Consider the following 71,159-nt stretch of genomic DNA (forward strand, 5'->3'; position numbering starts at 1 on the left):
TGGCAGCTTACATGAACAGTGAAGAGTACTGGACTGTTTGAAGTCCTTGTCTTTATCACTGTACTGTCTAGGCTGCCAATGGCTTTGTTCCCCTCCCATCCGTTTTGGTTGTCTCTGCTGTGCAGGGCTGGTTTTTGCTGCTGAGGCAGCATCACTGTCACACAGCACACTGATGGCGAGAGGAGCAGGCGGGCAGACAGTATTTGCATAAAAGGTTCACCTCTGAAACTGCTTGGAAATACCTGTTGTTGCTTAAACTTAGCCCTGTTTTAATCCAAATTAATTTGTATGCACAGACAAGCAACAGGAAGTTTCCTTGTTTTATTTTGCTTTCCTTGTAATTAGTTTTTTCTTGGACATGGGAGTGGTTGGGCAATGTCCTGGTCTCCCTTAACTGCCAAATCACTACAGTCCGTGGGCACTTCTCTGCAGCCTCTAACAGTCTAATGTTTATACTGTAATCTTGCGTGTTGGCACGTCACATGCATGTTGCAACTCCTTTGCGTTTCAGTGTTAATTGAAATACCAGTATTAATTGTGGAAAGTTAGTCATGCAAACTAAGCTGGAAGAGGAAGCTTTTTAAACCAGCTGTTTCGTAATTGCTTGTGTTTTGTAAGTGCTTAATTCTGTGACGCAGGAGGCTCCTGGCATGCATTGGGGTCCAAGTGCCAGAAGGTGCTTTGGGCAGAAGCTGCAGGTGGGAGCGGCGCTGGGGCTGGTGCTGGGGGGTGCGTAGGTGCCTCAGAGAGGAGCTGGGAGCTGCTTTAGAAGAACTGGGGGCACCCTTGGAAGACGAGGCCAATCACCCCCGGTTCTTCTCCTTCCACAGGGCAAAGTATGTGACGAGCAGAGGGTCCCGGTGCTGTCACTTGTTCAGGAGATGGCAGGGGCTGTTGGGAAAGGACGCTCTGAACAGTTGGTCTCTGCAGTGCTCACCGTGTGCCATCGAGCTGCGGTTTTTCTCTTACTGAGAAGAGCTTGCAGCTGTCAGCAGAGGAGCAGGCGATGCTCAGGGGTTTATCTGCATGGCTTCCTTAGAGAAGGAAAGAAATGCAGCTCTATAGAATAAATTTGGAAACCAGGACATTTAAGAGTGAGTCACTTAAAAAAGAGCTCTCGATGTTTCTAAATCCAAGGAAAGGCCAGAAAACAAACACATTTTCAGACGTCCACATTCCTCTTAGAGGCTGAAATGAAAGAGCTGACTTCTAGCAAAAGCCAGCTGAAAGTGGCTGCTTTTGGGGTATGGAAACCTCTCATTCTTTGAGGAAAAGCCAGGTTTTCCAGGCACATCCAGACAGTGCCGTCCTCTTCACAAACCATTGTGATACCGTCTGATAGTGGCTCCTCCAGGCAGTGTCGTGTCCAGACCAAGGAGCCTGCAAAGGGCTTTTTCTTGGTGCTGGAGCACACAGAGCAACGTGTCCTGGGGTGAGCTCTGTGCCTGCTGGAGCGGCTGCAGTGTCCCTTGTGTGAAAAAGAAACCGTTCATAGACAACCAGGTTTCCTGGAGTCTGTCACCCTGCCCTATCCGGTTTGACTTTTTTCCAGGCATTTCCTTTAATTAAAAGCGAGAATAGATTTCCATGGTAGTGTTGTGCTGGTCAGAATGGATAACTTCGCCCAAACTGCTATTTTTAGGGTATTTTTAGAGGTATGGGGTAGACTTAAAGAAGAATCGAAAATAGAAAAATAGAAAAAAAAGGAGAAGAATAGAAAAATAATGTATAGATATACAGAGAAATGATAGTGACACTTACATACCCCCGACCTTATTTAGTTTAAATTATTTTCTTCGTAGCATTTTATGGAGAATTTCAGAAATTTCTCCAGCTTATATTGCACTCTGTGCTTTGTAGGTCACCTGTTATAGGTGATATTTTGGGGTCTCTTTGGTGTACATGTTGGCCAATTGTTCTCAAAAAATGTAGTACAAAAAAAAAATATATATATATATTTGCTTTGAAAATGTTAAATTAGTGTATTGTTTACGTTATGCTTTTGTGATTTATTTTACTTATATTTTAGTTTGGTGTGTTCCTACAGTCTAAAACAAATATGAAAAAATCGTGTCAGTGAAGGATAAATGATGCATGTTGAAATGTGGACAGGTTTAAGGGTAAAGTTGGCATGTGGCTGGAGTTTCCTAAAGAGCCTGATAATATCACTCCCTTGCATCATGTTACCTTCGTCCTGTAAATACTCAAAGGCAAATATTTTGCTGGCTCAAGCAGCGAGGAGATACTGTCTGTGTTGTTGCTCATTGCTGGAATTTTGTGTTGCTGGTATTTTGTGGTGGTGATTTGCTGTGGTGGAGTCAGAGGCACAGCAGATGGGATGCTGGGGACAGCTCGGGCAGGATGTCCCTTAGCCCTGACTGGGGTCTGTGGGACGTTCTTATGCTGGGATAGTGGAGAGGGGTGTCTGGGCTGGAGGGACAGGGGAAAACTGATGGAAACAGGGGTGGGTGGCTGGTGAGACATAAACAAGCAGGTTTGTTCAGCTGGTCACACGGAGGGGAAGATATTCGCGGCTGGTAGGCAGCCGTCTGAGTCCCAGGGGTGATTCTAGATTTGCAGAGTTCAGAATCCAGGATAGCATATGAAAAGTGTCTTGAAGGCTCCCAGTAACTCCTTTGGAAGGCAAAACTTGTGTGAAGAGGAAGGCTGGGAGGGCTGGGGCACGGGATTTGGGTTTGGGTGTTTGCTGTGCGCTTTGTGCTGAACTCGGCCCACCCCCAGTGTGCCTGGGGACAGCACTTCTGCTCCATCGCGAGTGCTGCCGGTGGAGATGAGTTAAAATGCCTGTGTGAACAGTGTTGAGTGGCTGCACCAGAACGAACTGAAACAGCTGAACTCCACCTTTGTGTTTGAGAAGGTTTGGATGAAGTGATCCTCTGCCCTGAGCAAGCTGAGCAGAGGTGCACAGGAGCTGCTGCCATCCCACTGTATGCAGAGCACACGGTAAACCCTGTTAACTCAGTGTCCAAACCTTTTCATTGTGTGCGATTTTTACCATTGTCAGAGAAGCCCAAGAGGCAAGTGGATGTGCTGGTGCACTTGCACATGCAGTGATACAACGTATGTGCCAATATAGAATGTTGCTGAGCTGTAGTGTAGCCACAGCTTCCTATTGCTACTCGTGTGCATCCCCTCCTCTTCTGAGCTGCACTCGCTGCAGCGGGTGTGAAGTTGAAGGAGCTGCTCCTGGTGGCCTGTGTTTGTGTATCAGCTCTCACCGAGCTCTGATCGCGATTTAGGACTAGTGTAATAGAAATTATGAGAGTTGAGGCCATTTGTGGGTTGTGGGCAGAGAACAAAATAGCATTTGTGCACAGAGATGGCATTGAGTGTTCTACATCACTGTTTTATTTTATGTTTACAGAGCAGAGGGCACAAAAATAACATAAATGGGAACAAAACCTCCGTTAGCACACTTATAACTCCATTTAGCCTTCTTTGTAAAGACTTTTGTGGTTCACCTATATGTTAAGGAAAGGAAGGAAAATTCTCCTACCGCTTTACCCATGTTTGAGCAAGGGGACGGGCAGTACTTTGTGGCTGGCTGCACTGTGTTGCTGTGGATGGATGAATAGCTCTGCATTTTGCCCGTCACCTGACAAGCTGGTTTATATTTAGATTAGGAGAGGAAGTGTCCGATTCTGAAAGCTGCATTTTCACTTGTACAAAGGCCAGACCATGTATGCTGAGTTACCACAATGAGGTTTTAATTGTTTGCTCTTGTTTTTTCCTGTGACTTATTACAGTCCTGGTATGTCAAACTTGCGTTCCTTGAAAGCAAGATGCCCAAAGGAGAGGTCTTTTGAAATCTGAGGAGACTTCCTCAGTACCAGCCAGCATGGTAGGTCTCTTGGAGGAGGATGTTTGGAAAATCCCATCCCTTTGGTGTTATCATCTTGGTCCCAGCTGAACACTGTGCTGTGATACTGGGCAGGGCATTAGCTTGTAGGTGGCAAATGCCATCCATAAAGCTGTGGTTTTGTTTTCAGCTGAGTTGTTGCTCTTGAGAGCAGTGTGGAAAGTTCAAAGTACTACATGAGGGAATATGACTATCCACTTCTACCTTCATGGCACCCTGAGCAATTTAACACAAAAGCCTTTGTTCCCTGGTGACTTCATTCTTGAGAGGGCTTTTTAATTTTAGTCCTTAGTTTCAAGAAGAAATAATGGGGATTTGTCATTGACAAGAAGGCTGCATCTCTCAAATGTCATGTGAAGAATCCACTCCATAATTCATGGGCTGGGTAGTGTGGGTGTACAAAGGAGAGTGCATAACAGATATGAGAGATTTCAGTTCAATTAAACTATTGGCCTTAAAGACAGCTTTTCTTGCCTTCATGGTATTTTCTTGACCTAGATCGCCAGCCTTTCTGCTAACTCATCTGGATAATTTTAGATTTCCTTAAGTACGAGTGTGGTGGGTTATTGGTTATTTTCATGCAGCTTTTTCTCCCTCCACTGCAGATGGAGACTGACACTGTAATACTCAGCACTGGTTGGTTTATCTTCTTTCTGTTACTGCTGCACATGTGAGCTGTGCATTTGTGTACACAGAAGTTCTGCTGTTTCTTATCAGTCCTCTTTCCATGGATTCTGTGAGTTTTGCTTGTTGTGTGATGAGACACATATTGCTGCTGTTGCGCTAAGAAAGGGACCTTCTGCCTCCTCTGCTGTAGGACGTGAATAAGAGCAAACCTGAGGTGGGGGCCTGGGGGCCTGAATGCACATGTGACCATTGGCTTCCAAGTTGCTGGAAGGTTGTGGCAGAATTGGAGCTGCCAAAGGGGACTGCTGGGTCTGCCAGGGGCCTGGAGGGGTCATCTCCTCGTGGTCAGCCACTGCCTCCCAGCTTTGTGTTCCTGTCGTTGGCAGAGAAAATAAAGCAGCATTTGTATTATTTTCTTCTTGCAGCGAAGCTGAAGGTGTTAGGAGCTCTGACAGAGCTGTGCTAATAGCTGAGCAGCAGCAATGAAGTTAGCATCGGTGGTTGCACAGCAGAACTAACCTCCAGCTGTGGAGGTGCAGCCTTTATTTCAGCATTTCTTCTTTCAGTGTTTCTTTCTCACCGCATGTGTTTGTGTGCAGATGCAGGGGCTCCTCTGTGCCGTCTGTGGCCAGACCCCATCTGTCTGGGATCTGTGTGGGGCACTCAGTATCTGGTGCTGAGCTCTTCTTGAGGAGCCGCTGCCTGCCAGTGAGGCAGGAGCAGCAAATACGTGTTAGTCGTGGAGTGACTTGTTTTCAGTGGAGCTTCCTAGTACAACTTACAAAAGCCGTGAGATTTATAAATAAACCTTTAAAAAAATGAACTCGCGGGAGCTTTTGGTGCAACTGTGTCCGTGTGTACGTCTGCAGGAAGTGAGTCATATTCTTACAAAATCGTCAGCTGAAGAATTTGTGGCTTTTATGACAATTCTCATTTTGGACTAAGTCTGATCTCTTCCTCTCTCTAGGTTTTTCTCAGGCGTCAGGAATGTCTTCTGAGCCCGCTCCCTCCGCCTCACAGCAGTCCTCCGCCTCTCCATCCTCACCCGGTTCTCTCCATCTGCCTGAGAACCGCAGGGCCAGAGACCGCTCCCCGTCGCCCATGAGAGGGTACCTCATCCCCAGCCCGCTGCCCACCCGGCGGACCAGGACGTTTTCAGCGTGAGTACTGGGAAACCTGCATTTCACAGACACAACCAGGCAGCTGCCTTTGGGCAGAATGGTCGGCCCTCTGCCGAGGTGAAGAGAGTCGGGGGACAGCTGAATCTGGAAGAGGCTTTGGTGTTTTACTGTTATCTCTTCTCCAATAAATTTGGATGCCACTGGACTTTAAGTCCAAATTGACTGTAGTTTTTCAATGCTCCATTTGTGTAAAGGATGATCAAAGTATCTTCCACTCTTTAAGACCCAAGTTTTACAGGCAGGAGAAAATACACTGAGATGTTTCAAAACAGAGTTCCATGTCAGAAGCTTTGCCACCAGGTTATGGCTCTCAGGACCAGTTCCTGTTTGTGTTTCCTCATCAGCTCCACATCCTCCTTCAGTATGATCTCTTTTCTCACCGCCCCTCAAGCACTGGAGTAGATCTCACTGTGGGTATAGTTCTGCCATCAGCCAGGTTATATTTTAGGGATGGCTCATGACCCTGCCACTTTTCAGAAGGCTCATTCCCTTTTCCTATTCAGCCTTCATATCTCCATTTTAGGATTGCCTCAGTAGACCTGTAAAAGAATATGTTGTTTTTCAGGGTATGAACTCTGATCTCTCTGTTTCTCTAAGATTATATGAGGTTTTCCGTAAAATGAGACGAGGTTTGTTGCTGTTGGTAGTTATTTGAGGTAGCGATCCTGCAGCAGAGCTGGCATTTCTGTGACCCCGTGGTGCCATGCAGGCTCCTGGGAGTCCCCTGCCCAACGGGCACTTCTGGCAGCGCAGCAGCAGAGGACGGTGTTGCAAGGTTTGGCCATTGCAAAAACTTCCCGGTGCCTGTGATGGGTCTCCCAGTGAGGTGCTGATCTGCAGAAGGCAAGGTGGGCTGCTTCGTTAACCTCGGTGGCCTTTGAATCAGTATCTCAGGGTATGTCACGAAGCTGCAGTCAAACCATTGCTGGGGCTGTTCAGCCTGGAGAAGAGGAGGCTGAGTGGAGACCTTTTTGCTGCCTACAGCTACCTGAAAGGAGGTTGTAGCATGGAGGGGTTTGGTCTCTTCTCCCAAGTAACAAGAGATAGGATGAGAGGAAATGGCCTCAAGTTGCACCAGGGGAGGTTTAGATTGGATATTAGCAAAAAGTTCTTCATGGGAAGGGTTGTCAGGCATTGGAAGAGGCTGCCCAGGGAAGTGGTGGAGTCACCATCCCTGGAGGGGTTTAAAAGACGTGTAGATGAGGTTCCTAGGGACATGGTTTAGTGCCAGTGTTGGGTTAGCGGCTGGATTCGATATTGAGGCTCTCTTCCAACCAAAATGATTCTATGAACTGACTTGATAATTTGCGTTGCCCTTGAAAAGGAATTCCAGGCCAGCTTTCCTCAGAGCAGTCCTAATAATGAACTTTTGTAATTCTTCTTGGCTGCTTATCCTAGCCTGGTTCTTACAAAACCGAAGAATTTGTTATTTGGCTTCCACAGTTCATTACTTGTTAATTAATTTGGGAATCTTTCTGTTGTATTTGTTGGCCCTGAAAATCAAAACAGCTCTAAATTTTTGTTGGTTTTTTTTGGTGTCCCCTTCAAACAAGGGAAGCTCTAGGTGAGTTCTGGGCCCACCGTTGTATAGAAAAGGTGAACGTGACAGGCTGTGGCTTATTACTCAGTAGGATTATTTAATTTTGGTTCATTGCAAGTGTGAGGCTTTATCTGCTTGAAAGATGCAGCTGAACTTTAATGGCTTATTTAGGGCAGTGAGTACATTTCTGTGTAACAAGCACTTGTGGGGTCAGGTGTGTTGACAGCTTTATAGAGCTGGAAAAGAGGGATTTAATGAAGATTTCTTCTTTCTTTAGCACTTTCAGCTGTCTTTCTTTAGTGTTAGTTTGACTCAAGGACCAGAGCTATTACCACATTTTTTAGTGATTTTATTTGGACTTCAGTAAACTTTTAATAGTTGGGAAAGTGATGTCAGAGTTGCCATGATGCATATAACCAAATGGCAACACAATCACTTACTAAGTTTGAGGAATTGCTCAAAAATCCTCTTCTAGCACAGAAGTAACCCACTGAATAGCCATGGCATTACAAGGTAGTAATGCCTCTGTGTAAAACCCGTTAAGATGTTGAAAACCTGCTGGGTCAGTGGGAGGTAAAATATTGGCTTCACTGGATCCTAGTCCAGCAGGATAATGATAGAAATGCATGCAGAAAAGATGTGTGTGTGCGTATACATACATACACGTGTACACATTTGTACCTGTCTATGCACTACATTCTCTTAATACTACTTGGAGACATTCAAGACCCGCCTGGACATGTTCCTGTGCGACCTCACTTAGGCGTTCCTGCTCCAGCAGGGGGATTGAACTAGATGATCTTTTGAGGTCCCTTCCAGTCCCAAACATACTGTGATACTGTGATGCACATATTTACTGTTAAATTTCTGAAAGTGCATGCACCTTGATGCACTCCTGAACTCACGAAAGGTATAAGATGTTTATGTTTAGTAGAGTGTCTAACAGAAAATTTGGCAGGGTGATACAGCAGATGGATTTGAGATGGCAACTGGTGGATTCTAATGCTAGCAGACATCTTCATTATCTTTACCTCCCTTAAAAGGGCTACGGGCAAAACACGTGCAGTGTATGAAACTGAGTAGTAAGCAGTTGCTCACTGAGAGTAAGCGTTTGGACCATTGTGCCCATTTGCTGAGTGTGCTCTGACACACCTGGTCGCATCCGTGCTCAGCGATGAACCATTCTTCTTGTGCGCTCTTTTGCAGAACTGTGAGAGCATCGGAGGGTCCCATCTACAAAGGCGTCTGTAAATGCTTCTGTCGCTCCAAAGGCCACGGCTTCATTACCCCTGCGGATGGAGGGGCCGACATCTTCGTACACATCTCTGAGTAAGTCATCTGGGTGGCCAAGGAAGGATGGAACTTTGGTTTGCCTTAATTACTGAATGCTTTTGACATTTCACATGCAAGGATAGTTTATAATCTGCCACCCCTACCTCAGCAAAGAGGAGTTATGCAGATGTTACTGGCAGCAGTAGATCATGCTGTTCCTTTCCTGCATTACTATAAATCTGTTGAGTTAAAAATGAGAAGATCCTGTCAAATCTCTCAGAATAAGCTGTGCCATTTTGCCCAGACCCAGAAACTTGCATTTACCTGAAGCCAGTCATCTATGCAGTATCCATTTTTAAAGATTTATTACAGTGAAAATTCACTGCTTTTACTTTGCTCCTCTTGTACCATTTTTAAACTAAAGGTTAATTGCCTTTACTGTTAAGAAAAGTCATACTTTATTACTTTCTTGAATTTATGTAGCTTCAGTTTTGAGCACTTTATAGCTAAAGCTTTCTCTCTTAAAGGGTTCGTTAGTACCTCTGCTTGGTACCTTGAACACACTGAGAACCATCACCTCTGAATCTACCTCTTGATAAACCAAAGAGATTAAGCTTTTTTTCAAGTCTTGCACTGAGAGTTTTTTCTCCAGTCTAAAAGTCTTTCCAGTCTCTTTTCTAAGTGTGCTATAGAATTTAAGTATCATTTTCAAACAATACACAGTACACATACTTTCACTATATGGAGGTAAAATCTCATCCAGATTCCTGCTCTTGTTTCCCTTTCTGTACATCCCATAATCGCATTAGCCCTCTTGTCCCTGGTCTTTTGCTGAGTTGCTTATCTGCTCTGCCCTCTGCATCCTCTGCAGGGTCAGCGTTGGGCGCAGTCCCAGACCCAGCCTGGCAGCCCAGCACAGTTTGCGTTCCTTGCTGTGTGACTTCAGCTTTGTTTGCAGTGCAGCACATCTGGTTGCAGTAGGTCCCACCTGCCACGGGATCCAGCTCATGCTCCGTACTGCGCTGTCTTGGTTATTTATTGCTTGGCCAATCTGCAGGGTTTAACACACAGTTACGGATTTGAGTTGTTGACAAGCCTGGGGGCTGCAACTGGTCTCTGAGTGTGTGTATTAAGATTGCTCAATGTTTATTCTCCAATAACCTCTTCTAGATCTGTCACTGGCTTTTAGCCCACCTGTTGTTTACAGTGTTGAAGCTGTATAATCCTTATTTGTTGTTTGGAGTGGTTATCCAGTGATAAGTCAACACAAGCCTTACCGGAATTATTCATGTTGCCCCAGCTGTCTTTCCTACTTGTGTGTATATAACACGTGTCCTTGGAGAAAGGAGCACACTGGTCGTCTTCCAGTTTGCTGAAATGTTACTGCATGATGGGTGTTAGCAAGTCAAAGCTTTTTAGGAGTTGTGAGTGCAAATGGGCTGAGTGGTCTGTTTATGTGTTCAACCTGAGGAAATGTTATTTAAGATCTTCTTTTTCTTTCATCTAATACCAATGCACAATTTCTCCCTATTTCCTGAATAACTTAAAAATAACATATCTTATATGACAATTAAAAAATGTAACTGTGAACATCTAGTCTGACCTATACAGTTATTGATCAACAAGGGTTTAGTTAAAACAGCCCTCTCATAGAAACATGAATTCTCAGCCTTCTAATAAATTATTTCTAAAGAACTGTCTATTTTCAGCCCTTTTTTTCCTCTATGTTTTCTCATCCAATTAGTTCAGTAATATTTTCTTCAGTTATGCCCAATTAACCCTTTTAAAACCCTAGAGATGACCTCCTCTGCTGGAAGGCACCTGTGCCTTTCTGACAGATCTTTTATCCAACGCACTTGTAGCAATTTGAGTGCTGGGGATCCACTGCTTCCCTGGGTGATCTCTTCCTGTAATTAACAGACCTGGCTCTTCATTGTTTCTGATGTTTAACTGACATCTCCCTTGCTTTCCGTATAGCACTTCACTCCTCCTTCCACCTCCACAGCAGGTAAATGATGCCTTTCCTCTTAAAGCCTGTCATGTATGTGTTCAAAGACTGTTTTCCTTTCTCTTTCAGAAACATTTTAGCAAGCTTAGTTCATATTAATTTTGTGTGACTGAAGGATGTGTTTTATGCAACTTTTTTAGACTCAATTCTGCTCCTCTGAAGCCAACAGGATTTTTTTTTCTATTGAACCAGGACTGGGCCACTGTTTTGAATGTTTCTTGTGTAGGTGCTATCTCCGAACTTAAATCCAAAAATAGCTGGTGTTTCTCCCTCAGCTTGTTAGTAAAAAGTGCTATTATTGAAGTGCTGAAGGTTTTGGCACGTTGTGTTCTTTAATTACTCTGTGTGTATTTGAATTGTTGAAAACAGCTTTTACTGCTAGAGGATGATGGTATCACTGTCTTAATTCTGCTGCAAGGCAGCTCTGGAAAGACAAATTAATAATGCCTAGCATTTCAGTTTATTTCACAGTGAATTTGAAACATTCCTCTTTATTAATGGGAATTGCTTATTGCAGCAGCATTCTGTAACCATCACTGTGGCTCAGGGGACTCCAATGACTCTGGTTTGTGTAGTGTGAGTTTTGAGATGTTGCTTGTGTTTATCACGCAATTCTTTTCTACCTATTTTACTCAGTTAAACCTGAATGTGAGAGAGACATCAATCTGTTCCCTGTCTTGGTGCTGTATAGGGATCTGTTTGTGAAATGAAGGGGGTTGTTTCTATTGAATCAGTTTTGCCTCAAGGCTTGGATTGCAGGAGCACAGATGAAATGGTTCCCCAGTTTGGATTCAGTGAGATAGATTGTTCCTCTGTGTTCATCACTGAGCTATGATGATCTGTGAAGGTTTTGAGCATTGGGACCAGCTGCCTATCTTGCAGATTAATATGATTTTAAATATAAAAATTTAATTTGAGGAATTAATCTTTTTCTTCCTTGAGCTTTGGGGAGCTGTAAGGTTACACTTCAATGAGGGAGTGTGGAGCCACTTCTCCTTTTTAACTGATTAGGTACAAATGTACACAAAGGTATGGTTAACCAGGGCAGCCTGGAGTTCTCTGGAAATGCTGACACTGGTGGGTGGTCGTGTCTCCTTTTGAGCTGTCCTGGCACGGCAGGTAGAGCCATGGTGGCAGCTCTGGTGACAGTTGCCGTGGGTGGTGGCAGTGCCTTCTTGGGTCGGTCTGTGGGTGAAGCATCTGTGGCTGAAACCTTGAACTGTGACAGTATTGCCACTGGAGATGGGCAGATCAAAGCCCTGCTGGGAGACACGAGCCCAGCACGGCAAGGACATTGTCACACCCCTGCCAGCAGCTGAAGGTGACAGCCACGGACTCACCGCTGTGTTCTGCGCAGTGAGTCCTGCCTCCTCGTCTTTACTGCAAATGCTTCTTCTCAAGTGGGTGTAAACAATTGTGTTATATAGCTCATTGAATATGGTGAGATTTTGTTTTTCTCAGTTTAATACTTCACCCTTCTCCCAAACAGAAAACTTGCTAGTGGTGAGTGTAAAACCCTAGATGGCAAGCGTGGAGATGGAGGAGTTGCTGAGATACTAATTCCAGATAATAGCTCTGGAAAGCTGGAAGCAAAGGCAAATTCATTTGCTGGAGTGAAATTTTTAAAAAGCCCCTAATTACTTTTTTTAATAGTGACATGTACTGTTAGTGCTTTCATTTCCAGCAGCCTGTATCATGATCCACTCTCACCAAATTGATGGTGTTAGTGTAGCATCAGTGCTGGGAGCTGTATCCTTGATATCTTACCTCCTTCGCTGTTGTTCATAGTAGGAGTAAGTCAGCTCTTACAAATAGGAGCTGGTTTGGAGTTACTGAGATGTGATGGCTCCGGTGGGATGGGTTTCACTCTCCTGCCACTCTTCCTGCAGAGCTGGCAGGTTTCTGGGGAGCAAACAGGGGATCCCGGGGGTTGAGGTCCCCCACTTTGTGCTGGGGGCGTTCCCATCAGCTCGCCTTGCAAAAGGGTCCCTAGGGGTGGTGAGCTGTAGGTGCCTGTAGTGGCAGAGCAAACGCCGTGCTTTACAGCACTGTGTAAGAATCACACTCTTCTGCTTTCCCGGTGTGTTTGGGAGCGGGCACATGATGGAAACTCTCTGGGCTTTTGCGTTTGATTGGGATTTGGCCTGAAGCCTGCATAGCTGCAAGGGCAAGGCAAGGAGGTCGTTTGCTGGAGAGCAGTGACGAATGAATGACTGCACTCTTCTTTTTTTAAAGATTTGATTTTGCAAAAGCAGCTAATTTAATGGAACAGAAAGAACGTGTGCAGTGCTTGTGGGTTTTCTGCAGTTTGCTTGTACTTGGCTCTGGAGGGGAAAATGCTGCATTGCAGAGGCCTCCGGGCTGTCCGTCAGGCTGGTTCCTGACCCTGTGCTCAGCAATGGCTTTGGAGAACTGATGCTGTGCTCCCCCTGGTTGTTGACACGCAGCACCCCTGGGTCCCCGGAGAGATCCTGAGTTTGCTGTGCTTTGCTTGTGCATTGTGTTGTGATCTCGGGGGAGGATGCTTGTAGTGCCGGTGCCTCGGGGGTGCTGAGCGGAACAGAATTGGTCTCTCAGTGGACCCCTGGGTGGGATACAATCTCATTCTGTTCTTGCATCCCAGTTTCTGGCACTGCTGAAGATGTGCTGTCAGCCACATCTTCCTGCAGGGAGGAGCTCAGCTGCGTCCTGCTGCGCCGAGGAGCTGGCTCTGAGCTTTTCATGTCCATGGAGAGATAATCTTTTCACACTTCTTTTTTTCCCCTGATTTTCTGCCAGATCACTAAGTTTACTGCAAAGCATTAATGCCTCATCTCTTCTTCTGGCTCTTCTGTGATGCTGTTCTTCTGGTGGACTGTAACGATATGGTTGGAAATTAGCTCATAATTCTAAACAAACTGAGCTGAATCTGAGTTGAGAGAAAGAACCTTTCTGGCCTCTCTGCCTTTTCTGTGAACCAGCAGCAGCAGAGTTTCTGCTGTCTGCAGCTGACTGCTCTGAGGCTGCTGGGAAGCCAAATCTGAGCATTCTGATTTCCTTCAAAATACTTCAAACACTTGATGAGTTACCTGCTTTGGGCTGCACACTTCCTTCCTGATGTGCTCTCTTTCTGGTGCCTTGCTGCATCTGTTAAGTGTCTGAAATAAGTAGATTATCTGGGGTGGGGAGGAGAGACAGCAGAACACCAGATCTTACTTGAGGGGGGGTTGGAAATGAATAGAACATGAATAGCCTTTTTCTGAGGGTTCCTCACAAGCCCCAGTTGGCTCAGAAGGCTCACATATCACACTGGTGCATGCATGAGAGCCAGGTTGCTGCAGTCATGGTTGTATTGTAGCAAAATCTGCCCAGAATCTTCACCTAAATGATATAAACTGTAATAGGTTAAAGCCAAGACTTACACTCTACCTGCATATCAGGCAGTGGGCATTGAAGATGACTGTGGCCACCTGAGGGTGGAGGTTCTTTGTGGTTTGTGAGCACAGGACGCAACTGCCCTGAGCTTTGCTTTCCAGGTATAAACAGTAGGTGTTATTGTGAGAGGCTCCAGACTGGATGCTTGCACGAACACGTACCTTCTGTACCTCAAACTGAGTCCACATAGGCATCCTTGGGAAGCTCCGCTCTGGTGACCACCGGTGTCTTCCTCACGGTCTGTGGTGTGCTGCCTGGTGTCAAACTAGCTGCTGAAAATAGAGAGCAAGCCATAGGGTTCATTACTCTATCATGTTCTGCTGGTTAATAAAAATAGGGGTGTCCTGGAAGATGTATCGAGGTGTTAAATGAGCTCTAAGGAGCCCACAAGATACTGCAGCCTGTTGATCAATGACAGGCTTGTTGATCAGCAAGGCTCCAAATTCACTGCAAACTCTTGTTCAAAAATGTTTCCATGTGGCTTAGTCTGTGTCCCAGGGGGTTTAACTAGAGTCCTGGAATATGAATAGCAGCTTTGAGAAGGAAGAACTGCAACATTCTTTATTTAGGTAATTTCCTAATAACCTCCCAGTTCCCTAAAAATAGTGCAGGATAAAATGCTCCACCGTACCAGACTGGCGCTGAGCTGGGAAATGGGAGTTGCTGGATAGTCTAAAGCTCGCTCTGTTGTGTCTCTAACACAAACATCAGGAGAGCATTTCCTATTTTTAGCTGAATTTAAGTGTCTTAAAGTTCCTGGATATATAGATACCCATGATACTGAATAGAACATGCATGCCAGTCTCTTAAATAGCAGTGAAAATCTCCACCTTCCTCTAGATCAACATTTAAGATATAGTTAGGGTAAAAGTAAAGAATACAGATCTAAAAATATTTAATCAATATATTACATCAAAAAGCCCGTGTTTAACTTCCTCTACCAAATTATCCATGTAACTTGTGTATGGAGTGGGTGTTGTAGGCTGAGTCTGTTCCAAGATCTCCATTTCCTTGCTCTGACCTTTCCCAGTTCATTCCCCTCCTTAGGCAATTATTTCCTGCTGGAGGATCTTCCTGCAGCTTTGTGTCCGGCTCTGCCTGCAGTGTCACACCATCTCACCACCATTCCAATGCCGTTATATTGTTCTTTCTTGACACCACCAGCAGTACCGCACGATCTGGATGTTGTTTGTTCCTGCTTCTAAGCGTCATGTAGTGATAACAGTGCTGGACTAAGTCTGCATCTGTCCCAGAGCAGCATTTGGTGGGCAAACACTGTGCTGGGAACACTGTTCACAAACAGGTCTGCTCCGGCTGCAAACTAAGACCTTTGTCCTTTTGCTTTTCATCTGTGCTGGGGGCAATGGGTTAATAATCTCATAGTCAGTAGGCACCAAGAGTAACTGGTAGTCAGAAAGCTGCAGGATATAAAAGAATGTTTGATCTGTGGTAGAAACATTGAAAGGCCAGAAGCAGAAAAAGGAATTTGACCTGTTTCTGCAGCCACAACCTTTTCAGACAGCTGTGCAAAGGACAGGCCTGGTCTTGATGAACTAAGGTCACCTCAGCCATCAAGGGAAGAAAGAAGACAAACTAGGGATGAGAAGAAGCCATGTTGGGGTTAAATGAGGTTTTTATCACGAGCTTCAGTCTCTTGTAGTGTTAGTTTGGATAAGGAAAGAAACCAAGAAGGGATCTGATGCTGTCAGCATAGTGCTTGGTTCTGTAAGAAGTGCTTTCTAGGGGAGAAAAGTGCCTTTTTGGGTGCCCACGTTTGAGGGCCGATGTGATCTATGTAGAAGAAGAACAGGAGTAATTAACCTCATGATTCAAGCATAAGAAATTTGCATTAGCAAATGTTTTGTTTTGCTTTTCTTCCTGTGCAGAACAGGGGCTGTAAACAGTAGCTGTCTAAGGGTGCTGAGGGCTGCGGTGGCTCTTGGTGAAAGCTGAGAGTGTCCTCCAGCCTGGGACAGGCCCTCTGCATTTTCTCTCCTTGACTGCAGCCTTCTGTTCATTAGTCATATTGTGTCTGTGTGTGCAATGATTCACTTGTTGTTAATTTCTTGAAAAACCAGGACCACTTTGGTCACCAGTACACCTACAACTCCTTTCTTACCAGAACACACCCTGGTATATATTCTTATTTAAATTTAAACCAAACTGACCCCAACAAAACCCCCATCTTTTTTAGCACTCAAGCTGTCCTTCCTCACTTGAATTTGAGTATTCAAGTGGTAACTACTTTGTCTCTGTTTTTCAGGAGCTTAAAACACTGCCTTGGTGTATTGGCATGTCTCTGGTGCTTCAGGAGATGGTGTGGAGCCACTTTCCTTGTACATTAACCATACCTACTGATATCTTTTGCAAATTTCAAATGTTTATTTTGCTAACTGCATCTCATCCTGTTTTACATGAGCTTTTTAAAGAACATATAGGGTTCCTGTTCATTAAAAAAACCTATCAGGCAAGCATGAGATCCCTTCCTGGGCAGGGCATCCGTTTCGTTTCATGCCTGCAGAGCGGAGCCTGAGCTCACCGCTCGCTGTGCGTGTTCCTCTGCTGTGCAGGAACCAGAGGCGATACCTGGGCGCTGGAGTGGGTGGCTGGGATGGCAAGAGGAGACACTGCTTTAGTCCTAGCTGCTGAAACACCGTCCACAGCTGGTCCCAGCGCTCAAGGCCACATGAAGAAATGTTTCATCATGACTTGTTCCAGTGGCTCAGCTGTACCTGGAGACTTTCCGCTTCGGCTTGTATTGTCCATGTTCATTACATCTGAGCTGGGAAATGCTTCTGCTCACTGTGTTCTGCTAATCCCGTATTGCTTTGCACAGATGGAATGCCTGTGCTGTATTGCCTTCCACTGAAAGACGCTACCTTGCTCAGGTGGGACTGACATCCTGCGTGGGTTGTGTTGTAAGTTACTGCTCATGGCAACATGGTTTTAGCTCAATAGCAACATTTTTTTAGCAACACGGGGTTTGAGTGAGAAAGACTATGTCACTTTTTTACGTGACATTCCTGTTTTCACTCATGGTTTGACCTTCTCATGTCTCTTCTTGGGGTTTCATGTCCACTTGTCAGGCTCTGAGACAGCACAAGTAGCATCTTCTTGTACTTACTTGAAATCGTATTTCAAAGTCAGGGTAAGCTGCAGAGAATTTGCTGGCAAATTCCTTTGGCAGTAAAAAGAGTTAATTAATCTCTGCTCCTGAAAGGACAGCAAGTGTTGGGTGTGCAGCCCCTTCACACCTAAAGAAATCTTAAACCTGTTAGAAATGGGGAAGGTGGGGTCTAAATGAAGGGGACAGTCACAGCCAGAGTCTAGATGTGGAAGCTTGAATATTCTGTCTAGTGTGGTGCAGGGCTGGGCTGGCAGGTTGGCCTGGGGACTTCGAAGGTAAACAAAGGTCAGTCAGATCAGCCTGCGTGGGGTGGAAAGGGCTGTCAGGTCTGATGAAGGAGGCTTTGTCTTGACTTTTCTGTAAATGTTTTTCCTACCTTCAGTTTACTGTCCTTTTCCCAGACACTGCTCTGAGGAGTTCAGCTTAGGACGTGCCTTCTTGGGTCTGAGTGCCGCGGTTGGAGGCAGCTGTTCAGTGGGGTTTGGCCCAGGAAAATAAGGTCTGAAGGACCTATGTTTGAAGTCACAGGATTTGGGAATGCCTTTAAGTCCTTGTAGCAGGTTTTAGATCCATATTTAGATACAGGAGCGTTTTCAATGTCATGTTGATACAATCAGTTAGCAAACAATGGGCTTTTCTTCCAGATTTCCTGTGGGAGAAGTTATAATTTCTGGGTCAGTTTTAGCTTCCCTTGTACACGCCTGCTCACCCCGTTCTCGTCCCTGAGCCCAGGCTGCTCCTGCCCAGCCACAGCCCCATGCACCCACCCCTGGGGCAGGGGGAGCAGGCGCTGGGACAGCCCTTAGAGGGGGGCGAGGCTGTGCAATAGATGAAGCTGAAGCGGTTTTGCAGACTGGGGGGAGAGGCAAAATCTGATGTGAAGAAGCAACTGGCAACAAGGACCAGTGTGTTTAACTCCTATCGGTCCTGCCAGTCTTTCCCGCGATAGAAAAGCCGTAACAATGATGGGTCACAAGACAAGAGGGGATATGAAGGGCACTGCTAAAATCTTAGGTCCCTGCAATTACAGAAACATTTGTGGGGTAAAATTCCTGGGTGGTATGAGTGTGGTCCCAGTATGTTCTCAGTGAAGCTAAGTAACAAACCCAATGCTCTTTATCTGTTCACAAATATGAATGCTGCTGAGAAACACTGAAAAAACCCTGAAACAACAAGAAATCTACAGCCTAGGTTGTCAGAGAAGGGGAACTTGAGCATGGGATTGGGTAGGTGTATTTAAAGAAAGGCAAACTAGCATCCTTTCTGCTGCCAGGCAGTCATGGCAATGTGGGTTGGAAGGCATCTCTGCCTGTTTTCATGGCACATGCTGGGATTTTTATTAGAAGCAAGGAAGGCTGTTACCCTTTGCTGTTCTCTGTTTCTTCAGTATGTAGTTGTGGACAGGAGGTGATGGCGCTTTTGCCATTTCCCACTGTTTCCAGGTGAGGACTCACAGGCAGTAACAAACTCCTGGGCAGGAGCGAGCGGCTCTTGGAAATCTTCTGATGGTGTCTGTGCTGTGAAGTGTCATGATCACAGAACTCTCTTTTTCCACAGCAAGTGATTTTTTAACTGTTCGACACTGTGTCATACCTGGGCTCTTATTTTTCCATACCTCAGGGGAACTATGTTATGGTGGAGTAACCTAAAGGTAAAATCAGTGATCGACGTGGTACAATCCTTCTTTAAAAAAGAAAAAAAAAAAAAGGCAGGGGAAAAAAGCTTCAGAAGTTTGAGAGGAGGGGGAAAAAAATCCTCTTGCTATAGTTTAAAAACGCAACTGCAAAGGAAGCACTGGAGAGGGTCAGCCCTGCCCTCTAGTGCTGCCAGCGAGTGTTGCCTAAGACCAGGCTCAACTGGGTATTTTTTAAGGCATATTACAGTGTGGGGGTTTTGTGTTTGTTTTTGTGTGTGTGTTTGGTTTTTTAGGGGAGTGGGGGGTGTTTATAGTGTTTTCACAGGATTTTTCTGCAAGACAACCAAAATCAACCTCAAGCTTTGGTAGATGATGGGCTCTATAAAATGAACCTGAAGTATCTTGAGCAGCCAAGATAATCATCATGATGATAAAAATGTAAACAAGCTGCAAAAGGGTAAGAGTTTTTATGTCATTTATGATTAACTGCAGCTTCCCCTCCGCAGTATCGAAGGCGAGTACGTTCCTGTGGCAGGCGACGAGGTCACCTACAAGATGTGCACCATCCCTCCGAAGAACGAGAAGCTGCAGGCGGTGGAGGTGGTGATCACCCACCTGGCTCCGGGGACCAAGCACGAGACCTGGTCGGGGCACGTGGTCAGTTCCTGAGGTGTCCCCGCGGTGCCACCTGCACCATCACTGCTCAACAACCGCCTGCAGGGACCTGTCCTAAGAGTATTTTATGTGTTGTGCGGGAGGAAATACTGCATTGTCAATAAAGCAGAAGCAGGCCCAAATTACCATTTTTACAGCTGGCCTGAAAGGAAAAAAAAAAAAGGCAATTCAAATGCTAATGAAAAAAAATCTAGCGTAATGTCTTTACCAAAACCATATTTTAAAGAGACCTTGTTTGTGTGCTTGGTGAAGGGGGGGGAAGGTTTGGTTTTTCTTTTATGTTGTGAACTGATTCCAGCAGATGCCCAGGGGAGCTGGGACGAGGTTGGAAGGGAAGAGCGAGCTGTTCCAGCACAGACAGCCGCGGCTGCACGGCGCCCAGCCCCGGAGCTGTTCCTGGAGCTGCTCTCTGCAAGGGCTGGAGCACGTTATTGCCGATAACAGCGGCTTGTGAGAGAGGGGAGCGTGGTGCTGCCATTTATTTTCCTCGTGGAAGGAAGTTCACAAACGGAGCAGCTGCTGCAGGGTGGACGATCTCCATCTGGTGCTCACGCTCCGATGGCCACAGCTGGGTGCCCTCCGTGTGCACTGTTTGCTAACGGCGTGTCTGCATATGGGTGGAGCATTGTGGTTTTAAAGCCTCGGTTGTTTGTGAATTTACTTAGGTGCCTTGATGGTTGATTAGCAACAGATTTTATAGGCCAGTATTAAAATAAGAAGAAAAGGAAAACAACCCAAAATTAAAAAAAAAAAAAAAGCCTCAAGGTAAGTGGTATAAAGCTGTAAAGTAGTAGATATTTCATAGCCTCTGACCGTGTCTGAATTTAGACAAAGCTGAAGATTGCCTTCTTGATTGCATATAGCTGAATGTCTGCTGTGGTGTTTCACTGGGCAGGCAGAATACCTGTACTTCTGAAATGCACGTTTTATGCTGTTCAGATGAGCGTGTGTAAAATACTGTGTGAGTTACTTAACAGGCTCAGCTGCCTGATTCTGCAGCGGTTTCCCTGGACAACTTGCTTGGTAGCATGTGATATGGTCACCCGTGCCCTGGCTCTGCAAGATTTCTTGTAGCTGTAGTGCAACTGAATTAGTTCTGTACCTATTGGCCTTTCACTTTTTTTTTTTTTAATTGAAGCGTTTTTTTCTCTGTTATGTTCCTAACAGTGGATTTTTATTGACTTTGCAAATAAAAAAAAAAAAATAAGGCATGATATTCTTCTGTTAATTGTGTGAAACAGCAGAACTTCAGTTGCGTATTTGCAGATTTAACTGTCATGATGTGTCTTAAGACATGGGGAAAGCACAGGTGGGTAGAGGTCAGTAACGGCTGCCACGGCTCGTTTTACCTGTATTACACTGTACTGCATGACAATGACCAGCCTGTAGCCAGGTTTTGGTTTTTTATTAACCATAAGGCTTAGTAGTGGCAGATTAACCACACTCCAGCTTGTTGGAGTATCACATGCTGCTTCCTTTGCAAGATGTGTGACCTTTATAATGCCTTACTATTTGTTTTCAGTCTGAACTCTGGTGTTGGTGATGATTAGCATTAAAGACGGAGGAGAATGCAGCTGCCTGAAGATGCACACCTGTATGATGGCATTTTAAAGTGTTGGGTTTGTTTGTTTGGGTTTTTTTTAAAAGCATTTTAATATCAACTCGCTGGCATTACCGGAACAATTAGGTATGAGAGGCGGAAGACAAACCTCAGCTGTTGGCGATGGCTGTGCAGGACTAGAAAGCTTTTAAAGGCTGAACATACTCAGGTATGTGCACAGAGCTGGTTGTATTTGAGGCTGAAAACACATCAGGGTTTGGCCCTGCACAGCATGTTTTGCACAGGTAACTTTCTGCAAATACAGGAAACAACCGCGCATTAAGTAACCAAATAATCAGATACTTCACACTCACGTGCCAAAGCAGCAGCTATTAAAACCTGTCCATCTTTACACAGCCTTCCTGTGCTGCTCCAGTTTGCTCCCATTACAATGGTTGATGCTGAATTACTCTGTGGAAGTTGGCACAGGAGGAGGCTGTTACAAGACAAGATAGTTCTGATGCATCACAGCTACCACCGCGCCTTTTTTCCTGAGCCCTTTAGGGGATTTTGGTTTGTACACAAAGGTTGCATTCTCCCCTTTTTTACTGCATAAGTACCACAAAGTTGGAATTGCAAAGATTCAAGTCAATAATTGTTTTGTAAAGACAGGCAGCATACAACAGATCTGCTTTATGTATTTTATTTGCCAAAATGACAAATTGAAATAGTAATTTTTCAAGATAAAATGAGATTTGATGCTCTTTTGCTAAAATAAGCTGTTCATACACATGATTACTTTCCTAATGCCAGATAAGAAAAGTAATATTAACTGTTACACTGATTATTGTGCTTCAACTTGAATTTTAATCAAAACATTTTTCTTGGTACTAAAAATCTCATATACCCTTAATGCCTTAGCAGGAAAATCAGAAATGTAATTTTGCTACTATGCTCAAGTTAATAGATTTTTTTCAATTATTTTTTAGATTTAGAAACAGTATGCAGAAAGTGGAGGTACCATGAACCGTGCTGTGCATTGGCATTACAGCGGTGCTGAGGTCACTCGAGCAGCCGTTGGTCCAGCCTTCCCAGGGGTGCTGGACCCAATGCACCTCCTGGAACATGTGTGAGGTCAGGACTGCTGGCTCAGTTCTACCTTCCCACTCCCAGAAAGAAATAAAACCTGCCTCTTTTACTCATCTTCCAGTTTTAAACAAGAAAAGTCCAACTGTCTTACAATTCATGTCTCTATAGCATAAGGTAGTATTTAAAAAAAACCACTCTAAAATGTTCATCTATTCAATAGCAGCTTCCCATCTGTAATGACTGGTCAATTATGGAAAACAATACAGAATGAAGGAAGATGGTTTGAGTTATTAAGGTGTCTTAACTGTTTCTTAAGTATGAATTCCCTAAGTATTTTATTTAAAAAATAGCTCTTCACAGATTCTTCTTGTGTCCTGGGGTGACGTGACGCTGTGCCCTTCTGTCCTGGAGTCTGTGAAAATTTCATAGTCATTCCCTCCCTGAAAATGGAGAGGAAAACAGCAGAACAGGATTTAATGTTATTTAGCTTAACCTAGAGTCACAGTTGGGGTGGAAAAGGGGCACACAAAGGAAATTCTGCAGAGAAGGGAGATAACATAGTCATGTCTTGGATGTCTTCCAGTAAGCTAAAAACTTGCAAACTACCATTTTGAGGTTTTGCATAATGTGTTTGTAGCACACCTGTGCTGCAGCTGCTGCTCAGCACCACCAATGCTTATGGGAGACGTCCTGACCTGCATGTCAGCGCTGGGACTGAGAGAGCAGAGCTCTCAGCACAGGCTTAGCCATGTTCTCAGTGTGGTATAGCAACCCAGTATTGACTTTAAAATTTAAAGCTTGTATTTTTCATATAAAACTTGGCAGTTTTAGGTTTATAAAACTATAACGTTCTTTGTAATTTACAGTATTTTCAGAAGGCTCTGAATCCCCCTCCAGAGCTGTTTAGCTCTCTCCAATGACTAAGGACAGGGATTCTATGTAATTTCAGTTTCTCAATGTGGAGACAGAGGGGTTAGCAAAGGAATGGTATTAAATTCAATGGAAAATAAATACATTTAATAATCACCAGCCAACACTAAGCATCTGTCTACAATAACCAAACAGAATAATGTATTCTATGTAGCCATGTCACCTAGGTTTTTAACATAATTACAGAAGTTCAATTTATAAATATATTCCAGTATTAATTCTGTCAAGAACACTGTGTTCACTTCAGGGAACAGAGGAAGAATCTGTGCTTAGGGCGATCTCCCGGCATTACGCTGGCCAGTATTGCACACCCAGGTAAACACTGACACACGTTCACATTTAGATTCTGACTTCAATTCTTGTCAGGCACAAGGCAATTGGTCAGAACCCACAGTGCTCGTGGTTTAAAACAGAAGCTCTGAAATGTATATACAAACCAATATACTCACTGGCATAGTCTTATCTCCAAAGAAATAAATAGTCTTGTACCCGTCGTTGGCAACGATCCCTAAGCAGTACCTCTTATCCCAGCCGTCTGGGAACACATCGAAGCTTATCTGGCCTCCTAGGAAAGACATGAACCAAGCAAACTTTGTTTTAGTGTAACAACACCTTTCTGAGAGGAGAGTAAGTGTGTGAAAACTAAACTGGGTAAGATTTTTGGTCAAGGGAGCTTTGCAGAAGTCACAGAAATGTTCTGAGACCATGGAGTTAAGTGTTACAAATACAGAAAGTGGTTTATGGGGTATTAGTTATTACAGTTGTGTTTTACAGATTATTATTCACCCATTAAACGAATATAAAAGGCTTCGTGTATTCTCAGACACTGACTGCTCTCTAAACAAACTCAACCGTTTTTTAAAAAGTTGCATTTAATCTTTTTACTTTTAGAAAGAAATTACATAAATGAATACAGCTGTTGGTGTACGTACAGCCATGAAATCTTATTCACAAGATTTTCTAGAGCTTTCAGAACAGAAAAAGGAGGAAATCAGCCTTTTTAACACAGCCTAACAGGACGACTGCTGTTCCAGTTCCAAATCCTTGGACTTTACCAGTACATAACAGTGTGATTCCCAGTTGAAGCGGGTGTCAAAAAGGTACTCAGAACATGCTTTAGCTGTATTGAAGTTCATTTCTGCCTTAGTGTTTCAATCCCACATCACTAATGGCAACCACACTTCCTTATAATTCTGAGAAATAATAATGTGGTGATATACCGTCAGGGAGGAGAAAAAAGGCATGGAAAATTAATTCCTCCTTATTATCACTTTTTAAGCTTGCACTTGCTTTTGGATTTTTCTTTCCTTCCTCCCACACAATGCAGCTACACAACCGAACCAAGGGCGACTGGAACAGCACTGATATAGCATTTCTGATCAAAACTGATTCGCGGCAACAACTCTGACTAATCAGAAGCATATAATATGTTTCAAAATGAGCAGAATCAGTCACACAACTGACATTACAAGACAATAAACTGATGACAAGCCATGAAGTTCTCTTTGTTGATGGATTTAAATTAAAATGTACCAAACGAAAGCCTAAGAGGAAAAAGAGGCTTAGTCTTGCATGCAGTGCCTGCAACCACCCCCAGAGAAACAACTGTCACATAAATCAGACAGGATATGTCATACCCATAAGAGGATATGATTTAAATGAAATTTAAATGAAATTATTTTACATGGAATTTTTAAAATGTGATACCTATAGAAAATGTGAGGCCTTTTCCTGCAAATTCTCTTCGTAAATCAGCTACAAATTTCTCTCTTATATGTTCCTTCTGTTTAAAACAAAACAAAACAAAAACAAACCAACATCAAACATCAGTTACACAATGTGTTAATTCATCAATAAAAAGATTATAACCCCCCAAAAACACCCCCAAAATATCCAAAGGTCCGAGTACCAGGAGTAGTGGGATATAGCTATATTTTATTACTGAAAGCATACTGAGACTATTGCAACTTCAATCTGCTACCTACTTGTAGAAAATGAGAGCAAAATGAGCCCAGATATGTATGGTTTTATCTGTGACAGGGTTTGCCAGGAACCCTGTGTGTAGAGACAAGATGTTTGGTACTCTGGATACAGGGTTAAAAGAAACATGAGCCAAATCCACCCCTTCTGCAAGTAATTGTTAACTATTGCCACAGAAAAACTATTGTCTAGTTCCTGAAGTCTGAACTAAGAAGTTAGTTATACCACACGGAAAGGATTAAAATGAAAAAAAAATGCACAAAGTATAAAAGCTTTTTAAAAATCATAACCTGGCCATAACTGCCTCCTCCAGAAGAGCTGGATATGTTTCAAGAGTTGAAACTCACTTTATCAAGTTCATAGAACTCAATTCGTTCTTCCTGGCTGCAGCTTCTTCCAATGGGGGACACATTTAACATCCCGTTTCGGAACTCAATAAAAGTGCCCCTGAAAAAGAATTGATGAATGAGACACCAAATAGATGAAAAATTGCTCAAAATGCTGAATATCACAAAGAACTTTCATTTAATTCTGAAGACAATGGGAACCAGATGTCTCCTTCAGCCTCTCACTGTACACATAAAGAACAATGTGCAGTAATCAATACCTCTGGCATCAAGGAGTGTTGTGGCAACATCATCATCCTTACTGACTTGTCCAAGTATGTTTGGTTTAAAAAGTGTAACTGGAGCATCCTCTCAACCCAGTTCTCAGACTCCAACAGGCTAATGTGTGAGGTTTGGGGTGAAACAGCAACATTTACAGCAATCTCGGCCGTGTGTCCAGCCAGGCTCACATGTGGTATGTATTAATGTCTTGAGCAGCTGCAGCCTCACATGTCACACAGCACTGATCTTCCTGCACGCTTCTCATCTCTGGAAAACATTATGCTGCCGAATTCCAAACGTGTCAAGGAAATACTCGTACTTCAAAACGGAACTTCCTTCCCTCCTAAATAAAAATGCTCAATCAGTATTTCAAACGCTGTGCTCTGGTTGGGACCTTGTCTTTGTATGCATGGCCTGAGCTCTGTTTCATGCACACACCGTTCCTAAAACAGAAATGATTCATTTTGCACTGAGCAGCCTGCTTTACATATTGATGCTCAACTCTAGCACAAAGAATATAGTGACACTGAGATGCGTGTATGCACATACCTTTTCTTTGGCAGTTTAATCTTTGCAATATAACTCAGGCAGTAGTTGATTAGATCTTGAAGTACGTCCTCACCCAGGTGACCCTGAATGTTCTAACAAAATAAATACCATTCAACCAAGGGTCCAGAACTTGAGATTTTAAAAACGAGTCACGTGGAAAACACAGATAATGCATAATCAGGCATGGTCAACACCACGGAGACACGTGCCTTCAGTAACTAACTCTCGCTGCACACACGGTACCAACTAACAGCTCTCATTTCTCTTATCTTTTTTTAACTGTAATACCAAACTTCCATTTAATATGCTCCCTACTAGTACCTGCTTTAGAGGGAAACAGTGTGGGCCCAACAGAGCAGACCTAAACAAAAAAGTTGCAGTTAACGTCTACTGTAGCCAAGAAATGGAGATGGTTACTGAAGTAAGCTGGAAACCACTACTCAAGTCAGCAGTTTCAGCCAGGTTCTCTTTAAAAGAGAATTTAAATTACAATTAAAAAATTAAACTTTTAAATCTCCATTACTTATGTTGAACTGATGAAGCGTATCTAGAATCAGTTGTACATTTATATTATTTATCTTCTAGCTTATGCAACATACCAGAATGTGCACTCTGAATTAATACTAAAAAGCAGCTACTAGACATCTACGAGACTCTTCCTGAACCCTAAGGCCCAACAGCCATCAGGTATGAGATGCCATATCCCATAGGACCTCCAGGAGGAGAGGGCTTGGCCACATTTGCTATGGATAAGCTGAGGGAAAGGCTGTTCCAGGATTTTCGCTGCTCTTACTCGATCAGATGCTCCAGGCTCCAATAGCTTTTGGTTTTGAGAACACCCCAAACAATAAAGCTTAAGGTGCAGATTTTCATTATGTGAATCAGAGCACCAGGTGATGATCTCTTACAGATGTAACACATGAAAACAGCAGCAATTCTGGCCTTAGAAAGGTGATTATAGAGGACTACACTGTGGCAACAAAGCTAAACCTTGCTTAGAAAATTTCTCTTTACTGGAAATTTCACACCTTACCTGCTTGCTCAAGAATTTCCCATCTTTGTATGCTACGAGACCATTTTCTGGAAAAACGTAGTCAAATTTTTCAACCACTATAACCAAACAAAAAGAGAGTGACTTATAATTTCCCCTGTATGTTTAATGCAGAGATGTCTTATGCATAAGTCAACATACAGCAAACATTAGATCATAAAGCATGAAAGATTCAGCAGCATAACATCAAGCACAAGATTAAAACCACTTCCATTTCTCTCCAAGATTAACACACACCTCAAATCACACATAAGTCTTTCAGTTAAATTACCTGTACTTTTGCCTAAAGGCTCTTCCTCTCCTGCAAGTATATTAAATGTAAGGAAGTACTGAACACCTTAAATATTACAAAATCCTGGCACACAGCCTGGCTAGAGAGCAAATCAAATACTATTACAGGTTTGTTTTATCAGTGCTGCTAATGCACAGCAAATGTCCAGGAGCTGTGAGAATCCTACTACAATGCAAGATGATACAGCGCTCTGGACAGCACCTGTAAGCCACACCAATTCTGAATTATCTCAGCATTGCCAAAGGCTTCAACTATGTAAAGACCATTAAAGAGTCTTTGGTACAGAAAAGGAAATGCCTCTCAAAGGACTAAAGCAAGAGTTCACCTCTGCATCGTCACCCCACAGTGAACGAAATCAGACCCTTCAGGGATGAGCTCAACAACTGAGCAGCTGCCACGTGCACGTTACCTACATAACTCCATTTTAAAAAGGCGTTATAATGCCTTCCTAAGGTACAGTCAGGATGTCACTACTAGTAGCCATCCCTTAACAAGACACCGAGATATCTGTATAACGCAAACACAGGCTGCAGTTTCTAAATGCCTGTAAACGGATTTTCATAGATTGAGTGCAACGCAACCAAACCAGGAAAGAGGGGAACAGCAAGGAAGGAGAATGAGCAGGGAGGGTTCAGCCTACGTGGAACGGTCGCAGCAACTTCCTTGTGAGCGGCTGCCCAGCCGCTGTCCCGTCCTGTCCTGTCCTTACCGTCCTCGCCCAGCTGCTCCTTGATCTTCTCAAAATCGGACCCACCCACGACTCCAACCTTCACCCTCTGCCGCAGCCGCTGCAGGAACGCGGCCATCTCCGCTGAGATCCTCTGCGACCCGAAAGAAAACAATCAGACCCGTCAGCATCCTTAGCGTGAGACCAGCACCTCTATTTCGCGATAATATTTTAAAACCCGCCGTATTGTGCGGGACTGTAAAAAAAAGGGAGGATTTTTTTTGCCTTTAACGGCAGAGCCAAGTCGCACACAGGGCATCACGGAGCAGCCCCCGATGTGGCTACACATCCTGTAACACACCCAGCGGCCCGCAAGCCAAACCGCGCCCGTTCAGCGCCGAAACGCGCTCCGTGCCCGAGCCCCGGCTGCCGGCACGAACCGACCGCTCCGGGAGAGCCCAGCGGCGGAGAGCCGGGGCCCGGCGCCCCGGGCGGGCGATGCCAGGCGCAGCACACGCCCCGGGACTGGCCTGTCGCGGCGCGGTGAGGGTGCCATCCACGTCGAAGAGGCAAATCGCGCCGGCCCGCGCCGCCATGGCCCCGCCGGGAAGCGGGACGTGCTGGCCCCGCCCGCCGCGCGGCGGTTGGACGTGGCGGCGCAGCCGCGCTGCGGGCCGGCGGAGCCATGGCGGCGGTAAGCGGGGCAGTGCCGCGGTCGGGCCGGGCTGTCCGTTCCGCGGTCAGCGGTGCCGCCCGGGGGGCGCCGGCAGCGCCTCAGCGCGGAGAGGGGCGGTCCGCGGCGGCGCCTGACGGCCGGTAACGACCCGGGGGGTCGGGCCGCTCCCGCGGGAGCCAGGGCCGCGCTCGGGGCTGGGAGGGCGCGGAGGAAGCGGCATGTTCGTTCCTGTGCCGGCACGGCTGCCGCTGCAGCGGGTCCGCGGTGTTGGCGTCCCCGGGCCCGAGCCGGTAGCGCCGCCGCCCGCTGGGCTGCGCAGCCCCGTACGGCACGGCCGGCAGCGCGGGCGTGGGGCAGCGCAGCCCTTCCCGTTCTCCGTTCCCGGGCTGTGCACGTTCCTGGTGCCCGCCCCCTCTCGGCGTGCCGCTCTCCTCCCTGTTACAGTGCTCAGTCGTCTTTGCTGTGTCCCTGAAATAGTTTTTGAAGTGGTTGTTTAAAGTTTCACTATTTGACCGGCTGGCAGGCCCACGTTCTCTTACCCCCCTGCTTAAAGCAGCCTGTAGAGCTGGCGTGTTCGCCTGGAGGGTGCTCAGAAAGAGGGCAGCATGAGATGCCGTGGGGTTACACAGCTGACTGGCATCGCGGTGTCATCAGAACTATTTCCCCATCTCATCTGCAGGGAGGGCTGCAGGCACGAACACCAGTCCTCTGACATAGAACTAGTTTTAAGTATAAGGTTACAGAGAGCTGGGGCGGGCGGGCAGGCTTACGCTGCCTTCAGGTACCTAAGGAGCAGGCACTGAGCTGAACGCGATTCGGTTATGAAGACTCAAATGATGATCTGTGGGAATATTTCCTTGTAGGCCAGGCTCTGCAGGATTAGGACTAAAGTCTGCACACCACAATCTTTTGGGAGATGTCCACAAAACAAGCTCTGGACACGGTCATGGAAAAAGGACGATGCTCGCCCACCCTGCTTTTTTGGTACATGGGAGCGTTTGCAGTCACAAAACTGGCGAGTTAATGGTGTCAATAATTATCTTGGGAGGCGGCGAGTGCCGTGTGTGTGTCTGTGCCATTCGGCCCCTGCTGCTGTGGTCCAACCACAGGCTGCGGATGAGAAGACAGAAGAGTTCAGACTGGTGTACAGGTTCCCGGGGATCAAGTACTGCAGGGTGCTGTCCCGGCTGAAGCTGCTGCAGACCGCCACCACCGCCCTCACGCTGCCGCCCGTCTGCTACCTCTACCTGCAGGGCCAGGTTTCTCAGAATATCCTCTTGTATACGACCGGCCTTGCGCTCTTCGCTGGTGCAATGTTGTATGGTATGAGCTACTTTTTCAGACGTATTATTGGATTAATCTACTTAAGCGAGACCGGCCGTACTGTCAAAGTGGCCCACTTGACGTTTTGGGGAAGACGGAATGACATTTACTGTCCCATAGAGACAGTGATGACTTTGGATGAAACTGGAGATAGCAAGGGCGAGCTCCTTCACCAGTTCAAGCGGTATAATAGTAAAGAAATTTTATATTTTACAATCAAGTTTGGCCAGATTATAGACAGACAGAAGTTTACTCAAATATTTGGAGAACTTGAGTGACACAGCAGCTAATTTTCAGTGATTTTCCGTGTTGCTGGTTCATTGTGCTTATTCTTTAGTGAAGTTTAATTCATTTACCAAACTGCCATACTACATGCTTCTGCCACTTCCCTGCGCAAAGGCTGCTGGTGAGTGCATGCAGTGTATAAGTAGAAATGGTAAAGAACGATTCGCTGGATCTGGATTCAGTGTCTTTGCAGCTTGTTGAAGGTGTGAGCAGCCTCTCGTCCGTGTCGGATGCCGTGATGTGCACAGTGTGTTGTCACCAGCAGTTCTGGGTCTAAACTGCGCTACTCGGAACGTCAGCTGCGTGGTTTTGGAACAGGAAAAACTCTGGAAGTGAAATGCGGTAGCTCTGCCAGCGCATCCTCATTTTAATTTAATTGCTTCTTTTAGCAAATTTTAGGTTGGCCAGGAAGCTGACTATTGAAATTAGAACATGTTTCATGCATACATATGACCAATAATGCCGGATGTCAGAGACCACGCTCGTGCATTCATGGAATGGAGGTGACTGGGAGGAGCCGTCTGTAGTGCTGTGTAAGGTGTGGGTGCTTTCCTGGTCCTCCAGGACGTGAACAGAACTGGGCAAAAAAAAGGGTGCACGTTGCAAGACACACTGAGAGTTCGGCTGGAAGGGTAAGTCAGAGACTGGGCCAGCATTTCAGGAGCCTCTCCTAGAAATTGCCTCAACTACACTGCTGTGAGTGACAGGGACAGTCTGTGATCCTTTGTTCAGTGTGGATCTTACTGCTCGTCAGTTTGGAGCTACTTGTCCTTCTTTGCATATGTTAATATTTGTTTTGTATGTACGAACGCCATTTAATCAATGCTGTAACATTTGAATTGCAAAAACTCCAGTAAATGTTACCAGAATTCTCTTAAACTGTGTGAATTAACTGTCTTCTGTGAAGATTACCTTATAGCGTGGGAAAGAAGTCATCTCTATCTCTTGATGTGTTTACTAATTGGGGCATATTGTAACATCAAAAGCTCTGTTGCCAAATACTCTTTCCACTCCCTACTCCCTCCATCTGGGTTTACCTAAAATGAAAAAAGGTAAGAAAGACACCTAAAAGCTATGGTGAATTAAGGCTGAAAATGTGTACTTTGTGTTCTGTTGAGCTTGGAGGGTTGATCACCTCAGCACCTGTATCTGTGAGGGTCAGTGGTCTTGTTTTGCGGTTTTAGTTCGATTCCTCTCTTTCCAAACCCAAAACCTCAGCAGGATGAGGTGCAGGATTTAAACTCGAGGAAGAATCAAACCTCATCACTTGTAACAGGTGAAACAGAGAAACTTGGGAGTGTTCTGTTCCCTGTTTCTCCCTCACACATATTGAAACCTCTGTCTCTTGGTGAATCAGCAGATGCAGGTAAGGAAAATTGCCATTTAAGAGCATGGAGTAGCCCTGATTTACTGTTTATTCATGTTGAACTTTTCCTAATGGGGGCTCCCTTATTTTAAACTTTGGCTGATAGTGTGTGATACAGCAATATCAAAAGGGAAAACTTGGCTTAAATGCTGAGGCAGCAAAATACAGTGGACTGTAAGCATAGAGCATGTTTTCTGTAGGCTTGTCTTCATAAGAATGTATTTAATATGCACTAATGATTCTGTTTAGGTCTGTATTAGGTGTAAAGTAAGAAGTCCAGGGAAGTTCAATTATAAATATTTTATTTAAGAATATTGATTACACATGAGATGTCATCTGTGTACAGTTACTAGTTACACCATGAAGTGTAGTTAAGTATTTGTTTCAACATTTATTTGGCACTGTCCACAGTATGCTGTAAACAATATTAACTTTATATGTTTCAGCTGCAGTGCTGTCTATGTATTCTCTAACATGACTTCATCAACATGTTGTACACAATTATACAGTTACTGAGTGTCAGTAAAAATTATAAAAACACCTAGAGTATTCATAATAAAAGTGAAGATGTGGTAAGACTTCAAATTACTGGACCTTTGCTTCTGTAAAAGTGTACGAGACTTGCTAGAGACACTTACTACCACTATTGCACTGATATGTTGAACAAACTAATTCCCAAAACGCTGCCAAAGACAGCTCTCGGTTTGAGTTTCCTCTGGCTGATAACATGCTTACAACGACAGCGATGACAATGAGGTTTTGTTGAACACCAGTTCACCAGTCCCTCCCCCAGATTTCTACAACCTCTGTTCAAAAACCTGCTCGGGTTCTGAGCAGCTGGTACCAGAATTCTGGTTTCTGCAGAGAGGTTTACAGAAAGCCCGTAATCGTTAATCTAGCAGAAGTGAGGGTACTTGAGCAGCACTCAACAAACAAGGGAAAACCATGGTTAACACTTCTCAAAGCAGGTAAGAAACGTTTCACATGTTGGTAGCTGTATTAACCCTGTAAATCTTTTCACTGCTGTTTCTTATTATATACTTTAATATTGTGCTCAGATCCCGATAGGGCAACTGTAAAGCCCATTGTGGTCCCTAGTTTTTGGTGCACAACAGGAGGTTAAATTTGGCAAAATTCAGATGCTTGCTAGCCAACAAAAAGAAAAAAAATAGAGGCACCGGACCTATTCAAGTCAGCATTAAGCAGAGAGAAAACATAGTACAGAGACATCCAAAACAATTCTCCGAAGACAAACAAATTAACAAACTGACACTTTTTGGTCCTGTGGCTTTATAGATCTCTGAAGTATCGATGACTTAGAAGTCACTATCAGAACAAAAATAGAATTTGCATTATAAATGTGCAATCAGGACTAGGCCTTCGCTGTAGTGGCTCTGATGTCAGGTTATGGCTAAGGTCAAGCAATTCTACCGGAGTTTTACAAAATACCTCAAGTATTGAGGTGGAACTTGTAATAGATAAATTAATGGCTATTGTGTATTATGGGCAAACGGTAAAATAACCTCGCATCATTCTAGATTGCCGGCAGAGGTGGAAATAATGTGCTTCACACCATTCTCTAAGCTTTGTGATAAAACATACTTCATGGTATAGCTTCTCTCTGTACAAGTCTGACTGTAAGTCAGAAGTTTTACAATCCAGGACGAGGCAAAAAGCAGAAGTGTTCCAGTTCCGCTCAGAGCGCTGCACAGGGCTGAGTGTGGTGTCTGTCGCTGTGTGTGCAGGCTGGTGGTGTGGCACATGTCTGTATTCGGGGGAATAAAGCTGGAAATTACTCTGTAAAATCCTGTACTTGGCAGTGGTGGAAAGCAGAGCTTTCCCTGGAACACCTATTTTATTCCAGCTACCACCAGAGAATGGCACCTTTGGTACGGCAGGCATGCGGCTTGAAGCGTTACACCATATGTGTCAATGCTTCTGCTACTGGGATCACCTGTGAGAAGAGACTTCATGGGTCACACTTAGACAACCGAATGGTCAGGGCCATGAATGTAGAGAGGACTCTGCAACCAGTACGACCCAAGCCAGAAGCCAGAGGGCCACAGTGTGGGACAGCTGCACGTGCCTGCTGGTGACCAGTACCAATGCTCTGCCTGGGGCCAGTTTGCGTGGATTACAGACAGAACACAAACCTTAGGTGATGACATTACACTTATCCTGTAAGTAGAGAAGACATGAATTAATGCAAACTAATTTAATAATCAGCTGTTCGGTGCGAGGGAACTGCTTTTTACTTGAAGTTTGCCAAGATGTCACTGAAAATGTTCAGGAAGAGGTGTGCATGATGGTCCTTGAAGATCAGCGTTGGACGAAAACGAATCGATCTGTCGCCACAGCCTCCCAGCACAACACCTACACGAGAACAGAGGAGTTGCTCTAGTCATTCCCATATTCACCAAACACCCCGAAAATGCGGGTCTCGGGATGAGGTTCAACTCACTGTGGAGGGCCCACATTGCTGCTGACCGCCCAGTGACACAGCACAGAGCAGCAAAAGGGGCCTCGAGCTTCCCGGGACACGGGAACACTGTGGGCGCCTGCAGCTGTGCTGTCTGTCATTTGAGGCTAATCCCCTCAAACTTTCTTACCTTTGTTTCTGGCTATTGTAATTAACTTGTTTCTAGTTGCATCATTTGGAGTGTCAAACGAACAGAACGTTCCTCTTCCTCTGACTCTGCTGATAAGGTGGGGGTACCGAGCCTGCAAGGAGAGGGGAGGGAGCTGCTGTGACCGAGGGCGGCTGCTCGGGAGCTCTGCTGTGCCAGGCTCTGCTGTGCCAGGCTCTGCCGCACACAGACCCTCCTGCCTGCTCCGTGCCCGCCGCAACCTGTGTCCTCTCCAGCCCTTGGTGATGAGGCTGAAGAGCCGCAGAGCCCGGCAGCAGGCACGTCCTCTCCTCCACAAAGCAGGGAAACAGCCGAGCGGGAAGTGAGAATGAACCTGCACCCCTGGGCTGGACCAAGTAGAATCTTACTCTGAGCTTCCTGAAGCGAGTGTGCAACACCTTCCACCCAAAATTGCTCCAGGAAACCCTGAGCAGAAATAATCTGGAACGGGGCTAGAAACCTGCTCATTTCTTATGCTGCACTAAGATGCTGGTATGATTTGTTTCACTTACTATCAGTTGCAATCCTCAACTTTTATAAGAGTAACCTTTTTTGGATAGTACTAGTAGTATGAAGACTTCAATTTTTTGTGTTCCCCTGCCCGCTATGCTGTGGAGAGAACAGAGATGGTATTTGGGCTTATTTTCCGGTACCAGCGCACAAAGTGCTGTTTGAGAGGTGAGCATCTGCAAGTCCACCCTTAACTGTCTGGCTGATTTCCCATCTCGTGTGGGGCTCCACAGCTGAAGCTGTAAAGGAACTGCACTTAGTCAAGGCAGGGAGAGCTACAAGTGTGTCAACAGCCCAATGGAATTGTAATAAAATATAAAGGCACTTTCCTTTAAAAAGAACTTTTGAGACAATGAAATGGTAGCTGCTTGTGGTAGCAGAGGCTTCTAGAAAAATGGTTTCACTAGCTGCAGTTCATACCTTCAGATACTTTGGGGGTAATGCTTCATTTTGGAGTAAGCTATATAAAACAAGCATCCTTATGTCACTAAAAGAAAGTTTACTTCAGTTCAAAATGGGACACAGTTATTCAAGCTTCCATCGAAGTACCTAAACCAGCAAGTTATGGTTATGGTCTAGTTCCCAGTTGGAGTTCCTCAGTGCAAGTGTTTAAACTGGATTAGGTCAGGTCCTAACTGATCAGTACATTTCTCCTTTAATCCCTCCAGGTGCTTACCTGTAAATCCAGCAGCCCAGTCAGCAGGGCTTTCCCGGCGTGGGTTGCATTGTTTAGAAGGTCTTCTCTTTTAATAACCTTAATGACTTCAGCAAGCATAAGGTTCTTGGATGGATCTCCAAGCCAGGTATTAAAAATCCGATAGGGCTTGGGAAAGGGTGGAGAGAGAGTTGTGGAACAGGTTAACAGGCAAATCACTATAATAGCGCAAAGCAGGCCATCAAACTGGTAGTGCAAACAACTGGTGTATGAAAAAGCATGCACTAATCTCACCAACCCCCCTTTTGTTGTTGTTGTAAGAACAAACTACAGCTGCCCCGCTGAGCACAGACAAAGGACAATTACTTGATGCTACAAATTCAGTGCATTCTGTCTTGCTGCTCTGACATCTCATTGAAACAGTTATAGATGACATGGAAATCAGCATCATCTATGTGGGTTTCAAATTCAAGCTTTATGTTCTCCCCCCTCATTTTTAAAAAATTTATTACATCTAAAATGCCATAAATGCAAAGAAGAAATCTTGCTGAAAATCTGTAATGCTGACGTACAAGCTCTAAAGATAACGCATGGCCCCATGGAAAAGAGTATCAGTTTGTGATTGGGTTTTGTACCAAAGAAAGGTCAGTTCATGAGACTAAACCCAGTTCTCCACTCCCTCCCACCACCTTTATGACCTTTGTCATATAACTGACAGCAACAGGAATAAACGTGAAGAAGTGGCGACAACTTTTGTGTAAGCACAACCAAGTATCTGTGAACTCGCAGCTCCGTCTCGCTAAGCATGCATTACTGGAAGTTTGTCTCTTCCGTGGATGGGCCACCACCTAGCACAGAGTCCAAGTTTCACTGGAAATCTTACTGCATTTGGCCTGAACTCCTCTTTGTGGAAGAATCCTCCTGTCATCATCTTCTTACTGAAGGTTAACACATCAGCTGGGTCGTCCAGGCCCCAGTGTTCGTGTGCCCAGAATTTTCCAGTGCAGCCACCTCCCGTCTGCACCTCATCCACCAGGAACGCGCAGCCGTGCTGCCGAGAGATGCAAGGGGCAGGGAATGGGAGTCCGCCTTTCCAAACCAAAACCACCTCCCTCGGTGCACAGACAAATGCAAGCCAATGACATGCAATGCCCATCCTCTCTGCCCTTCACTGCTCCCCACCTCCCCTCCTCAACCCCCACACCACTGCCACTCACTGGGCATTGGATTTCACAATTAAAAGTTCAGCTATATTTTTCAGAAAGGCACTAGAAACATATTTTCCACCTAAATTCACAAAGTACATGTTTTTATATAATCTATGTTTTTTTTAATGTAGTCTTGAGCATTTTTAGAGAATACCTGAAAGCAGCTGGGAGGAGCCTGGGCGGCATTTTCAAAGCCTCTGAGGGAAGGAGAACATCGTTCCTAGTTTTGTTTAAGTAAGAAGTCTCTGCCTCTAATCTGAGTTGGGCATTTGTGGCACAAAGGCAATATCAGCAGCATGATCTGTTCCATCTAAGGGCCTAAAACGATCCTTGGAAGAGCTGCCTTTTCAGAGGAGCCTGCTGGAAGAGCTGCTCCTTTTAGCTAGCAACATGGGGTTTTTTTATGCAAAGGACTATTGTTCAAACTTTGGGACACAGAGCTCAAGCTATATCATGATACTGTAATTAAAACAATTGGTAAGTACTTTTGGCAGTGTCTTGTTTTAGACAAGGCAAACCTTTTAATTTTACCTTATTTACTCTCTCACCCTTGCTTGAGCAGCGGTTAACAATGGAAAAAGCTGCTTTTTCTCATGGCAGAACAGAATTTTCCAAATGTCACCTATGCTCTATAAGCACACAAATGTTTTGAGGGTGAAAAAATCACGGAGTAGGTCTTACTGAGGGTTGTCACTTCCAACCCAGTAACTTCACATTTAAATTATCACGACATATATCCTTCTCATTGTTTCATTGGAACATCAGCACTTACAATTGGGCTCAATTTGTTTTTCAGCTTTTTTTTCACTTAAAGACAAGTATGTCAACAAAAAATGATCTTTTACCAAACTCGCCCCTTCTGAAATTGTTTGAACCCGCTCAACAAATTGGCATTATCTCTAAAAGAGCACTACTGTGTAACCCCTAGTTAATGAACCAGAGTAACTTCTCTCTCACTTAGATGTGAGCAGAACATTTACTGGACTGAGGAAACCACCAGGTGTGCATCAAAAGGAGGAGTCGATGCTGTTCAGACAAGGGCTGCTGGTATCTGAATATGTGTCTGTAACTGCCCCCATGCAGCTCTCGCAGTGCCAGGGCAGGGAGAGGCCTCTGGAGACACCAACAAGTATTGACATGGTCAACATGGAGTAAACAGTGAAATATTTGAGTACCTTTCTGGCGATGTCTCGTAGCTTTCTGAAGAAGTCATCTGAAGCATGATTGTCCCCACCCTCTGACTGTATTGGTTCTACAATTATTCCGGCCACAATCTTCTTCTTTTTCCTATACTTCACAATCAGATCTTCCACCTGTAAATCAAACATTGATGGTACATTCTCTTTTCAGGACATTTGCAAATTTCCTCCCAGAAAGATTAAATCTCAGCAAGAGGACTTCAACTTTTCATAGACATTCCTGGCTATAAAGGTGTTAGGAAGCGTAAGGAATTAACAAATAGTTCCTCTAGGATTTAACACTGCCCTCTTGTTCCTGAATAATGCTGAAGTTTAAATCATATCCTAAACACACTGTACCTAGTTGCACATTTATCTACAATGGTGTAAAAGCTGTAGCAAATTTCAGTTGAGAGTATGGTGGAAACCACTGTTGCTTGCTATGCCACTGCTGTCATTCCACCTAACAAATATAGATTTCATTTAATGCTCATCCATTAAAGGAGGTAATCTGATAAGTTTACTTTTCCTAATCACCCACTTCAGATACTTTAAAATAAATCAGATGAAATAGTGCAGCAATCCTGCTGCTGACAAGGAGCTTACAGAGAAGTTTCAATTAACCTTGTAGTGCCAGTTGCTGCAATTAGTTGTGTCATTTGGTCTTGAAATATCTCTTGCAGCTTTCAGAGCTTTGTGCCACATGGCTACTGCAGAAAAACAAAGACCTAAACTATTTTTACAGGTTCTCTTTGCAGAGGATTAAACACGCTGTGCTCCTCTCAGTCCACGTCCCTTTGCAAGATCTGTCAGACAAGCTCACTGTGATATAACCAGTTTCCGTATATGAAATCTCACTCTGGTGTGATTCTGTAATTCACAGCAACCGGCTGTTTTGGAGGGCAGGGACAAACTTCTGACCGTAAACAACCATGAATGTTGTTTTAATCACACGCTGTTCCAATCCCTGAAAACATTCTTCTAGTGAAAAGTGGCTAATCCTACCAATACTATTCATTATTTCAAATGAAAAACAACAGAAAGCTGCCAATGAATTTTTTACCTCCTCTAAACAACGGGCTTCTTCCTGTTGATTCTCTTTCACAAAGTCTTCCAGAGGATACTTCAGCCTTGGAAATGGAGCAATAGGCCAGTCCAGCGAGGGAATGTCCAGTTTGTGAATTGCTTTAGAGTGGGTTGTAGCTAAGCAACCTAAACCCAGAAAACCAAACATTAGAATAATACCTGACACAAGGAACAACACAGGAAAAAAGCTACCAAGAGGTGAAAAATCGCCTGACACCAGGACTGTAGAATTCTCTTAATTGCTCTACATTTTTACTTTATTTTCTGAAATACTGGGTAATTGGATTTAGCCAAGCTCAAGTGGATCGCTCTAGCTTTTAAGCTTGAGTTTCCACACAGACTGTTCCAGAAGAACAGGAGAACCTCTGTAATCTCAACATGTTGCTCAGACAAGGTGGGTTTCACCTGTCCTAAGACAACTGGTTGCAAAGCTCAGAATTACAGCACTCTTGGGTAACATGTTTAGAACAGGGACTGAGCTGATGTAGAATTGTTAAAATGACTGACATCTCATTTGTATTTTGTGGTAATTTCACCCCAGGAGTTAGGCTTTTTCTAGTATAGATAGGAAACCTTGCATTCAGAATGAAAATAGGGAACCTTCTGAAAAGAAATATTCAAAATATATAAAATTAATTCCCACTGTCACTCAAATACTGTTTCAGTACTCGTGGGGCTTCCAAGGCAAACCTTCAATAAACATACAGCTTCTGCACTGATCTAAGGAAAAAAGCACTTTCCGGAAGGTGCAGCGCGATGACAGCTCAGCGCACGGCGGAGGGAAGGACGGGGGAGCTGCTGCGCTGCTTCGCTTACCAAAGGTCCGTCCGTGGAAGCTGCCCATGAAGGAGAGCATGGCGTAGTCGGGGCAGCCGGGGGGCTGCAAGCAGAGCAGATGGGGGGTCAGTGGGGCCCAGCCCTGCCGCCCCCCAGCCCAGAGAGACCCACGGCCGGACCAAGCGGCTGCCCCTCACAGCACGCCGATCCGATCCCTCTTCAACCATCAGGCACGGCAAATGGCTCTACTGACCCATTTAAAACAAATACATCTGTCGTCCCCTAAAAACTGCCTGATCTCCCAAAATGCATCACTAATACTAACGAATACCTGGCAATTTATACTGTACTGTAAAAGGGAATAAAAAATGCTTCTGTAAATACAATAGCAACAAAAGGAGGGCTAAGGAGAATCTCCACCCTCTGGTGGATGCAACCCCATGCAACGCTACCAATCTTCCCTCATAAACCCAAGGCAGTGGTACATCTGCATGTGTGGTAAAGAACAATTGTTACCTGGTTAATCATGCAAGATTCCAGTTCCTCTTTAGTGACATTATTATGGCCCCTTTCCTTCTTCTGAAAACAGAAAACACCAAAAATAAACTAAAAAAATCAACAGATAGTTTTCCTCTAGTTGTAACCAATGCATTTATGGTTAAACCACAAATGAGTAATGCTGGTATTCAAACTAGAGCTAACAAAGACACTGACTGTGGCTCTTGGATATTGATTACAATCTGCATTTTCTTTATTTCCTTTTCTTCATAATTTCTAAAGTTGTGTCAGTATATAGTGAAAGCTTAGATGAAGACTTTTTAATAAAGATTTTACACTAAGTTGAATATAAATAACATAATGAACAAGACAACCTCCAAACCTTACTTTTCTTTACAGTAACTGTTCTGATGATGAATAAATGTTTGCTTCTACATCTAAACCTACAAAAAAACCCGTACTTAATGTTTTACTCACTCTGTACCACATAAATATTGCTTTAAAGGCATTTTCATTAGAGCAGGATCCACAAGCCATGGTGATCACCTGTGGCAGGCCCTTAGGAGCCACCTGTCAACGAAGAGAGAAAATTACTCCTAAATATTAAGCAGAAATGTAGTGCAAAGTGCTAATACTGCTCATCAGTCCTCAACATCAGGAGCTTCAGTTAGTGGGAGACCAACCGAGCCTGTGATGGGGAAAGCACCAGTTTCAACTGCAGCTGAGGGGGCTCCACTCAGCTTCAGTCCCAAGGATCTTCAAATTGAAATCAAGACAAACAGAAACCACTTATTCCCCTTCTCTCTTATGAGCGCGGGGTGAACAGAAGTTAGAGAAAATGTGTTTTCTCATTAGTTCTTCAATCCAGAATATAAGAGGCAGTGTCTGCAGAGCAGACGTGTCACCTGCTGACATCCAGCTGTCAAGCCAGGGACAAAGATTCCACCTCATCACTCGCAGTGAGAAGGCAGGTGGACAAACAGCCGACCTGTCACGTTCCCTATTAAAATCCACAAGATCCCTGGATATGCCCGTGTCCATCAACACAGAACATGGCAACTCATCACAGCTATCTCAGACTTACTGATAACAAAGATTCCTTCAGTCTGTCTGCAAAGTTCTCTGGAGGTAAAATCCCTAGGGCAGGTCTGTTGATAAAAGTGCTCTACAAAGACAAAGGAAGAGAAATTATTACGTTTTACTGTCACGTTAAAGATATCATGTTGATATCAAGGTGGTTACATTTCATTCTAGTTACAAATACCAGCCAGAAATTTGTAGTCATTGCAAAAGGAGTTTTAAAGCCGGGGATAATATTCATGTCTTAGAATATGATTCTCTGTTTAATCCTTGCGGGACAACTTAGAAAAGGTGCATGCTAACTGATAGCAACATTTCCTCTTCAATACTGACATTTTAGTTGCTCAATCTCAATTTTCCTTATGCATAGGAAATGCACTTTAAAATCCTAATTACTTGCCTTCAATTTGAGCAGCTAAATCTAAATTCAATTAGGATAGTGGCACTTTCTTCCTTACTGAGCTGCAAGACAGACCATTTTGGAATGCTGTGGTTCTAAACATCCTCCAGTTACTATTGCAATGGGATGTGGAGGAACAAGGCAAAGGTATGCCTGAAGGACAGGGGCCACATCTGAGAAAGATAACACACATGGAAGGATCAGCAACACAACACAACAATAAAACAGATTCCTGACAACACGTGTGCACACGGGCATCTGTCTGTTCTGGACTCTTCTGGTACGGACAGCACTGGGCAGCGTGGGGAGGAGATGGGCTGCAGCTGCCCGGCTTGTTATCACCCCACTGCTCAGCAACCCCTGTTTCATCAACTCAGAACCATGGCCTGTGATACATCCAGACACGCTGCTGAAACTCCTTTTCAAACATGTACTGTTTCCATGAAGTTTGCTGATTTACAGGTAAATATTTCCTGTTCCAGCGCCTTCACTTTGCACAGTCACCCTTCTCAGTGCCTCAGCTTTAATTACAGGTACATTCTTGATTGTGCATCACAACAGCAGGTTTCTGGCTTCCCAGATCTCTCTATTTCCTGACTGAGGTCTGACATGGACCAGGAACCACCATGCTGAAACAGTCTCCGTGGATGCAATGTCATCTCTCCTAACACAAGAGGTACTGATTTGGGCATAAAGAAAAGCTTTTTCACTGAGGGAACTGTGAAGCAGTGAACAGGTTGCCCAAAGAGGTTGTGCAGACTCTCTCCTTGGAGGTTTTCAAGACTTCAGATAAAGCCCTGAGCCTGGTCAGATCTCACAGCCGACCCTCCTGGAACAGAAGATCACCCCAGGTCCCTTCCAACGTCAACTGTCCTACTGGTCCTACCAACCTGCCCCACTGGGGTTCACCTCTGTGAGAGCTAATCCCAGTGTCAGTGAGGAGCAGCTGAGCCCACTGCCCACATGCTGCTTCTAAAGAAAAACAAACCTCTAGATAAAAAACCTCTCAGTCTCCCCAGTCCCCTAATGGAGATGAATTTGTCGTGTTTGTGCAATTACTTTAAATTAAGTGTCACGGATTAAAATGGATTCTCCATTGCTCTCAGTCTTTGTAGGTAATCTTATTCAATTCACAATGTGCTACTTTTTTATTTTAAATTTAATTTGTTCAGAAAAGGACAAGCTCAATGTTTGTCAACTTCAAAGCAGCATTATCTGCCCTTGGTTTTGTTTGTTGTTTTTGTTGTAACAAGCCATCATTGAAATTAAAGGCTGAGCTTCAATGACTTGGGTCTTTACTGGTCTCCAGAGGGGACCCCCTAAACATTCCTATTTTCAGTGCAACCCAAGCTTGCACATTTATCAGCAACCTTCAATTTTTTTCCCAACACGGGCAGTCATTCATTCAGATGTGCAGAGCACAGTAAGAGGTGCGAGTTGTCACACTGCACCTGTAAGAACACACCATCTGAATTCTCAGGGAAAACTCAACATCACACAAGATATCACAGAGTACGAGCTGGGACTTCATAACCTGTACAAGTGTGTTACTTCCAATAAAATGCTTGTTTCAAGAGACTCAAGCTTAAAAAAAACCTAAGCAAGTATGTTACTGACAGATTAACACAAAGTTTTTGTTTAGTACATATGAGAAATCTTACTTGAGTTTTAATCTCAGTTTAGAAGTGAATTTTCATATAAAGCTAGAGGTACAAGACCATAGATCTGTTGTGAATTTGAAAATGGGCTGTCACAGTCCATTGACAATGTATGCCATTAAGGAGAAACGTGTATTTTTCTTTTGTTTTTAATGAGATGCTCAGTACTGAGAAAAACAGAAGATCAACATCAAGCTGCTGTGGTCTCAAATGAACAGATGCACATTCTGTCCTTTATAGCTGGCTATCAATCCCGAGCGCGTAGTCGGGCGCAGACAAACAGGTTCAGTGCCACCCACTGCATTAGTGCAGGTGTCAGAAATCAGAACAGGGCACCAACAGCATCTTTTATATGCATACGTGGGAAAGATGTTTCCTGGTTGCACCATTCATGCCGGACTTTGGAGGCAGTTCCTTTTACAGCCTCCTAACTGCCCTTTTCCAGGGGACAAATTAGCACCTGCCACCAGGGGTTTTTTGGTGGTTTTGTTGGTGTTGTGGTTTTGCTGCTGTTGTTTTAATCTGGCTTTGACTACTGCTGCATTATAATGAGGGCGTTGTTATCTCAGAAATAATTTTTATGAGTAAATTTAAGTATTTAGAAAAAACAGTGGTTTAGTCAACTTGGTACTTATGAGATGGGAACCAGCCACCCCCGCCCTCAAAAAAAAAAACCCCAAAAAAACCACCCACAGCCTTCCAGACTTAGGGCACTATTTTCATATTTAAAATACTATACTGTCTCTCAAGGACTTGTGCTTGTTTTCAGGCTCAAAAATCTTCACTCAAGAACATTCCTAAAATGATTAATTGCAAACACTATGCTTGAATTATGATTTAAAACTGGCCGCAAACATCTCAAGTGCATCACCCAAATGTTTACTTCTTGTAAAGCTTCACAGAAGTTTGGATGTCTTCTTAAACACTATCGAGCTCTTTTCATCTAGTGAGAAATAAAGAAAGCAGATCCCACCATGCTCTAAGTATGAGTCATTAAGCATTCATTATCAGTTTAAGAAAAAATTAGACAGAACGCCACAAGGAGGGAGAAGAATCTTTCAAGTACTTAATGTTTCAATTCACTTACCAAGTTCTGTGGCTGTTGTAGAAGCTTTATCAGAGAGGGATGGCTGTAACCTAATTAGAAAGAACAAAGAAAGCAAACAGTTATTTCTATCTGATGTCAATAAACCAGCGTAAAGAGTAACCTAGAGAATAACCTTATTCTGATGCTTAACTGTTTCTGTAACCTGTTTGTTTTAACTATTTATAATAGAACTTCTTTCAAAGTAGGGCATACCTCTCCTTTTACAAAATATTCCTATCTGGAACTTTGGAACAAATGTGGTGTCAGGCAATAGCAAAATGTATTTTAGTACTGAAAGGTAAAAATTGCACACAAAAGAGAAATGAACACAAATGGGTCTTTTGCCTGATACAGCCTGATTGCAGTATGATAGTTTCTACCAAGTACTGTGGGCCTGACATTATTAAACGTTTACTTGCTCTCCTTCCTGGGTTTCCCACATATATTTGGTTTCTCTGCAGCAGAATGTGCAAACCTCTCCCATCCTCTCCCTCAATGCAGAGCAGGAATCCCTTGCCATTCACAGCGGCTGCTGCTGCACTGCGAATCTCACAGCGGGTTTTACACTCCTTCAACATCAGAATGATTATCCCCAGCACCATAACAAAACTTTTCTCCCCTCACTGTGCTTTTTTTTTTCAGCTGATGAAATTTTTCCTCATTGTAAAATCAACTTAGAAACACATATTCTTCTTTGGCAGCTGACTATAAGAAACAGACAAGCAAAAATACACATCTTCACAGATTTCTCAAAGAAAGCTAATTTGGCAATTGTAATTTCAGTGCATTATAATGTAGTAACAAAACATCAGCACGGGCTTTTTGTAGCTCAGCAGACACAGGGTACCCTCGCCAGCACAGCAGCCGTGGGTTCTCGCTGCTGATGTGCGCAATGGGCACACGTTAGAGCAGACCCAGAAGGATTAAGCCCTGGGACCCTAGCAGAATGTTGGCAATGGCTTGAGAGCTCTCCTTGACATCTGTCACAGCTGGATGGCATTCAGCACCGCTACCTCTGCAATGTCAGCTGAATGTGGCGTTTGTTACCACTGCACCCTCTCTGTGCAAGATGCTGCCAGATTTGAGTTGTGCATATCCCGGCCTCCACGTTACCCAGGCTTCACTTATAGATACAGCCACATTTATTTGCACACGTGAAGATGTGTATTCCACTCCTGCATGATCATTAATAGGCCTACCAGAAGGAAGAGGCTGTCACAGAAACAGCCGTACACTTGGAACTGAGGGATTAATAAGCACCCAAATCTCTTATCTGCTACAACCCCTTAGCTATTGCAAGACATTTGTCAGGAAATCTCTCCTTCTCAGTCATAGATTTACATGCCTCAGCTGTGCATCACCATGAAAACACCTGCTTGATAAACGTGTGTCTTGTATTAAAGGAGAGTCTGCACTTTTCACCTTCTCTCATGACCAGTTACTTTCTTCCTTCCCATTTTCCTTAGACAAACTTTTAGTTGGAAAAGATGCAACAATTTGTCCTCTTTACTCAGAAACATTGAGATACTAAGGATGCTTCAGGTTTAACACAAAAAAGGGGCTTATTTTATACCTACTGACATTATGGGATAACTTGCTTGCTTACAGGTAAAACAATGTATTTGATGTAAAAAAAAAAAATCTTCACCAAAGGAGCCCAGAAAATTTCATTTTAAGCCTGATTACTAATGTATGAAATGCCAAAGCCAGAGATTAGCATCATCTTCTATGTTCCCTTGTAGAAACAGTTGGAAACCTCATCTTCCCTACTGCTCAAGAAGTCAGACCACTCTAATTTTATTACAAAAGCTTATCATGCCTCTCAACTCCTCATTCTCGCTGAATTACAATAGCCCTGATTATCCTGTCTGAGCGATGAAGCATTAGGCTACTGCATTAACAAATCAATTATAAATTCAGTTTTGGACATTTTAGTTCAAAAGAAGGAAATAGCCAGACTGTTCTAACTGCATGTCATGCTGCAAAGAATCTGTTAAAATTACTATGAAGATAATACAAGTGGCTAGTTGGGACACAGACAACTAAATCTGCATTGCGTCTGCTGTCACGGGAAGAATTGTCAGGCGAGGGGGACTGCGAGCTGTGCCCCAGGGAGCTGGAGAACCTTTGGAAGGATATCTATTGCTTCAGAAATCTCCAAACTAAACCTCACAGAAGTTTGTTATAAAGAGCTACCATTGCATAGGAAGCTGAACCACTGGCTCTGAGATTGCTTGTAAAAACGTGTAATTCTGTTGCTGGTGTTAAGATGCGTGGAGAACACAGAGATTTTCGCATCTTCTCTCGTGTAACGGATTCAAGGCTTCCATTACCCATAACTTATCCCTTCCCACCTACACAAGATGTCTCTCCCTTATTCCTCAGGCTGAGTCCCTGTTCTTCCTCCCAACGCTCCTGTTCTGCTGGCGAATCCTCAACAGGACCCGGTGGAATGAGAGCGAGCCCTGAAAGCCCAACTTCTCCTGAAAGAGCAGGTCTGTGTGCAGGAAGATGCTGAACTGCTATGTGGGTTCACAGTCACAGAACTAATGCCAGCAAGAACTAAATGGTTAAATAACCATGGCAGAAAAAGTCAAAAAGTGCTGAGACAGCAAACAGACAGCAACTTGTTTCACCGACACGACCAACGCAAGGGTTTGTAGCTTTACAAATCAGATAGATTCCTTTAAGAAGTGCCAGAGCTGGCTCTTCAGAGAGGGCACCCGCTTCATCACTCCCACTGTGTGTCTAGATCGATGCGACAGAAAGTACATGTCCTCCGGGCTCAGGAATGCGCCTGTCTGCAAAGGAACAAAAACTGGAGCTGCTAAAATAACGAGACGGAGAAAGCCGAAGGAACTCATTTGAACTGAGCAGCAGGCAGCTGCCACTAATGCCAAACAACACCTCTACACATCTCCCAAACAAACACAGACCTTCCCAGCAATGAAAAACAGACTGTTCCATTTGCTGCTCCAGAGTATTTGCTCGTAAACACATCGATAGAATCTCCTCTTGCATTTGGCTCCATGGGGTTTCTAACCATTAAGCAGATCAGATGCAAGTTTAAAGGAGTATGTTGTGCTACAACTTTCCAAAATCCATGTGCTAAAAATCTCCTTTAATTTGTATTTTTCAGCAAGAAGCAGCCCAGAACATCTGTACCTAGAGGATTTTTATACTTTAATTCTTATCTTTCCACACAAGCACTTATTACCTCTCAACCACTGCTGATAAAATATATTCCAGTGTAGCAGATCATTATTAAATCTTGGGGAGTCCTGACAGATTCATAAAAGGTTTTATTAGATTTACTTGCAGAGAGATAAGCATAGATGACTAGCAAGCAGCTTGTGATCTTGTTTTGGTGTCCCAGTCTAGAACCTAACCCTGTCACCAAAAGGGACATGATTAGCAACCTCTGCAGCTTCAGATCCTCGTTCCTGTCATTCAGCACAACTTAAAAAAAATAAACTAATGCTGTGTGTTCAGTTAGATTCAGGTCAGCCTGTAGGTGTTAAATTTCCTTTTACTTCTTGTTGCTACATAACACAGAGCCATTCTCTGAGCAGCTGTATGGAGCACTGCACTACAGTTCCTTTGTGACTGAAGAACATGACCTCTAGGACAAAAAAACCCAGCTTATTCTCACAAAGACATTTCCACACGAGGGAGGAACCAGATGGCTTAGCTGAGGATCAGCTATAGGAACCGGAGCCTTATGTCTACGTCAACAGTTTCAGTCAAGCAGAGAAGCAAACTGAAGAAGCCCCTGCTATTATACCCCACAACTAGTGTATGTATCTCAAGAGAGTTCATAGATCTCAGTTCAGTTATGGTCACATATGACATTATGAGTACATCTATTAATAATAGTGCTACAGATAGGAAGAATCAGGGTTTTAAACAATTTTAACCAAACCAGGCATTATTACAGATGGTTCCAAAAAACTAAGTGATCTCTTAGACCAACTGGAACTGATTGCAGGTTCAATTGAAATGTTTAAGGGTTATGTTAACTATCTTGCAGGCAATTTATTCATATGCATTTGAAATTCACTCTCATGGAGTTGAGCAGCTAAGAGCTGCCTTTTCATTTCCAGGGCTTGGGAGGAGCAGTCTGGGAACAAATGTCCACAGACAGCACAGTGTTAGCAAGAATTGCAGTTTTGCTGCCTGTGCTGCACTTGGGCTGTAAGCAGCGATTCCAAGTCTCTCAACATCTGGCATAAAGCAGCATAAAGCATCTTTTCTCCTATACTTAATTCACATATAAGTTCCATTATATTATCAGCAGGAGCTGACAAGACGACTGTGTATTGCATTCCTGAGAATTACCTGTCGGCATCCAGAATGTTTATTTCCCACTCCAGATTGCATTTTATTGCATGAATATTTGCTTTGATAAAAGTTTAGTTACCACTGGGAGGGAAGGAATTGAGCTAAAAGCGTCAAAATCCTAGGATTTAAGAAAAATCACAGGATTTAAGAAAAATAAATTCACATAACAAGCTAAATAGCCTGGAAAAATTATGTGAAAGATGTGAACCATGGACTTTGTTTAGTTAATTTTTCTTTCCTTTCAAACCCTGAAACTCACCACTGCCCCGTGCCTTAATATGTGATAGGATGTTAGAGTGAATGTATCAAGCAGCTTCACCTTTAGCTTGAAGTAACAGATCATGTAATCTCATTGAATTTTCCAGCCAAGACTGTCAGGAAGAGTTGGCTACAGTTCCTATTTGTGGCTGGCATCCACTCAGGCAACCTCCTTTTACAGGTTTTCCATCATTAGAAAGCTACAAGGAGCTAACAAATATGTCCAAACCCCAACAGGAGATGCTGTCCCCAAACCTACAAAGAGGAGCAAACCTTTGGCACACAGGTGGCTGTCAAACAGGAGCTGGAGAAGAAATGAGAAAGGCCAAATGAAACAGGTGGCCATCCAAGAACCAGTACTTACTCTGATTCTGGTCTTAACACAGATCATGTTATCAGACAGCTGCAGCATATGTTAACTGTCCTTTAGACAACAGGAGAAAAATGCAGAAAAAACCCCCACAAGGTTAGCCATAAACTCCTTTAACTTACCATTATGTTAAGCAAAGTCAGAAAAAGCTGTGTGGCATTTTGGATGCATAAACACTGAAGTTGTTCAGCTGTTAATAAATAGCTGAACACATTTTTTTTTAAAAATCTCCCCACTAATAAACTATTTCCACAGTAATATTTAACTATTTTGTACATAAATCTATATTAAAAGAGGTACACTTGCACCATCAAGCACTAGAAGGTCAGAAAGCCTCAGTGCACTGTCTGTACAACCTTAATTTCACTCATTTGGAGTAGGCACTGACTTTCCTTTAACTACACGATCACACACTAGCTTCTCCAAATAGCAACTCTTGTGTGAAGAATGGGAGGTCTTGAACACTACATGCACATCCTCTCCTAGAAACCTAAAATCCAGTCCTGTTTCAATTAGATGAGCATCAGCACACAAGCACTGTGCTCCTTTGTCTCACCCCTGTTTCCATGTCTGTGGTGACAAAGTTATCTCAGGGCAGCCTCTAAAATCACAGAATCCCAGAGTGTTAGGGATTGGAAGGGACCTGGAAAGCTCATCCAGTGCAATCCCCCCATGGAGCAGGAACACCCAGATGAGGTTACACAGGAAGGTGTCCAGGTGGGTTGGAATGTCTGCAGAGAAGAAGTTTCTTCTCATATTTAAGTGGAACCTCCTGTGTTCCAGTTCGTTCCCACTGCCCCTTGTCCTGTCATTGGTTGTCACCGAGAAGAGCCTGGCTCCATCCTCATGACACTCACCCTTTACAGATTTATAACCATTAATGAGGTCACCCCTCAGTCCCCTCTCTTCAACAAATGCTGAAGAGTTCTGGAATATTTTCACACGTATTGAGGTGCTACACAAGAGTGAAACTATTATTTGTCTGCAAAGAAGATTGGGATAACTGAAAACCCATTGCAGTCACAAGGTCTTAAGATACCAAAAACTTGGCAATGACCTGAACATCACTAAATTCTGTTTCCCAACAAGGAGGCCCGCAGGGATGATTTTGAGTCATCACTGTTTCTATACATAGCACAACTTCTACCTTTTAAATTATACCAGCACTTTTGCTCTTTTTGCTTCTGCAGAAACATATTTTTAAGCAAAGGAGAAGAACTATGGATGAGGAACAAAAACTGAACACCTACTGAAACCAACATTCCTTGTCATCCGGGCCTACATCTCTGCCTTGCTTTTCCTTTTTGAAAAAAAAAAAGAAAAATCATCGATTGACCTTCCTGAGCACTTGACAAGTCAATTGTTTGGTCACTCAGCCCCACTGAGGTGCCACCTTTGCTTTCACTCAGCACCAATATTCAGTGTTTGATTTTGTTTCATCCTACTGGAGCCCTCATGGCCCACTAATTTTTTCAGTTATTTTGAGATAGAAATGTTACCTAAAGCACATCATTTTATGTTAAAATGTTTAAGGCATGTTTGTTGACACTTAAAACAGTAACATACTGTTACAGAATCGGAAAGTGCACAAATCCAAGCAAACAAAGATCACCTAAATTGTGGAACTTGCATATTCAAACTAAGATTAATACTAGAGCTTCTTGCAGGTACCACGATGTTCTTCAAGTGAACTGCAAGTATTGCATTTGTAGTTTCTTCAGCTATTAGAACCCACCAGTCCATAATATGCAGGAGTGAGGTGCGCCCTGACTGCAAGGAGGCATACATTATGTCAGCTTTGGGGTTTTTCAGTTAATCAACCAACTTCTCTGGCAGTGGCTGAGGCAAGAAAACAATAGATTGAGGACAAAGCAAAAAATTTGGTACGACTGTCTCCTACCTATTGGGATGGATGAAATCTGAGAATAGAGATCCAGCATGCGATTGCCATCTACATCTACTAGGTAGTTCCCTCGGCTCTCTTCGTAATTGCAAAAAAAGTGTACAGCTTCTGCGTTCTTAAAGGAAAAAACAAGTAATACTTTACAAAGTAGCAGGTGTAGGAAGGTGCAACTAATACACTACAAAAGATTTTACTCAAATGCACACATATCCCACTAAGCATGCAAACCTAAAGTCAGTGTTTTACCTTTTTTTTTTGTATGGAATTAAACACAACAAACAGCATTTTAAAACAAGTTCCGAAATCACAGTATTAACACTCCTGAAAGTCAGAAAACTTGACCAATTACCTGAATTCCATTCAGCTGCTTCATTAATTCCTGTAGAAAAAGCAAACATCAAAGAGTCTCAGGAATGTAATTACCAAATACTGAAGAAGAATGTATGTTTCTTTTTATGATGACATAAATCGTGTGCAAAACTTGGAGCCCTGTGTGCTCACCAGGCAACATGAACTCTCATAGTGTGTCTTGCAACCATGACAGTCAAAACTATGAACTGTGGCACACAGAGCTACACGGGCTGCATACACAATTTCATTGTGAATCCCCAAAATGGGAAAGCTGCCTCTTCTATATTCATCAACTAAACTAAGAAAACAAGAGAGAAATCAAAATAAGAGAAGCCAGAGGTACACAGAAAGGATTCTGGCACACTGGTTCTAGAAAGACTGGTTCTAGAAAAACAGGGTTTAGCTTTTTTTAAATAAAGGAAGAAAAACAACAAACAAAACCACAAAAACCCCACAACAACACACACCAACCCAACCCAACCCCACCACACATAAATACTGGCTCTGACAGAGTAAAGCCATGTCCAGCAAATTGAAAATCTTGCTTCAGTTCAAAACCAAAGCATTATTTCACATGATAAATAGCCAACTAAGTATCTGTTTTCAGCAGGACTACAAGTAATCAAGTCTGATGAGATGTTTAATCAAACGGATGCTTTTTTGCTTTCAGCTACTTTGTATAGGAAGTTGGCAGCTGAGATTCAGATCTCTCTGTGGGGCGTTTCATTCGTGAGCTTTTAATTCTCAGCATCTTGATAAAAGTGGGCCTGCGCTGTCGTGAATGGATGTTTATTCATATCAGATTTAAGGTTTGAAATGAAATTCATGTTCTAGCAAGTTAAACACAGCTAAAGAAAAAAAAAATACAAGCCATTAGACTTTGGGAACTTACTCTAGATCGTGGTCCTGGAACTTCTGTCTTCATTAGAGGTCCATCATAATCAAAATCCACATCAATTTTAGCTGCAGCTTGACTGATGTATCTGTATCCTGTAAGAAATAATGAAAACCTGAGTGCAGACCGTATTCTCTGTGCTCTCCTCTCAAAATAAATATACATAGCTTACCTGACTGAGAACACTTGACAGATAAGAGCGATTACATTGCACTGTTTGAAGTGACCGAATGTCTCATCTTTGACAAGTGTTAAAATAAAACTAATACCAGTGAGGTGGCTTTAAAAAAAATCGAGTGAAATGACAAGGCAGTCCTAGAGAAACAGAGGCAGATCCTGCTGTGAAGGACAGGAGGACTAAGAGCAGACCCACTTCCATTGTTGTTCTTGCTCTGCCCATTACACCCTGAACAAGCCTTTGTTGTGAATTCCCCCCTCCTAAGCAGAGCTGGCTTCATTCGCTGTCAGCAATAACCCAAGAGCTTGATGGACCCCACAGGTAAAAAACACCGTGATGTTCTGCAACAGCTCACAGGACACCGTTTGAGAAAGATCTGTGTCCCAAAGGTAAAGGCTGTGTTCAAAACAAATTCAAAATCTGAAGTGAATCAGTGTCTTGCACAGCAGCTCTGACATGTGGGTCAAATATAGTGAGGATTTTTCCTCTGATCCTGCCTCTGACCTTGCTGTTCTTTATCCATCTGTATAATTGGGGGATCATAATAAACTCAACACCTCAATTAAAACAAAAGGCAAAAATCTTCTGTGCTTCATCAGTAACAGGCTCTGCTCCTATTTCTGAAGTAACTGAAAACACGGGGTTTAGGCACAGTTCATACAACAGAAACAGTTCTAGGTAGCATATATATTCCAAACATGTAGATATACCATGAGGGGATTACAGGGTAATATGGGAATTGTACATTGGCAACAAAGCAAGTACGGATTGAAGAGCTCTACCAAGGTGATCAGCAAGAGCTTGCTCTGTACACTGTGGTTAAGTGTTGACCTAAACTAACGTTCTTAACAAATACATTTTTTGTCATGAAGCACCTGCAAACCTTTACCCAGCATGACAGCATCCACAAATTAACCTTCATAAGCTTAATTTAGGAGCATCACACTTGTACCGTATCAACACCTGAAAGACGAGGGCAGAATGTCTGTGACAGGCATTTTAAGTTGGTGCAATCTGGAAAACCCAAACTGAAGATCCTTCACTCCCTTTCTCATCAGTGAGATGCTGAGCTGAAATTTCATCTGAAAAATCACAGTCCTGTGAAAGTGTCTCTATCTGAGCACTTGAAGTCACTGCTCATTTTGGGAAAATGTCATCTGCAAAGGTGATTATCCTCCTCAGTTTTAATTCCAAGCATTATATCTGAGATGCGTCAGTGCCCTCCGCAAAGTTATTAATAGGTTTCATTACAGCAACGCCGCTTCATTTTTGTGTCATTCATGTAAATTGGGGACCGCGTGACAACTGCTCTGCTGGAAAAAAAACCATAAAGCTACTGCATATAAAAGATCACAAGCTACACAATTTGTAGCCAATAAAGATGCAGGTTTAGTAGACGCACTGTGAAGTCTAAAAGGGGAAAAGAGACCAAAAGAGCCCTGCTGTGCACCCTGCTCCCTCCCCACAGAGACTGCAGCAACCCCCACAGCAGCTTGCGCAGGGACACCACCAGCCTTGACTTTCTGCCTGAGTTCTCATCAAAATGCACTCGCTTGGACAGCGATTAAAGACTTCCTCTCCTGTTAACAACCAAGCCACCCCGCAAACATGCCAGACACCTGATCGCCAGCACTAAAACCCAGACCCACCGTCACCTGGGCATCACCTGTGAGACCTGCAGAACATTTCCCTCTCCCACCTCCCCAAAGTGAATATATCTGTGAAATATTCTAACAGATGAGGATTCTAAATCAAATACAAGTTTAACTAGTGCTCTAAGAAAGTTCTGTTGTGGTTATTGCAAAGGGCATAGTCTCCCTACGAAAACACTTATTTACGCGGCTGTACGACAGGGAATTAATTTGGAGAACATTCTACTGTTTTCCTAACTTGTTTAACACGACAAGTCAAGAGGAGGTTGCTTCCATCAGCCAGGCTGTGTAACAAAGATCAGCAGCATCTTTTTGCTCCTGTTTAATGCCTCAGCCTCTTCTGCACAGGTATGTTGAACCAGATACTTGCTAAGGGCACACACGAGCCATTAACAACCAGCACTTTGCTGTGGGTGCTGCAGTAACTCACACAGGCACAGCTCCTGTCTATCAATGGGGTTTCATACACAGCACAGAGTGGTCAAGTGAAACTAAACCATAGAGCTCTTGCCAAAGAAGAGCTGCTTTAAAGATTTGAATCAAGTTAGTAACGGTCAATTTGTGAGGCATTATGTTTTTAAACAACAGCTTCACGAGCAGATTACCCAAACCACCACCGTTTTCAGTAAGTCTGTGAACCAGAGCCATCTAAAAAACAAGCAACACAAGTGACTGGTTTCCTTTCATTTACTTGTTATCTCCTAAAGCATGCTACACATCATCAGGCTATACTAGCAAATGATTTCTAGATCGATTCACTGATACAAATTTAATTTCATATATCTGTTTTCAGGAGCCCACAGAGTATCTCATTTTATTAACACCAGTACAATGGCAGCTATACTGATTTATTGGTAGTTACACTTGCCAAGGAGTCATTCGATCTCGCAGCTCAGGCAAATGCTATAGTTTGAATTTGAAGTAACAGCTTGCCATAAATAAAATGAAAATGCCCTGTGTTGCGAGATCAAAGATTTTGAAAAGTGCTTTTTTAAATTCCTCTTAGTTAGAGATTGAAGATTATTGGCTAGAATAAAACCTTAAAAAAAATCAAAACCTCAACATTCAAACAGAGCCTTTGACAGCAAAAATAGAGTTAATCCTCAAACTTTTTCTTTTTTTTTTTAATGAAGCTCTTCTCCCTTTGAGAGTATAACATAAATGATCGGCACAAACTCACACAGTTTCTAGGAAGGTCAACAGATTTATTCCAAATATCCCACTCCACTGTCGGACAGAGATGCATATTTGTTCACAGGGTTGGTTAATAATAAATAAAACAACTCAGATTTTAAGAAGACAAACCCGTGGTGCTGCCCTTGCTCCCGAGGCCCACACAGGGAGCACAGCTCTGGAGGGGCTCGCCCTCCAGAAAAGGCTTTTCTGAGCACTGGGACACCCTGTGACGGACACCCAGACACCGGCATCAGTACCCGTGTTGTTCTGCCTTGAGGAAGATTTCAGCCCCGAGGCCCCGCTCTGCCTCTTGCTTCCCCCCTCCCAGTGTCAGTATCACATCCTCCTAATGGTGCAAATACAAGTAAATCAGATCACTCACTGTTTTGTTTCATCCACAGTGAACTGCAGCATGCTCGGCTCAGCTGGCTTTTCTGTCTTGAAGGTACTCAACGTACTTTACAACCTAGCCCAAATTACTCCCATTTGACTTTTTAATATCAGCTTCCCTGCAATGGTAACTCTGAAGTCGCCCCGTAATGTGGGCTACTCCAATTTGATAGTTAACAAGTTTAAGACATTCAGGTCTGGTTTTGAACTTTGCCTCTCCAAAACACAGCAGAGATGGGACAGATAAAAACTGGCATTCGTCCTATGTCCAAGCAAAGTATTTTCAAGAATTAAAAATCCCTGGTGGCTGGTCCTCCGGTGAACTAACAGCATTGCCTTTGTAAGAAAAGATCTGGAATACAGAAAATGCCACAAGGGTCAAGTGAGACGTGTATTTCCCCAAATGGGGGAGCTGAAATTCTCCAGCAGATCTCCACAGTGTGCACAGTTAGTATGACTTTGTCAGTGATGGACTGACAGCATATGCACGCGATAACCCACCACTTGATCCTGATGTACCTATACTACTCTAACTCCTCCACGCAGACAGCCAATGGTTGTATCACAGTATCACAGTATGTTCGGGATTGGAAGGGACCTCAAAAGATCATCTAGTCCAATCCCCCTGCTGGTCGGGCTTTTCTATTTTAAAATTTATTCAAAGCAAAAGGTGGAAGCTCAACAAAAATATATGATGGGCCTAAACATTCTCACATATTTTTTAAAATATAATTTTAGGTTGCTATTCCTAAATGCATGTTACAGTATGACTGGTATGTAAATCAGTACCTAGATGTTTAATTAAAGTCATGCTCTTGAGCCAATGGACCAAGTCAATCCGCTGTTGAGGTCTATGATCAAACTGCAATAGAGAAATGGTTTCTTATGCTATATTAGTTTAAGAACAGGACCGAATAACATGGCCTCAGTGTGTAGAGTTAATGGGCTACAGCAGAGTGTTTGTCTCTGAAGCAGCATTAGGAAAGCTCTTAAATCACATTTAGCTAATATGACAGAGAACAGCACGCTCTTTCCCCTGGTAAACAAAGCTTTCTCTTCACATCATGGCAAAAGTCAAAAACAAAACACATGTACTATTAATTAACCTAATTGCCAGAGAGCACATTGGCTGCACTATTTGCAGAGAATTTTCTACCCACCCTCTTTAAAGAGAGTGGGTGCAATAAGTTAAATTCTACTTTTCTGGGTTCATGCAGGTTTCTCAAAGCTCTATGTAACACACCATCTCTAACACTTGAGTAACAGCAGCAAATTATCACACCCTCCCTTTTCATCTAACAGGATGCCATCATTTGCTGGGAGACAGAAGAGCTCGTTTTCCAACCTCTCTTTTCTGTGCTCCTGTCATAATTCAACAGGTGTCTCACTCAGCGATTTTTAACATAGTACCAAATTGCTACAGCAACACAATTAATACAAGTGCACCCTCGTACTATGTTATGATGTTGGCAGTCATGGAGAGCACTACTGCTAGCAGGTCTGTGTGCTACGCTGTGATCTCTGCCAGCGAGAGCCAGGTTCAACACAGGCCTGCAGAGAAACCCCTGATATGTTTGACCAAAAGTAACACTCATATACAGTTCCTGAGCATACAACAACTGAATATCACCTGGGAGAAACTCCAGCGGAGGCACTGAACTTACATCAGTGTAATTAAGAGAAGGAACTACCCCAAGAAAAACAAACAAACAAGCAAACTAAAAGAAGACAGGTGAAAACAAAGGCTGGCACACCAGATCTCCTGAGTGTTTCGCTCTGGCAGTGCAGTGAGCGCTCCCCACGTGCCATCGCACTGCTGCCCCGTGCCGTGCAGAACCACAGTCTCTGTGCTCACCTTCAGCCTCCACTCCACAGCGTCTATCAAACCACCCTCCAGACAGAATTGTGGAGGCCCTGACAGCCAAAAGGAGGAGGACTGCGATTTCCCCAAGTCCTCTTTTAGGTGTTGCAAGTAGAATCTGTTACTAGCAGATCTTGAAAGGGAATGGCAAAAGGCCAGGCTAGCGAGAGATGTTTGGAAAACGAACACTGCTATCGCATAATATTGTGAAAACTGAGATTGCTATTTACAGAGTGCTAAGGCTGTAAGATCAGCAGCTCTTCCACATGAGACTGTCTGTTTCAGTACTCCCACATACACACTGGAGATTTTCTCGGAACAGGATTCTCCAAAGACAAAATCCAAAACCAAACGGGTCGTACAGAAGTGGAAACTCCCGTAAAAAAGAGTCAGAACAGTTCCCATTCCCCACTATAGCTTTATCCCACATCCTCTCCTCAGCAGTTACAGGAGCATCCAATTACTAATTTTCATGTTGATCTTGTGATCCGAATAAATCATAACATCCTCCATCATTTGCAGCACAACATCTGTCAGCCAGGAATGTCGCACGCTAAAAATCTGCTGTGATATAGCTCCTTCTGGTGAGGGGTTCTCCTCTTGCTCCAGTTGTTCTCATCCCTGGACACACACACAAAGTGTTCAGTCCCAAAGGCCACGGGTTTGTCAGACAACCCACAGCCAAGGCCCTCTATGCTTTGCTTCAATATTTTAGCAGGTTTTTCCTGAAAGCAAAGATGCATTAATGGAGCCCAGGGTTGCTTTCCTTTCTTACTGAAGATCTACACCTCTCACTGCACTGGTGAGAAAGGAAGAGGGAGTTAACAGCACATCTGCCCTCAAGTCTCTCGCACAACTGCAATGTATTTGTGTTTGGGAGCAGCACAGAAGTGTGTAAGACACATGGAGAGACAGGGAGCATCAAGTGATACCAAGGTGACACATTAGCCCACAGGACTGACAACTAACAAAGGCCTGGCTGCTGCAAGGGCTTTCCGTTGTCCGTGATCGACCAAACGATCCCTCTCTTGTGCAGGGAACCAGTGCGTCACTCCCATCAATAGAAGTGCATTCTGTACTGAAACACTGACCTAATACTTGCCCAATAGTTACAAGACCAGAATTTGTGTTCTTTACCCAAAGGTCAGTTGCTCTCCAAAGTGTATTATTTAAAAGGAAATCAATAACGTTTAAGTTTCTGAGCAAAGGGAAGGGTCCCGTGTTTGCCTGTCTGTGGCAGAAGGAGCACTGTGGCACTGCCGAAGAAGGGCTGGGGGAGAGAAGAAACATTAATATTTACACACAGATGGCCATTCAGCCATACTGCATTCAGTGTAAGAGCACATGAAATGGATGTTAGATCTTACATTCTACACTGCTTTGTCCAATAAAAATTTAGTTTTTCTATCTATTTCAAAAAGATTGCAGGCTTAACATAGACACACACATGCTGAATTACAAGCTGGGGCCAAGCAAGAACCTGTCGTTATGCATTTAGGAGAAAGTAGCTTGATGCTGTGTGGTAAGTTATTTCACACCAGAGCCAACTACAGGCAGAAACACACCCCCGCAAGATCCTCTTCTTCGTGTCAGTCACACAAAACCTCCCCACGAGAGAAGACAAGCAGGGTCACATTACGCAGCACGAAGACAAAAAAGGCTGATTCTGATGGATGGTTGTTCCATCTCTGCACCACACAACATCAGAAAGCAGCTCTGGAAGAGCAGAGTTCCAAGGGCTGATGAGCTTTGTTTCAGTCAGCATGTTCACAGCACAAATTATGAACTAAATAAGTTGTCGTTTGCAGAATAAAAAACACACAACAAAAAAACCCCAGCACCTTTGTGGGCCACTTCTGGACTACAACTGCATCATTATCTAAGATGCAGAACATATTCTTCAAGTTTTGCAACATTCAACACCACCAGACAAATCCAGCAGTGTTCACATTGGAATTTGCTCCACTAGCATAAAGTGAACACTTACCAAACACAGATTAAGAAAATATTTTAAAAAACCACCTTACCAAACAGAAGCAGCCTGGAGTTTTGCTGCAGGCAACAGGTCAGTTGTCGACTAAGCAACATCGATGCCATTTTATCTTTACTCAGAAATACTCAATCTTGAGAGATGTCTTTCTGGCTGATGTTCTGAAAAAAAAAAGAAAAACAAACTCTTATTCATGTCCCTGTGGATGCAACCAACACTACTGTGCCATTCATTTCCATTTCCCCATCACTAATTTCAACCCAAAGAAATGAAAGCACTTTGCTGGATTACTGCTGATGTTCAGAGCAGTCTCAGGATTGAGACCTAAGTCTGATGTTAGGTCTTGTTGAGGCAAGATTCTAGGCTAAATCTGAATCTCTCAGCCTCAGCAGGGCCAGGGACTAAAGATCAGTATCTATTTTCCCTTGCTTTTCTTCTCTACTTTCTCTATGCATGCAGATTATGTTGAACCTTTAAAAACTTGTTTCCAGTCCATCCCTCAAGCCAATCAGTTACTTTGATTTGATCTAAGTTCATGAGAAAAATCTCATCTAATACAAAAAGATCCTAATGTTTCAGAAATTTAATTTTCTTATTGTTGTTAGCCAAGATACCATTTGCTTTCCTTCACGCTGGAGCTTTTTCAAAATTGGCAACAGAAAACAAAAAACTCCTTGCCTATGGAGATCTATTAAGTCACAGACCTATTAATACTCAGGTACAAAGGAAATTTCTGTGCCTTCTCAGACAATCGACACCGCACTTGGTTTCACTTAGTTTGCTCTGAGTTTAATTTAATATTCGAGGCATTTTGAAACTTGCCAAGGAGAGCAAACACTTGCACAACACTTATGTGCACGATGGAAAAAGCTGGATTAGCTTTGTGAAGTTCTGGGCCAGAAGCCTAGAGGGAACTAGTTAATTTTTTTCAGACAAGAGTAACTTCACTTATAATATTCATTTAATTCATTAATTAATTTTTCACTTTCAGCTTCTTTCTTTAGTTGTGCTAACTTTTGCAGAATCAATGCGCAAAGAAATATCGCAATACCAAAAAATTTCTTATCTCATGACCATCCTCTATGAAAACCCAAACACAAGCATAGGTCAGTGAGACTGCCACTGTGGGAAGAGCTGTTGAGGGTGAACCAGTCCAGCACCTCTCACAAGGATTCACCACCTTGACCGATGTCCTCTGCTCAGAGCTATTTATCTGGTCTGTTCTTCTGTGATCTACAATTCCCTCCTTAACTCTGCTTTGCAAAGCGCCACTTTAACAGGCTCCTTGAGACATTTAAAAAGCTAATGTGAACTTACAAATGGAACAGCGCAAACATACCTATGTCAGAAAGCTAAAACAACCCACCGAGGTTCTCTTTGTCGTTCTAGTCTCCTTCAGTCATCTCCCAGGGATGTTTTGCTACAAACTGAACAATCTGCCTTCCCCAGAATGATGAGATGCCTCTTCACATACAAATCAAACAAACCTTCCAGCCACATCACCAGCATCCAGTGGTACCTACTCTTCCTTCCCTAGGCAAACCACTCTTGTCTTTGCTCTCAGAAAATGTTATTTTATCTTCTACCTTTTATTGTTTATCCTAAGTCCTTTAATGGTTAAAATAAAATATTCATAAGAGGCTCAAAAATATATTTGGAAATGGTACTGGCTTTCTGAAATACTCGTAGAAAAAAAGTACAGCAAGAGGCTTAAAAATAAAGTAGCTTAGCCCTAATTTTCCTTGACAGTTGTTATATAAAAAGTTTAACCATTTTCTAGTCCAGGGTCAGAATTAATCATATAATATCCCATTTGAGTATAACTAAACCCAACTTCTTTTCCATCTCCATTACGCACATAGATTCTTGCAGGAGATCAGCTGATGTGATGGGTATATGTGTTTAAGCATGTGTTACTTGGTTATCATAATAACCAGCTGAATTTTGCCTCCATAACCCATCTGGACCACGTCCCCAGCCCGGCGAGCAGCAGCAGCAGCACCATTTGCCAGCCAGCAGAAATCACCCTGGTGCACCCGCAGCACAAAAACATCCACCGACTTCAGATCTCAGACTGTACAAGGGATGTGAAGGGTAACGTCTGGATTAGATCTGTGATTAAATGCTCGCTACCTTACACCTCACAGAAGTGAGACCCTTACAGAAAAAACAGATTCAAAAAAGTCGTCTTTAAATATTTTTCCTCCAATGGGAGCTGGGCCAGAGAAGGCCATTGTTACAGATGACTGTATAAAACAGCTATTCTGAAGTGAATTTTCAATATATTAATACTGCAGATATTTTTGCAAATATATATGGACATATTTTGTACGTAACTTTGCATTACATAAACACATGCAGTGGCAAACACAGCTCAAGTCACATTTTTCTAGTTAGAAAAATTACTTTAAAAGAGGAAGCTTAGTACAGTTTATTGAGCACATGAAACATACAGATAAGTGGAGTTTTTTTTAATGCACACAAGGTGAAATCGGATGTATTTTTTTTAACAGCAGCTCTTTAAATTCTGTACTGAGTGATCATTTCTGACAGGCAAAATTAGTCACTAGAAATAAAAACAATCATTCAGCAGCAGTAGCCTATTGTGAACAAATAGACACACACTGTTTCTGTGAGCTAACAGGATAATGTTTCTAAGGGGCAACACCTAGAAAAATAAAAAAATAAGAGAGGGACCCCAACATTCAGGGGAATTTGATCCAGATAAAAGAGCGAAAATATATGAGCTAGGAGTTTGTGTAACATGCTTGCTTGCTAGCACAGAAGCTAATGCAGCATGACGTCCATGCTCCAGACTGCAGCTTCCAAACCTGCCCCGACAGCATCCTCGAGAGACGCACAGGGAAGAGACTCTGCAAGTCAGGAGGTGAAGTCAGCGCTGCAGATTGGCATCTCCTTCCTGCAACTCATGCCAAAGACACAGAAGCCTGTTTGAAATTCACGGGGGCACATTCATCTGCCCCTCAGCTGCTCCAAAACCCATTTAACCAGGAACAATTAAGTGGTTTAGAAACAGCAGGGCAAGCTGCACACTGCAATTACTCCACGAGTCTTCACGACCCGCATTTGGGGAGCAGGGAGGAAAAGGCAAATTCATTCCTTTTTTTTTTTTCTGTTTTCCTTTTCTACGACGCACAGCAGGGAGGGTACTGTGGTGCTATGTGTTAATTGCTGTGAAATTTAAAATATCTCAAGCTATCCTCTCAGTCAGGGGCCCACAGGCAGCACCAGCATTTTGCCTAAAAGCAAAACCCCGCTTTGCACACCACAGCCCGCCCTGCATCCTGCAGGTGAGCTACTGGGGATGGTTTGCGAGGAGGGTGTTTTCCGAAGAGCTGAGAAGTCTCTGCAGTTCAGAGGTCATGGTGCTTTGACTCTGCATTTTCTGCACCTGTGTTTTCAACAGTGGAAGAAACTGCAAACTCAGAGACCAAGTCAGCTATGGTTTCTGAGACTAAAACAAAAGAACAATGTTGAAAAGCCTGGCAGTACTCGGGTAGCTGTGCTGGAAGTGGGAAAATAGCGCAACGCTGATTTTCACTTGGAATTAAATGTTAGTTTCCTTGGCTTCACCAGAGAGTGAATCCAACGACCATTACAAAGACCAACAATGTGATAAAGCATTAGTGGTCCAGTTTTTGTGTTGTTTATCTTCCATGAGCTCTTGTTTCTCCTTTTCTAACCTCCACAATGCTCCTGCAGCTGCACATCAGTGCTCTTCAAGCAGCTTTTCTGGAAGAGAATCAGGCTGAATATATGAGAGGCAAGCTGGAAAGGGTTTGGACAATGGGGGCAGGACATGGGCAGTGAGAAGAGGAAGGCACAGACCCTGTCACATAAGCAGTGACTGCCGTGTGGTAAACCAGGTGAGATGAGCAGTCCTGAAAGAGGGGAAAGACAGAAAGGCAGCCAAAACCAGAGCTGGATGGGACTACGGCTTTGAGCGGGACAGGGACAAGCATTCCAGCCTCATTCCTGCGTCCCAAGCCTGTCACCTTTTACTCTGCAACAGCGTGACAAGCTGGAAGGAAAAATCTTAACCAGTCTTTCTGTATTCTGCACCCCATAAACTCCTGAAAATCCCTCATTACTCACTTTTTATCGTTTTCACCAACTTCTGGCAGATAGTAGATTCTGTGACTGGGGCCTGCAAAAGAGAGTTGAAGGACCCTGTCTTAAAAACATAATAAAAATCCAAGGCAGTTTATTAAAGTGGGGCAAGTCTCCTGGTTCCCAGTGTTCATGAGCAAGCATCTTTCAGAACTTCAGTGATGCAGCTGAAGTATTTTACTTCTAAAAACAGCCCAAAGAGATCCCAGGGCCTGGAATATCCCCAGAATTTCACAAAGAAGTATGGGTGAGGTAAAAGACAGTTGAATCTCTTGTTCATTAAACATAATCATGTCCTTCCTTAGTCTGCATTTGAGGAAGAATGGGGCAACCTAATGGCACCGCAGTATCTATGTAAAAATACTCAATGCATAGAGCATTTGCTGTTTGGAAATGCCCTGCGATCACTCAGTACCAGCCCACCCTCCCCTGAGGAGACAGGGACTGTCCACATCCAACACAGCAAAGCAGGAAAACGAAGAATGACTTCACCAGTTGTTATTGACCTGGGGCAGGGTGACATCAGAAATCCAACTTACTGCTTTAGCCACTTAAATGCAGTAAAAAACAAAGTAAATAAATAAATAAGCCTGCCAGGATGTTGACTTATTTAACTGCAATTCATTTAGTCCCAGAAGCAGAGTTAAGAGTTCAATACAGACTATGCAGTTATGAAAGCCTGAGTGCACACACTGGAATACAACAGGTGCTTCTAGTTCAACAGGCTTGTTTTTTTGTTGTGTTCGTTTGTTTTTCCAAAGGTGTATTTCTGAAAGAAATGTGAATTAGCTTACAACAGTATTTGCAAGAGAAGTTTGTTACCGTAACATCAAGAATTTCTAGTGATAGCTAGACTAGGGCTATCTCAAATCATCACAGGAATAGGAAAGTCCTGTTAAGAGGTAGCTGCAAGAAAATTTACATCTAGGTTTCATATTAGGCCAGCATTAGATTTTCCATCCCACATCTACACAAACGCAGCACAAAACAGAGCTGAAACCCTCAGCTTCCAGGGAAACAATACCGAGCAGCATCCTCGTGAGCCGGCACACAAAAGAGAATCCAGGTGCTCCTCAACCTGCTCAAGCAAAGGCCACAGCCCCGCGCTCCAAAAGCCAGGGTGGTCACAGGCACCCGCATTGGGCAGCAGCTGGGAAAGCCAGCGCAGAGTGGCTGTCACCTACAACACGAGTTTGTCCTTGGAGAGGAGCCCACCAAGGCACTTCCCACCAAACGCCGACAGCAAAACGAGCAACAGCCATCTGCACAAGGAAACGTCTATCTGCCATCAAAATGGGGTTTGCCAGAACACCCTCCACAAGCTGACAGTTGCTTTTGCCATTTATGCCTCTAATAACCTTAACAACTTTGCGTAGAACAGGATGTAATTGGAAACTCCATAATTGTACTTAAGTTGTCAAGGACACAGTTGTCATAGTTACAAGAAAAGCTCAAGTGTCTGTTATTCATGGTTGCTTATTTATTTATTAACACCAACAGGACCAAACAGTCCCCACTATTTTTCAGAAGAACAGAAATGGGGAGACCGGTTTTGTTTCAGGTCCTGACAAAACGGTAAATATTGCACAGGACAGTATAAGCTGTCCCTAACAAACCAGCTCTTTGCCCAGCTCCCTGACCTCACTCCACATTAATTGGGCATTCAGGTCAGGCTGCTTGAAAACTGCACAAGAGACCAAAAGAAGATGAAACGCATGAGGAAAACCCTCACATCTGTAGCTTGGACGGACTGTACAGTGTCCACCACAACACAGCAATCCCACCAGCCTAATGAGACCAATGATCAGAGCTGAATCAGCAGTGAAGCCAGAACAGAAACCTTCAGTTCTTCCACCAAGTTTCAAAACTCATCTCCAGTCAGAAATGTCACTACACCCATGTGTCCAGGTTCTCCTTAGATATCACCTCAGCAGGGTTTGGTGGCTGGATATGAAACCTCTCTTTTTGTATTCTTCCTGCCCTCATCTCAGTTTTCCCTCTCTACAACAAATATTGGACCAAGAAAAGTCTCCTGGTTCATAATCCAATGGATAAGAACAGGTGGGAATGTTGCGATTATGGCACCCCAGGATTCAAGTGACACATGGAACTTTTGAGCAGCTCATTTTTGATTCAAGAACTATTGGAACAGCTAAGCTGGGATGAGATGTACCTACAGCTTCCCCGTGAAAGAAATATATTGTCTCAGCAAAAGAAAAAATGGGGTCTAAAAAGCATCCGTTAGAAATAGGGCAAGCTCCAGATGCACAGCTAAAAATACCTACATAAACAGCACACCTGTACATAAATTAGTAAAAACCAAGCACAACTAAACTAATGTTAGTTTAAAAAAACCATATTTTTTTAGTTTGTCATTCCTTAAGAGCTCCCAGTCAAAAAAATTGCTCTTTGATATTTCAGTGAACTTTACTAGTGAGCTATCCACAAGAATCCCTCTTCAAGCCTGTATATTTCAAATCCATTATTTTAAATGCAAATGGCAACAACATATCCAACCCATGACTGTTAATTTCCACACATTTCCCAAACCAAACCAGCCCGGCTCTCAATGGGTTAAACAGCTGAAATGATGACACTGCTGTGCTTTTCACATTAGTTGTTCCACAATCATTCTGTAGCTTTGGAAAAATTACAGTATTGCAAAGTACCCTCCAGTAGAGCTTCCTCCAAGGAAATTTAGTTCTATTCCTTGTGAGATTTTGTTCCTCGGCATCCTACTACTGCCTCTTCAGAGGTCATGAAAACAGACAAATAGGATCAAATAAAATGTTCTGTAAAGGCACAATTTCTTCTTCTGCTTCCTGAAGTCACAAAATAGCTCACTTGGAGGCAGCCTGCACCAAACCAAGGGAAACATCTTAAACAGGAGCAAGCCCTCTGGTTTCTCAAGGTGACTCTCATTTCAGCTGAAAACACAGAAAAGCAGATGCATGCAGATTTCTTTTACAAAGGATCCAGCAAACAACCCGGGGAACAGCTAACCGCACACCTGCATGACAGGGACAATTTAGCACCACACACGCCTGCACACACATGGAGACGTGCGCAGGTCCGAGCAGAACGGGGAGCGCAGCGCGCGCGGGGCCAGGTCTGCGCTGATCCCGGTCGCACTCGGCAAAGGCACTTACAGGGCTCGGCTGTTTGCTGCCTGGTGCTGGTTGGAAGTGCTGCTGTCTCCTCCACTTCAGAGCAGACTGCTGCTGGCTGCCTCGCTGAGAAATGCCATCGCTGCCAGCTCCTGCAGACGGGGACAGGAGCGCCTCCGGGAGCCTCCGCTGTCCCCCTGCAGCTCAGCCAGAGGATGCCCCGGTTAACAGAACCAGCTCAGCCAGAGGATGCCCTGGTTAACAGAACCAGCTCAGCTGGAGGATGCCCCAGTTAACGGAACCAGCTCCTGCAAGCTGCACCCAGCGCAGGGTAACACCCAGCTCGCCTCAAGCCCAGATCATCGCTCTGCGTGTTGCTGCTCCGGCACCTCTGGCACGTGGTGCAGCCTGTCAGCTGGACCCCGGGGAGTCCCCGTTCACCTAATGCCTCTCGGCACATTTCTGAAAAACTCCTGAGATGCTGAGCCAGGCTCTGTTAATGTTTGAAACAACCTCTTAGTTTTCAAGAATCATGGAAGCTGAAAAACAGGTTTTGTCCTTAAAACCCTTCATTTTACTCTGGTTTGCACATATGATTCTATGATTCTATATCCCGAGGGTGACACCCAGGGACATGGCTGTAACAAAACAACCTTGGTTCGGTTCAGTTACTTTGAGTTGTGCACAGGCAGCACAACAGAGCCCAACGCCACCTCCCGCTGCACACAGTTTGAGACGGGAAGGGGAGAGACTTGGATGTACACAGGGAATAACAGCAATGGCTCGGCCACAGCATCCTTCAGACCTGCAGATGCAGGGAAAGCAAACATGGGGTGCCATTGCTGAGGCAGGGACACCACCGCCAAGGCAGGGATGCCATCACCAGGTAGCCATGGTGCTGGAGGGCAAGAGTGAAGATGCACCAGAGCACAGGAAAAGGCTGAGTCGCTTCAGATTTAAAACCCTGTGACAGCATTTCGGCCGAGCCACTGCACAGTTGCTGTGGCAACCGGCGAGTGAAAAAAAATCACAGAGAAAAATCTGTAATTACAGGCGAGATGGTGACTTACCCACTTTGGTAATCAGGGCATTAAAATGACTCGAGCAGAGGAGGGGGTGCTCCGTGCCCCACAACAGGCAGGGCTGCCCTGCGGCAGGGGGCCCAGGGCCGGATCCCAGCTGTGGGACCTGCGTTAGCCCTGTCTCCCGCAGGCTCCAGCTGTGAGGTGTGACATTTGGCAGGACACTGTCCTGAGAGCAGGGTTTGAGGCTGGCTGGGGGGCTGCAACCTACGTGCTGCAAGGAGGGAGAGGCAGGAGCAGACTGGTCCTTGGGGAACCAGAGGCTTGGCACAAGCACAGCGCGGCGTAAGGAAGGGCCTGGGACAGACGGAAGGACAGACAGGAAAGCAAATGACAAAAACAGAAGATGCAATGCTTATAGAAAGCAGCTAAGGTCCCCGGCAATTTAGTGACTCCAGTTTGTGCTGCTGTTACAGCACCGCATCTCCTTCTTCCACCTTCTCTCAGCAGTATTTATTGGCCTGGGGTGGATGTTGTGATGATTACTGTGCTAATACAGGAATGATGAGGGACAGAAAGTTGTTCCAGTAGACAGAGCACACTCTGCAGTCTCTCCCCACTGTAACGTTATCCTGGCACAGATAATTTATACACCAACAGAGGCGATGACTGCATCCACACAGCCCTTTTATATTGGGGCGTAAAGTCACCACATTGTTCTCCAGAGCTCTTCTACACACAGTGGACAACTGATCACCATCCAGACAAATTGCTAATGAAAACATCATTAATGCCAGGAAGGGAAGGGAACCAGACGTGCTAACCTTGTTTTGGTTCCCTTCTTCGCCCAAGGCTGTGTCCTGGGCTCCCATGTGAGTACTCACAGCTGCCAAGGAAGGAGCCCAAACTGCAGTTGTTTGTAAGAGAGATCCTGTATTACTCCTAAGTAACAAGCTGCTGATTTGATCCAAATTAAAGACTGAAGCTGATCCTTCACCGTCATAATTTAAAATCTGTTGTTAATTACATATACAGACTGTAAATGACATATTTAAATGGGCCTGTACTGGTTGCCAGACAGTAAAACAACGTCTGGCTCTAAACTGAACTTGTGAACTAGCTAATCTACCACAGAAAGTGCAATAAGCCTCTTCAGACAGATCGTTAGGGCACGGATACATCACAAAGTAGATGGGCAAGGAGTGAAAAAATGTTGTAGGTATTTACACTCACCACATATTAAACACTGGATTCAAAGGCAATGATTTGTATCAGCAATTTATTACTACAATTATTCAGTGAATAATCAGAATCACAGATTCTAAGGGTACAGTCGGGGAAACAGAAGTATGGAAAAGGAATTCTTGTGCCCCTGCTGAGTGCTACCTTACATGACATGAGGCTAAACTCTAAATTATCTTGGATGAAAAGTACTTCTTATTGTGAAGTGCCAACACAGGCACTAACAACTTATATGACAACATCACCTGGAGACGCCGGTCAATCACCTGGAAACTCAGGCCAATCATGCTATGCCAGGTCATGTCCAACTGCTTGGAAACTCATCCTCCAGAGAGAAAGTAATTCAGCAGTAGACTGATACTTCTTGTCAACCCTTGCATCAAACGTAAACTAGAAAATACAGGGAAAAGCCAGGATTGCTTAGCTTTGCAGGAAAATCAGCACTCTGCAGCTTCTGCAACCTCTGCCTAGTCAGAAGACTGCTTCCTACCGTAGTGCATTCCGTAACATTACTAAGCATACAGTTTTTCTCCTTTGAAAGAAATAAAAAGCCTCATGAATTGAGTGGAATTCACCGCAAACAACATCACTAACATCCAGGCATTTCTACTATTCAAAACTCCTATTACTGCCTGTTAATTAACACAATAGGTTAAAGAGCAGCAGTTGGGCAGTTTTCAAAACAGTTTAGTGAACACACATATGTACACAGTGTTAATCAATAGACTCTGTAGCTAAATTCCCTTGTATGTTTTGAAAATTATTTTTGGGCTCCAGATGGACAAGAAAGCAGTGCCAATCTGATTCACCATGATACATATTTCTCAAACGGTCCCTCTGACTTCACTGCGCCCATTCACAGAACTGAAGTTGTGAATGAGCCAAAGCACACTGTTGAATTAAAAACAAGGTAGAAAAACTGGTAACTGCAAGACTCACTGAAGGTTATCAAAATCTGAAAGCTACCCACTGGGGAAAAAAAGACAACACATGGCTACTGCATAAACTGTTCTTATTTACTCCTTATATATTGCCTATTTGACAAAAATAATGAAGCTGCTGAGTTACAACATTTCACACAAGTACTGAACACAAATTTGAGAAGGTAAATTAGACCTTACTAAGTGTGTTAATGTCTAAGCTCACTGGTAAAGTCTTGTCGAGGTACATTTATAATGCACCCTCTACTCTCATAATAACACTGACACCCACATGAGAGACTGAGCACTGTTTGTTTGTTTGTTTTTTTCAGTCTAGTCCATACAAGCTACGAATCAAATGAATGTGAAGATACTGTACGTCACATTTAGGTAATTAAAAAGTGTAAGCCGGTTTTGGGAAGGCTGCTAGAACTGGGCAAATCTTTGGCAGCTCCACAAAGGTACTCCAGGATGAACACAGTCAGCATGGAATAAGGAGCTAGTAGTTAGGTTAAACAGCTTATTTATTTATTTAACAAAAATCTGTTGAGTGAAATATTTATCTTTCTAAGGATGGCTTGGGAAAGCAAGCAGCGCTGGCACAATGGGACAGCGAGCACTGCCCTGCAGAGCGCTGCCGTCCATCCTCCTTTGCGGTGCTTGATCTTGCCCTGTCCAGAGGCCACAAGAGAGCACTGTCACAGCTCAGAAAAAAAAGAAAAAGGCATTTATTTCTTTTCTTTCATAAAATCAGAGCTTCACCGAATGGATGCAACTGTAGGATTTATTAGTAATTGAGTAATTCCTTATAGAAGTTACTAAATCTTCATTAGCCTTTAGAAGCACTGTATCAGTTTTATCCCAAGCAGCCCCTTTTCCCATTTTGCTGTTA

At 43.8% G+C, this 71,159-nt stretch overlaps 4 protein-coding genes across 7 annotated transcripts; 2 read left to right on the top strand and 2 right to left on the bottom strand.

The window, feature by feature from the left end:
* Window positions 1-5,494: 5,494 nt before the first annotated feature.
* On the top strand, window positions 5,495-19,697 carry CARHSP1 (calcium regulated heat stable protein 1; the record flags this gene model as incomplete). Its single annotated transcript, XM_080354030.1, has 3 exons — window positions 5,495-5,667; window positions 8,435-8,557; window positions 19,192-19,697. The coding sequence occupies 3 exons, from the start codon at window positions 5,495-5,497 to the stop codon at window positions 19,352-19,354; spliced, it is 459 nt and encodes a 152-aa protein (XP_080210156.1). The 3' UTR covers window positions 19,355-19,697.
* A 2,473-nt stretch (window positions 19,698-22,170) lies between these two features.
* PMM2 (phosphomannomutase 2) lies at window positions 22,171-28,335 on the bottom strand. The gene is made up of 7 exons (XM_080354065.1): window positions 28,109-28,335; window positions 27,090-27,166; window positions 26,057-26,148; window positions 25,247-25,346; window positions 24,627-24,702; window positions 23,369-23,484; window positions 22,171-22,429 (listed from the first exon to the last, which is right to left on the bottom strand). The coding sequence occupies exons 1-7, from the start codon at window positions 28,203-28,205 to the stop codon at window positions 22,325-22,327; spliced, it is 663 nt and encodes a 220-aa protein (XP_080210191.1). The 5' UTR covers window positions 28,206-28,335; the 3' UTR covers window positions 22,171-22,324.
* Window positions 28,336-28,960: 625 nt separating this feature from the next.
* Window positions 28,961-31,315, top strand: TMEM186 (transmembrane protein 186; the record flags this gene model as incomplete). Its single annotated transcript, XM_080353981.1, has 2 exons — window positions 28,961-29,065; window positions 29,606-31,315. 2 exons carry the CDS (start codon window positions 28,961-28,963, stop codon window positions 30,341-30,343), a joined length of 843 nt encoding a protein of 280 aa, XP_080210107.1. The 3' UTR covers window positions 30,344-31,315.
* A 2,652-nt stretch (window positions 31,316-33,967) lies between these two features.
* Window positions 33,968-52,676, bottom strand: ABAT (4-aminobutyrate aminotransferase; the record flags this gene model as incomplete). Of its 4 annotated transcripts, none has more annotated exons than XM_080354311.1 (14): window positions 52,596-52,676; window positions 51,702-51,731; window positions 51,350-51,467; window positions 44,481-44,530; window positions 41,340-41,420; window positions 40,733-40,825; window positions 40,274-40,336; window positions 39,797-39,860; window positions 38,958-39,106; window positions 37,892-37,990; window positions 36,392-36,559; window positions 35,530-35,676; window positions 34,326-34,437; window positions 33,968-34,089 (listed from the first exon to the last, which is right to left on the bottom strand). In XM_080354311.1, the coding sequence occupies exons 1-14, from the start codon at window positions 52,626-52,628 to the stop codon at window positions 33,968-33,970; spliced, it is 1,329 nt and encodes a 442-aa protein (XP_080210437.1). In that variant the 5' UTR covers window positions 52,629-52,676. The 4 variants fall into 4 exon arrangements, with proteins under 4 accessions (XP_080210437.1, XP_080210440.1, XP_080210439.1 ...); XM_080354314.1 differs by having other exon boundaries at window positions 37,892-38,029; XM_080354313.1 differs by lacking the exon at window positions 40,733-40,825 and having other exon boundaries at window positions 37,892-38,029.
* Window positions 52,677-71,159: the final 18,483 nt, after the last annotated feature.

This window comes from Nesoenas mayeri (genome assembly GCF_963082525.1).
Source record: "Nesoenas mayeri genome assembly, chromosome: 15".
In the NCBI taxonomy this organism is placed as follows: Eukaryota; Metazoa; Chordata; class Aves; order Columbiformes; family Columbidae; genus Nesoenas; species Nesoenas mayeri.

Coding starts and splice junctions, on each gene's coding strand:
- PMM2 (XM_080354065.1), bottom strand. CDS start 28,205: ATGGCCGCGTTCCTGCAGCGGCTGCGGCAGAGGGTGAAGGTTGGAGTC. Junction 26,149..27,089: donor GGAAATTCTTGAGCAAGCAG/GTAAGGTGTGAA, acceptor TTATTTTGTTAG/AACATTCAGGGTCACCTGGG. Junction 22,430..23,368: donor TTGGAGATAAGACTATGCCA/GTGAGTATATTG, acceptor CTCCATTTTCAG/GGAGGGAATGACTATGAAAT.